This window comes from Lycorma delicatula, chromosome 1 (assembly GCF_047948215.1).
Source record: "Lycorma delicatula isolate Av1 chromosome 1, ASM4794821v1, whole genome shotgun sequence".
NCBI classification, from domain to species: Eukaryota; Metazoa; Arthropoda; class Insecta; order Hemiptera; family Fulgoridae; genus Lycorma; species Lycorma delicatula.
Genome location: NC_134455.1, coordinates 12,728,971 through 12,801,059, shown reverse-complemented (window position 1 = coordinate 12,801,059; position 72,089 = coordinate 12,728,971). Strand labels below are relative to the sequence as shown.

Here is a 72,089-nt window from a genome sequence, read left to right as displayed (position 1 = left end):
ATTTAAGATTAATATTATTGAAAATTATTCATATAATTAAACAGAAAAATACAAAGATACAAACATTTATTTATTAATTACTTACAAAATATTAATTACATATAAATAAAAATTTGCATCATAATAATTAATTATCTTACCCTACCAGGTCTAGCGCATAACTCATCGCAAATCAGTTGTTTAACGGCTGATTTTCGAAGTCGAAGATTCTGAGGATCAAATTCAGTAAAAGTTGTTTTTATACGATTTGACAGTGAATATCCCAGTGTGTGCTGTTTGGGGGTTGAACACTCTGGTCCCTTGTGCGTCTCAGAGTATCGCCGTGGTATATCTTATCATTGGTTTCTTTTTGGCTGTCGGTCGAGTGTGTACCTTCCGACAGTATCGAGGTATTCCGATTTTAAGACTGTGCCATATTATAGCACAATTTGATTTTGACTCATCATTTGCAGCTTGGCTGCGGCGTGACTGGTGGAGCTTTGTGCGACGCGTACTCGCCTCATCGCGGCGAAAGGGTGGCAACGACTGCTGGTCGTTAGTCCCCGTGACAGAAAAGAGGCTTTGCCTTTTAGTCCTTCTGCGCTCTTGTAAGAGCGGGGGCCGTAATCTGCGGTTCATTGTCGTACGTTCAGTACTACAATCAATCGTTCCAGTAGCGGCGAAGAGGTACGTAGCGTGACAGGAGAACGTAAGGGTCTCCAGCTGCCCGTACTCGCTGCGGGCAGTCGTCACTTTGTGGGCTTGCCCAAATCAGTGGATAGGGAGACAGCGAGAATAGGGATTAGTCAGGCCGATAGGGGATCTTCGGTCATGGCAGATTTTCAGGTAGTTAAGAAGTCCAGGCGGAAGCGCAAGCCGGAACCCGTGCCGTCCTCCTCCTCGTCTAGCGACGAGTCGAGCGCGATGGACACGGGAGCACCCGTCCGGGCGAAGACGCCACCGGCAGTAGGTGATTTTCGAAAGGCAAGGGGCAGACCCGGCAGTTCTGCCCAGTTAGTTGAGGGGGTCCAGAAAGATCTGGATCGCCTCATAGAATTTCTCACGCTCCCGGGTGCCGTCAGCCCTGGGGCCAAGAAAGATATGCTGCCGCGGATGCTTCGGGTGAAGTCCGCGGTAGCAGCTTTGTCGGAGGGGTTTGAGTCCCTGGCCTCCAGGCCCAAGGAGGTCAGAGCTCCTGCTCCTAAGGTAGTTCAGGCCCCATCGGCGCAGCCCAGGCGCTACGCCGATGTTCTTAAAAACAAGCGGGAAGCTAGCAAGGTGGCTAGGAAACCCGAAGTACTCTTCATCAATAAGGCTGAGGGCTCGAAGACCACGAGCACCGAGTTGAAGCGCGACTTTCAGGTCGCTCTTCGTAGTGACCGAAAGGAGCTGCGAATACGAGATATTAAAGAGACCAGCAAGGGTCTTGTCGTGGTAGCGGACAACAAGGAGACTGTCCGAGTCATCACGGAGTCTCCGGCGGTCAAGAAGCTTGAGGTCAAGGTAGACCCCAAGCGACTGAGGAGGCCCAGAGTCATCGTTTATGACATAGAGCGTAGCCTGCCGGACGAGGAGGTTCTGTCTCTCATTCGAGAGCAGAATACCGACTTGGACGAGGCGACGTTCAAGCGTGAGTGTAGGTTGGTCTTCAAGACCGGGAAGCGTGATGCCCCGAAATATCACGGTGTGTTTGAGTTAGGTGCTGGTCTCTTCCAGAAGTTCGTGTCAGAGGGTCGTCTCTTTTTGGATTTCGCATCCTGCCGCGTTAAGGAATACCTTGACGTGCAGCGATGCTTCAAGTGTTGTCGTTACGGCCATAGGGCCAAGTTCTGTAGGTATGCGTCGGTCTGCGCGCACTGTGGTGGTGAGGGCCACAAGCGCGAAGACTGTCCGCTCAAGAAAGAGGCTCCGAGTTGTGTCAACTGTAAAAGGTTGCGCAAAAACTGTAGGCACTCAGTTTCCAGCAAGGAGTGCGGTTGTTATTTGAGAGCAGTTGAGATTTATTTCAACTCTCTTGATGGTTAGGTTCGGTCAGCTCAATGCCCAGGGTGCCTACGCGGTCCAAGTGGAATTAGGTGAAGTTGTCGAGCACCGGAGCCTCGATGTAGTCCTTCTTCAACACCCTTACATGGTTAGGGGTGATCTGCCAGGTTTTTCAGGCTGGAACAAATTCTATGTAGGTGACAGTAAATCCGCCGTGCTGTGCAGGAAGTCATTAGATAGTGTCTTCATACGGCAGGCCTCTGACACGCATCATGTCGTTGTCAAGCTTGCTGTGGATGGTGTAGACTTGGTTGTTGTTAGCTCGTACTTTCAGTACAGGGATCCCACTGAACTTCATTTGGAAAGATGGGATAATATAATTCGGCTGGTAGCGGGCTATCCTATTCTTATAGGAGTTGATGCGAACGCCAAATCGCTTCTTTGGCACAGTGGGATCTCGGATAACAGCGGTGAACTTCTGGAAGGCTTCATTGCGCAGCATCGCTTTGATGTGTTTAATGTAGCCGGCGAGTTGCCAACCTTCGCCGGTGCAGTTGGATTGCGGGGGGCCTTTGGTGGCACCAATATTGATGTGACCATGGGTAAGGACATCCCTGGTAGGATCCTTAATTGGTCAGTAGTCGATGATTGCGAAAGCGATCATCGGCTGATAGTTTTCGATTGGCTGGGTAGGCTGCGCAATGTCTATAGGGCGGACGTTCCTGTTCAGCGGGGACGCTTCCTGCACAGGCGGGCGGATTGGCCCGAGTTTTCTCATAATTTAGCGGCCAAGATGCGGGCTTACACCCGCACCTTGGACGAAGTACCTTTAGACGACCTGGCAGAGTCCTTCTCCTCGGCGGTGGTTGAAGCCGCCGAGCGTTCCATCCCCCGTAGCACGGGTCGAGAGAGGGTAGCTGGTTGGTGGACTCGGGACTTAACTGCGGTAAAACAGGCTGTGGGCTGGCTCAGAAGAGCCGCACAGCGTGCGCGCGATCCTGATCGGCGTGCAGTCCTGTTTGCGGAGTACCGTCAGAAGAGGACCGAGTACTTCCATAGTATTAGGTCTTCCAAGCGGGATTCCTGGCGCTCTTTTGTCCAAGAGCAAGGGAATCGAGACCCCTGGGGTGTTGTGTATAGGGTTCTCGGACATAAGCGTAAAAAGGACATTCTTCTGTCGGCTCTCTCGACCCAAGACGGCGTTGTAATAGATAAAGATCGGGTCCTAACTCATCTAATGGACGATCTTCTTCCAGATGATACCGAGGTTGGTGAGACCTCGTATCATCGGCGAATCCGAAGGGAAGTTGTTGGTTTTCATTCAGAGGTTGAATCGGCTGAGATCACCGAAGCGGAGGTCCGCCACGTGATCTGCAGCCTAGCTAGGAATAAGGCCCCCGGATATGATAGTATCACGGTGGAACTCCTTGTTCGCACCCTGCCTGTCATAGTAGGTGTATTGACTAGGGTTTTTAATAGGTTGCTGTTTGCTGGGCACTTCCCAGCGTGCTGGAAACGAGGTATTTTGAAGCTGCTTTTCAAGGGTGGCGACAAGGAGCCCACCGTCAGCTCCTCCTACCGTCCTCTGACGCTCTTGCCTGTAGTTGGTAAAGTCTTCGAGAAGGTCCTGTACCTCCGCATAAATGCTAGGTTAACTTCTAACCATATGCTGATGGACGATCAGTATGGGTTCCGTCCCGGCAAGGGCACGGAGGACGCGATAATTAGGGTTATGAATTTGGCGTCAGGCAGCGAGTGCAAATATGTACTCGGTGTCTTCTTGGACATATCCGGGGCTTTCAACAACTTGTGGTGGCCCTCAGCCTTGTTCCAACTACAAAAGCGTGGTTGCACGCGAGACGAAATTAGAACTCTCTCGAGTTATTTCAGCAACAGAACAGTCGTTCTTCGTGACGGCAGTTCTGAAGTAGGAAAGACCCTGTCCAAAGGATGTCCACAGGGCAGTGTGTTAGGTCCACTCGTTTGGGTTGTCGAGTTCGATTCTCTCATGCGATTGCGGATGCCCGGCGGCTGTCGTATCGTGGCTTATGCCGACGATGGGCTGCTGCTGGTCGAGGGCAATTCGCGTGCCGAGATCGAGCTCAAGGCGACACAAGCATGTAGGGTTTTGCGGTTGTGGAGTCTTCAACATAAGATGGTCTTCAGCACTGAGAAGACCACTATGATGTTCTTGAAAGGCCGACTCGCTGCAACCCGTCATCCGCGGGTTGTAATGGGCGGCCTCCCAATTAGGTATGTCACAGTTCAAAAATATCTGGGTGTTATCCTTGATGAGAGACTTCTCTTCAAGGAGCACCTCCAGTTTGTGGCGAAGAAGGCTATAGACGCCTTCTTCGGCGTTCGTAGGGTGATCCATCCCGATTGGGGGTTGAACTACCGTACCATGCGTATTCTCTATAAAGGCGTTTGTGAGGCCATACTGTTGTACGCTGCGCCCGTCTGGGCTCATCGTTTGCGTTTTCAGTGCTATAGGGATATTCTCTTACGGGCCCAGAGACTTCTATTATTAGCGGTTGTCGGTGGTTACAGGACTGTCTCGCGAGAGGCAGTAACTGTGATCGCAGGCATCAAACCAGCGGATATTTCGGCTACAGAGCGTAGCCAGCGGTACATCTCAAAGAAGGCAGGTCTTCTTACCACCGGGCGTATGCGGGAAATTGAAGACCAAGGTTTTGACGCTTGGCAAGTTAGGTGGGCCGACTCTTTCACGGGTCGATATACGCATGGTATTTTTCCAGATGTTAGGGATTTGCGTGCTATTAGTTGGGTTTCCCCCAATCGGTATATAACTCAATTTCTTTCGGGACATGGTGCCTTTAGGAGTAGTTTGGCTAGGTTCAGGTTGGTTGATTCCGGGTTATGCCCGGAATGCGGAGTCGAGGACACAGCGGACCATGTCCTGTACATATGTCCCCGGTACGAGGCTGAACGTACCAGAGTTGGTAGGGAACTCGAGAGAGTGCACTCCTTTTTGGATCTGCGAGTCAACTGGAGGACTCGCAGTGAATGGACGATAGTGGCTAGCTTCCTGAAATCCCTTGCCCAGGGCAGGGCGGCAGAAGGGATTTAGGTTAGAAGCCCGGGCGGTTAGGTTCCGTCTGGACAGTTGATTGACCGAAGGTAGGCGCTTAGGCAGCGTGCCTCGGTAGATGTTTTTGGTGGTATGATATTAAATACGCTGTCGGCGGAGTTGCGGCCGTTGTCGGCGGGCGGGATTATTCTCGCCCGGTGGGTGCGGTCGCGCTCCGACGAGGGCATAAGTGAGCTAACGACGCTGTCGGCGGGGCCTCTCTGGGTACTACTTCGGTGGTATGTGGGGAGTCCTGGCGGCAGTCTACGAAAGATGGTGAATGTCACGCGGGACTCCGTGATGGCGCTGTGCGGGAGTAGGCGTTAAGTCTCCTCTCCCGGGCGGACCGGAGCGGAGTCAGATTAGAGACTCATTTTGAGTATTAAGCGGGGTTCTTAAGGGAACTAGGTCTAAATTTCGATGTACAAACTTTAGTGGGAAATTTATTTGTGAGGTTGTTAGTGCGGATCTGAGACATTCAGAAAGTGGCTCTTTTTAGTAGGATCTAGGCGCGGGGTCTTCTTTCCGCGGTTAGGTTTCCTAGCTTAGTTCTTGAGGGCGACGTGGTAGCTGCAGGTGTCCGTTGTCTTCATTCTGAAGGCATAAACACGTAAATCTATCTCGGGGTGAATTTTTACCGATGTAGATGTCCCTCGGGGCATCTGCATCGGTGGCATCTCAGCGGGGCCTAGACTGAAAGCTGTGTGGCACAATCAGTTTGAGGGCGAGAAGATGTCCTCCGTTAAAGCCACTACTGGCTAGGAACGGAGGGGGTGGTGTAGCGACCGGACACGCTACGAGGCGGGATCTTCTCCCCTCGGGGGGGAATCGAGATGTTTGGGGGTTGAAGTTCAATTAATTACAAATCTCAGGAATGGTTGGTCTGAGTCTGCAGAAGACAACACTTCATTTATTTACATGTCATATATATCATTCTAATCTCACTGATCTATGGGGGAGGGGTTGCCTATTGTTCACCAGTTGAATCAATTGCGACGTACACATTAGAAAAAAATTATCTTCTTAATTGAAAATATAAGTTATAAAATCGTTATAATACCAGTAAAATATGAATAAATAAATGTATAAAATTTATATTTACGTATATAAGCTAAAAAAGATATAATTAAAAATAAATTGAAGTATTTTCTTTCAAAATTAAAAATCTTCTGAATCGAATTGAGCTCATTTATAATTTACTTGTTTCAGTTTCACTGAAAGAAAGATTGTTTCGGTTTCATTGAAAGATTTAAAATTTAGTGTGGAGTTTAGTATAAACACGCCTTTTTTTTCTTTTTTCCTCTGGTAACTACCGTTTAGATAATTCTTCAGAGGATGAATGAGGATGATATGTATGAGTGTAAATGAAGTGTAAGTCTTGTACATTCTCAGTTCGACCATCTCTGAGATGTGTGGTTAATTGAAACCCAACCACCAAAGAACACCGGTATCCACGATATAGTATTCAAATACATGTAAAAATAACTGGCTTTACTATGACTTGAACGCTGTAACTTTCGACTTCCAAATCAGCTGATTTGGGAAGACGCGTTAACCACTAGACCAACCCGGTGGGTTAGTATAACACGCCTAAATATCCATATTGCAACTAACAGTCTTAGCTTTTTCTTTTCGTAGACTGCTGGTCAAAATATTAGCTGCTAATCAGTAATAGTATACTTATTGTATAATCAAGCCCTGGAGTGAAGTGGGAAATGAATAGATGGCATTTAAAAAAAATAAAAATTATTTGCAATAGAAAAATAAACTTAAACTAAATATCAATTTATATAATTAATTTTTTGTATTGTTAAAAACCATTTCAACGTTGTTTATTGCCTACCAACAGAAAAAAGATCTTACTTCATCAAAGAAAGAACAAGTTATCATTTATAGTTCATCATTTAAAATAAAAACTAAAATGTCGTTTTAATTTTAGAATAAATATATTTCAGCAATATTTTTTTGTAGGGTTACGTTGAAATCTAAAAAGTCTTTGTAAGTCTACAAAAGAACTTCGCTCTTTAAGTATATATGTGTTATGTTCATAATTATACTTTTAAATAGGGATTCTGTAACAAAGTGTAATACATTAATGAAATTTTTAATTTTCTTCCGTAATAGATGTGTTGTTTTATTACTCGGTTAAGAGAAAAAAATAATAGGGTTGTTTCTTTTAATTATTTTGTTTTTTATTGATTAACTATGGAGTTAAAAATTTTTTATATTTAGCAAGTAGTTAAATTAATTTAAATGTCAGGAAAAGATTCTTGAAAGTATATGTTTGGAGTGTCGCTTTATATGGAAGTGAAACTTGGACGATCGTAGTATCTGAGAAGAAAAGATTAGAAGCTTTTGAAATGCGGTGCTATAGGAGAATGTTAAAAATCATATGGGTGGATAAAGTGACAAATGAAGAGGTATTGCGACAAATAGATGAAGAAAGAAGCATTTGGAAAAATATAGTTAAAAGAAGAGACAGACTTATAGGCCACATACTAAGGCATCCTGGAATAGTCGCTTTAATATTGGAAGGACAGGTAGAAGGAAAAAATTGTGTAAGCAGGCCACGTTTGGAATATGTAAAACAAATTGTTAGGGATGTAGGATGTAGAGGGTATACTGAAATGAAACGACTAGCACTAGATAGGGAATCTTGGAGTGCTGCACCAGTCAAATGACTGAAGACAAAAAAAAAAAAAGCAAGTAGTAAAAAGTCGGATGGATATCTTCTCTTTAAACACATTTTTCTTATCGCACTTAAATTTTTTATTTAAAATTTACTATGTTTTGTATGAATTCTTTTCTTTTACATGGTTCAGTTACAATGAATATTATTTGTAACTAAAAAGATTTATGAATACAATTTTAATAAATTGTACCTATAAATTAACGTCATTCTTCAAATAGTATTTCATTATCGTTTACAAATATATTTGAATCATCAATTATGTTCTAGTTTAATCAATTATTCATTACTTTAAGTTTTGTAGTGCTCAACTATTCATTTGATTTTTTTTTTGGATTAACTTATTAACGTAATAATAATAATAATAATAATAATAATAATAATAATAAGACTGACTCTGAAAATCGATACTTTTTATTGTTTGCGTCTTTTTTAATGGTCTTTATTACAATACCACCGTAAAATATCATCATTGCTAATCAGAATAAGTTGCTTATTACTGTTTTCTTCTTCAACTTCTTTATTTTCTCATAACTCATATCCTAATATATCAGGATAACCTGATTTTACTAATCATGTAAAAAACATGACTAAATATTTTGCTTGTCAACATTCGAAAAAAAAAACTTTCTTTATGAACCTAAAATTGAAAAACATTTTTTGATTTATTTACAAATAAAATATCCGTACATAATATCTTTTTCTTCTTAAAAAACTTAGTACATGCTCGTAATAATAAGAATTAAAAAATAAAAATGTAAATAGATAAATAAAAACAAAAATGATGAGTACCCTTCTTATTTCAAATAGATTTTTGAATACCAGTTTTTTTTTAGAAAAGAAAATTCTTAAATCAGCAGAAGCAAACTTAAGCGGAATAAAGAGAACTGGTAGAAAACCTTAAGTTTCAGACGATATATTGCAGCTGATGGATGAACGTAGAAAATATAAGAATGCTAGTGATGAAGAAAGTAAAAGGAAATATCGGCAATTAAGAAATGCTATAAACAGGAAGTGCAAACTGGCGAAAGAAGATTGGATTAAAGAAAAGTGTTCAGAAGTGGAAAGAGAAATGAACATTGGTAAAATAGACGGAGCATACAGGAAAGTTAAGGAAAATTTTGGGGTACATAAATTAAAATCTAATAATGTGTTAAACAAAGATGGTACACCAATATATAATACGAAAGGTAAAGTCGATAGATGGGTGGAATATATTGAAGAGTTATACGGAGGAAATGAATTAGAAAATGGTGTTATAGAGGAAGAAGAGGAAGTTGAGGAGGATGAAATGGGAGAAACAATACTGAGATCTGAATTTAAGAGAGCATTAAAAGATTTAAATGGCAGAAAGGCTCCTGGAATAGACGGAATACCTGTAGAATTACTGTGCAGTGCAGGTGAGGAAGCGATTGATAGATTATACAAACTGGTGTATAATATTTATGAAAAAGGGGAATTTCCGTCAGACTTAAAAAAAAGTGTTATAGTCATGATACCAAAGAAAGAAGGGCAGATAAATATGAAGAATACAGAACAATTAGTTTAACTAGTCGTGCATCAAAAATCATAACTAGAATTCTATACAGAAGAATTGAGAGAAGAGTGGAAGTGTTAAGAGAAGACCAATTTGGTTTCAGGAAAAGTATAGGGACATGGGAAGCAATTTTAGGCCTCAGATTAATAGTAGAAGGAAGATTAAAGAAAAACAAACCAACATACTAGGTTTTATAGACCTAGAAAAGGCATTCGATAACGTAGACTGGAATAAAATGTTCAGCATTTAAAAAAAGTTAGGGTTCAAATACAGGGATAGAAGAACAATTGCTAACATGTACAGGAACCAAACAGCAACAGTAATAATTGAAGAACATAAGAAAGAAGCCGTAATAAGAAAGCGAGTCCGACAAGGATGTTCCCTATCTCCGTTACTTTTTAATCATTACATGGAACTAGCTAATGATGTTAAAGAACAATTTAGATACGGAGTAACAGTACAAGGTCAAAAGATAAAGATGCTACGATTTGCTGATGATATAGTAATTCTAGCCGAGAGTAAATCGGATTTAGAAGAAACAATGAACGTTATAGATGAAGTCCTACACAAGAACTATCGCATGAAAATAAACAAGAACAAAACAAAAGTAATGAAATGTAGTAGAAATAACAAAGATGGACCACTGAATGTGAAAATAGGAGGAGAAAAGATTATGGAGGTAGAAGAAGTTTGTTATTTGGGAAGTAGAATTACTGAAGATGGACGAAGCAGGAGCGATGTAAAATGCCGCATAACTCTCGTAAGGCGAAACGAGCCTTCAGTAAGAAATATAATTTTTTTACATCAAAAATTAATTTCAATGTCAGGAAAAGATTTTTGAAAGTATATGTTTGGAGTGTCGCTTTATATGGAAGTGAAACTTGGACGATCGGAGTATCTGAGAAGAAAAGATTAGAAGCTTTTGAAATGCGGTGCTATAGGAGAATGTTAAAAATCAGATGGGTGGATAAAGTGACAAATGAAGAGGTATTGCGGCAAATAGATGAAGAAAGAAGCGTTTGGAAAAATATAGTTAAAAGAAGAGACAGACTTATAGGCCACATACTAAGGCATCCTGGAATAGTCGCTTTAATATTGGAAGGACTGGTAGAAGGAAAAAATTGTGTAGGCAGGCCACGTTTGGAATATGTAAAACAAATTGTTAGGGATGCAGGATGTAGAGGGTATACTGAAATGAAACGACTAGCACTAGATAGGGACTCTTGGAAAGCTGCATCAAACCAGTCAAATGACTTAAGACAAAGAAAAAAAAAAACAGTTTTTATTCGGTTATCAGTTCTTATACCGATTTCAAAACATTCTCCATTAATTTCTGTATTCTAAAAATATCTGTCCTCTACAAAACTACTACAAACTAGGTTTTTGGGTCACATATAATCGATAAATCTATTTCGTCTTTTTACAAGATTCTTCTAGATAATATATCTTTCCTGTTCTACTCGACTCAGGACTAATTAATTCATTTCGAACTTTATTAATCTAATTTTTAATATCCTATAATAATCACTGATCAAATGGAGCCTTTCTATTTTTTCTACCATCCGTGTTTTGCTGCCAAACTGCTCCGCTCCACTTGGTTATTTAAAACACATTTTTTCTAGTTTTCAGATCTATATTTGATACTAGAGATTTTTCTATATTAAGCACTTCTTGCTTGTTTCAGTCAGATTTTAATATCTATATTATTTCATCCAACCTTCAAATTAACTGTGTAAGTAGCATAATTTTGCAACACCTGATGTATTATGCTCCCGTAACTTATTATTTCATTTCTCATTATTCTCCTTTCTTTCATATTTTGTTGCCTTTTTAAAAATTCTTTTCAGAATTAATTTCTTCTCTATCAATAAATTAAAACACCGTTTTTGGTTTTAACCAGGGATTGAATCATCAGAGAATCTTTCTATACATCTACACCACACACGCTCGTACGCGCGCACAGAGAGAGAGAAAGAATGAGAGAGTGAGTGTGTGATAGAAGCAGGCTTGCTTGATATTGCATTTATGCAAAGTAATAATCTTTCTTTCTTTCTTTTCTGTTTAGCCTCCAGAACCACCATAGTATGAGGATGATATTTATGAATGTTGAAAATAATTAACTGTACGATAATAAAATGTAACAAATATAATGTTTGGAAATTATTTTGATTAGTTTATAAAATTTAGAAAAGTTTTAATAATGTATGAAAGAAAATAACAACATGTAGATTTAGGATTAATTTTAAAATACGTCATTACTAACCGATTTTAGGGTCAAGGTACTGATTTTTAGAATTAATTTTAACTTCGTTTTTAATAAAGTCAGAGTACTAGCAATGTTTGGCCACCGATCTGTGATTAAAAAGAGAACAGTTCTAGTTCTAAAACTGATTTGCTTGTTAAGATATGTTATTTTTTCCAGATATAAACCTAGTCATTTGTATTAATCAACGCACTTCACCTGATTTATAAAGAAAATCTTTGGTATAATTTCTTTAAAAAATATTTCTTGAAAAAATTATTGAAGAATTTATGAAGCATAATACCTTATTACAGGACATTATTTTTTGTTCTAAATTCAAAAAGGCAAAAGATGTTCGAAATGGTTCCATGCGAAAGTTGCAGCCTATTGGTCGAAGCTATTGTTTTAGTGTGTCATACGAGGTATCCCAAAATAACTCGTAAATATATATTATTTTATGTTATGAAGCATTAATGAAATTAATGATTGCTTTTACTGTTTTGATCTGTCAACAGGTTTATAATATTTCATAATTAGTATTAAAAAAATGCATTACAGAATAAAAAAAATATATTTTTTTGTATTCACTATTTAAATATCATATATAGTTTAATGTAGTTTCCCTTGACGTTTGTGTAAAAATAACAATCATAATATTATGGTTATTAAATATGATATTTTAAAAGATATTACGTAAATAATTCGACTCATTTTTTTCAACACGTAGTAGCTTTATTAGAAAACAGTATCATATAACTGTGGTAAATGGATATTTTTTTTTATAAACTACTGTTTTGTGTATCTATAACTAATATAAAATATTCTTCACTAATGAAACCGACAAAAAAAATTAATTGAATTGGTTTAGTGGCAGTGATTATTTACAATCAGCAGCTGAATAAAATAAAATATAACCACATTTATAAAATAAAAACCTCAATATTATTTTATCTAACTATTTTACTAAGGAACTGTAACGTTATACTAGTTTCATATTCTGTAACGCTGTTGTAAAGTCGGGTATTGATTTTTGTAGTAATATCACTTTAATGCTTATTTTAAACATAAAACCAAAGATATATTGAATATAACCTGAAACTTATTAAACATTTCATTTTACCTACTAAGCGCTGTATTTCATCACAGAAAATTTCTAAAAAGTTTAAGCAATATGAATGAATAATTTAACTAAATAATATTTCTCGAATAAAAAAATATGGTTTACATTGATTAATTTATTGAAAAATAACTAACCTCATATTACGTAAATTAATTACGGCGTCTCTAGGGTATGAATTAATTGAGTTCATCAATATGATTAGGAACAATAAAAAATATAAATATAAACTAATATAAATATAAATATTACAGTTAATTTTACTAAACTACCTAAAATCAATAATAAAGTATTCTATCAACTGAGAAAGAGTTGTAATTATATTTTTTTATACAAAAGTATTAAGATGGGTTTTCCCATCAACTGCCTGACGCTTAATTTTACATCGGCCTTTCAGTTACTTCATATTCTTTGAGTTATGATACCGAGTTCATTACATTCTCTATGCTTTTATGAAAATACTTTAAATCTACTTTAAATTATGAAAATAGGTTCAGCGGTTTATCATATAGAGCTGTATATTTTATATATACATTTGGTAATATTAGGTACATAGGAAAGCGGTATTTATAATAATACATTTTAAATTGGTTAAACTTTACTTGTAAATATATATCTGTGTGCATAAAACTGTACAACTCGGCGCATTTGACAATCGGTATCATCAGCTACCTTCATTATAATATAAATACTGAATCAATAAAGTAAAAATATCTTCCTTGTTTTTTCTGCTTAAACGATTTTATTGATTTAATACACTTCCTCTAACTGACTATAAAATATGGAACAATCTTTTGCACACATTCTGATAAAAACGGTAAAAAATTTCGTTTAAACTTATTCATTCATAAAGGAAAGAAATATATCTTAAATACTAGTTTATCACTGTATAGACTTATTACCAAATTTCAAACTTTGTTTAAGCATTATAAATATTTTTTTGTTAATTTTTTTGAGATTATTTTCTATTTTAAAAGGAACATCTATGATTTAAAGTACAATATTGTCTACGCAACAATACAATTCAGTCCTTACAATCTCTGAAGGCGTAAGGTAACTTCCATCTGATTACATTCATCAAATCTTTAGATACAAAGCCGTCAAAATACTTCCGTTTTATTTGTGAATTAAATTTTCTGGCTCTTGAATTAGAGCCAGAAAAATATATTTTTTTGTTGAGTGTTTTAGTATATTATTCCATTCACAGTTTTCAACATTCATGTCGGTTATTACTGTTTCATTTCAACGAAGATGCACTTTTAGAGATACAATTTAATTCAATTTTATTCTTTTATACACGATAAGTTGCTCATAATAAAAATATCGCAGGTGATATTTTATTCCGCAATAAAGTTTCACATCCCTGGGCCGGACGTCCACTAAAGTATACGCGGCCCAGGGACGTGTCCTTGTGACTCTAAGAGGGCCTTCCCAGCCACCGGCAGTACGTCCGGCACGGTAGGTCAGCTCCCCCCCCCCCGGTTCCTGATCTTTTCATATTGCCTGCCTCTCATCCTCCGCGCGCAAGGAAGAACCGGCTATGCTGTCCCCCCCTCCGCCCACGCAGGGGTCCGGGTCTCAGTCTTTTCATGCCTGTCTCAAACCGATAGCACCAGCCCCAGCAAGCGCCGAAGCGCCCCAGGAACCGGCACCACCGGCCGGGACTCGGTCTTTACTTGACCCCTGTTAGACTCCCCAGAGTTCCCACCCCTTCTCTGGTACCGACTTACCTAAGCATGCCGGCCCTCCAAGATGGGACTGTCCTACCTGCCCTATCGTCACGCCTGTCCCCCACGATGCCTCTCTTCTTCCTCCTTGATTCTGAGGATCGAGCTCGCGAAATTAGAGAACCAGTCCCAGTTCCTGCTATCTTGTAATAACCATTTGACAAGGTTATCCGGTGTGAGATTATTACTCCTGATTTCATATCTGAAACCCTCTCATTTTTTACAGTTGAAAATAGTGTGTTCCGCGTCGTCCTCCTCGTGGCAATCTGAACATTGTGATGTCTGCCTTTTCCCTATTCTAAAGAGATACTTGTCAAACGACCCGTGTCTTGAAATTTCATTTCATTACTTAATGATTTTTTCACCTAAAAACTGATGAAAACTATTTTACTTTAATTACTTATTAAGCTAACTTTAATTTGCACTATCAATGTGAAAAACTCTAGAAATTAGTCCAGTTATATCTCTGATTAGTGATATTTTTTTTTGTACTCAGGAAATCTGAAATTTTTCGACTAGTAGCTTTCTATTGAACCAATATTCAAATTATCTCTCTACTGTTTACTCTTTACGTATGTATACATTCCTCTCGGACTTCGTTAAAATATTTTTATTTTATTTCAATTTTATAAATATAAATATAATATATATATATATATATATATATATATTGTTACCACATATATACCTAATTTAATATCGGCGGACGAACACGGTAGGAACTCAGATGTGATCTGGCGCACAGTATACGTACGCGCTGATACAAGCATCACTAACACCGCGCATATGAACCCGCAGTTCTCCCACCATAGCGGCGCTGCGGCTCCACCACTCTCAGGCTCCAATAAAAGAGAGTGCACGAGAGTGAATTTTCAGTTCATCGTTGACCACCACCTGGAGAAGACCAAGAAGAAGAAGATGGAAGAAGACAGAAGTTCCCTGACCGCCTCAACATGAGACCTCCCAGCGGATGCCAACATCTCCGCCAGAGCAGCAGACCTGGCCGGCCCGCCGAGGGTGCCGCTGGACGCGGACGCTACATTCCCGCTCCAGCTTGTAGGGCTTCAATCGCCTTGGCCGGCGGATTCAGCAGCAGTAGCCGGCCCAGCGTGGGAATGCTCGGGGAGAACCGCTTTGGCTGCGCCAGCGAAGGACGACCGACGCCGACCCGGCACTGTGGGGCTCTGTGGGTCACCACTGCCACGCTGTAGTGGGGACCCAACTACTGCTGAGAGAAAGCCCGGTCTGACTTCAATGTACGAGTCACAGCTGCTCGACTTTGCTGGAGACCAGCTTCCGGATCCAACAGCTCTTCTCAGAGCTAACGCAAAAAACGGCCCTTTTCAGGGCCACCACAATGTGTTATGAATTACGAGCCGTGGAAGCCATTCGACGACAATAGCACTTCTCAGGCCTACAATAAGGTTAGTAAGTGCCACTTGCCGAAGCCATTCGGCGACAATATATATATATAATTTTTTTAAAAATATTAGTTATTTTTAGTTTTTGTCTGTGATAATTAGAAGTAATTTTTTAGTTTCCTGTGATAGTAGTTGTAACTATTTTTTTTGTTTTTAATACTTTAGTTTAAGTTTTTTAATTTGTTTTAAATTCTGTTTTTGTTAATTTAATATATATATATTTTCATATTTTATATTTTTGTTTACCGGGCGATGGTAACGTGAAAACATTTTTCAAGCCCCCTAAAAAAAAAAAATTATGTCAGTCAGAAATTCTAAGAATATAAAAAAAACCGTCATATTCGTTGTGATAAACGAGTAAGAATTTATGTAATGATTAAAAAAATTATTATTATGACGAATTGATATTTTAATATTAAATATGGTTAAATATTTCACACCTTAACCCTGGTCTTGCAAGAAAATTATTGAAGGACGTTGTCTGATGAATAGATGAATCCAACTTACTTTATGTTTTATAATGTAATAATTACAGGCATTTTCCTGTCCTCATCAGTTAACGTAGGAGTTAATTTAAAATAAATTATTTTTTTAAATATCCATTCCTCGTGGTTTCTATTAACTGATGTACACGTATTATTACTCTTCTTATCAAAAAACTCTTATCAAATTTTTTTCAATATTTAATCATTTCAGACTGAAACCGGTAAAAGTTAGAAAATCTGGAAAACCGTTCATCGAAAAATCCCAACCGTAAGGAACAATGAAAAAAGATTAGTTCTTATGCATTCGATGAACTTTTAAAAAATTAAAAAAAATTGGATCTGTTACCGGGGTGAAGTCTAGTAGTTTTAAGAAGCAGGGAAGACTGCTATGTAAATAGCTATATTAATTTTCTTTCTAAAAAAAATAAAATACATCAGATTGGTTAATCTCTAAAGAGGAAGGCATCAATTTTATATATTAAAAAGTACTTAAGGTTGAATTGAGAATTATTTTTTTTCTACCATTGTGGTTAAATGTATGTACTTGAATTTTTATTTTTAATACATAAATCCGATAATAGGTAAATGAGATGTTGCATATATTTTTTCTTCACCGTATAATGCATATTTGGATGCTGAAAAAATAATTAAAAATATTTTTTATAAAAATTTAACTACTAGCAAATTAATATATATATATATATATATATATAACTCAATTGTGTATAAAGTATCTTGAAATTAAAGAATACGTAACACTAGAGAAACATTATTCAACACATTATGCTATAATGAATAATGCGCGTCTTATTTAAGTTAAAATGTATGCTGTATTTTTCATACAAACTGTTAAAAATAAAATTACTAGAAACAATAAAACATAATTTTATTTCATTGTAGGACGGAATGTAAAATTACGATAGTTACACTTTAAATAATTTAATAGCTCTTTGAGGTCATGACTTTACTTCTCTTCAACATAATTTTCAAATATGCAAGGATTTATTATAATGTGATTTTTACTGTCTATTATAATATTTTATGATTTATCACGCTTTTCAACGTTACAAATTTTTCTGTTTACTTATAGCTAAGTGGTTGACTCGGTTAATTAATTGTGTTTTTTTTTAAATCTATACTGTAAAAAAAAATTCTAATAAGTGAAAAAACAATTTAATTTGTTTTATGTAGTTTAGTACCGAGTAAAAACGTAAAACTCCAAACAAAACACCAATGAATAATAAATTAGATTTTTTTAACAAGAACTATAATTATATAACAATTATAAAAGTAATTATTAATATTATATAATTACAACTATGACTGTAATGTATGTTTAGGACCTGAAATACAAGGAAACACTAGTTGCTTTGTGTGAGAGTAAAAACTTTCACTATACAGCCGGACTGGGTACTTGGAAACTTTATTTTTCTTGACTGGAACAGCTTTTCCATTATTAATATCAACGATGCTACTATTAGGAGCCAAGTCCAAACATTTATATAATTAACAAAACAGTAAGTCGCATTTGCCTGACACTTAACATAAATATAAAAATCATGTCAATTGAACTTATTGATCAACATTCTGGAGAAGAATTGAAATCGTCAAACATAGTAATCGCATAATTAATTTATAGTATCTATTGAAAGTTGGAGCCGATCAAAAACATGTGTATTACAAATGAATGATTAAAAGTAAAAAGTGATCAGCTCTCTATTGTTTTAACGTTTTTACGAATCTCAATTCGTAAAGTTGGGGTAATCTGCTGCAGCGTATAAATGTTGACACTGCCTCGTTCTTTCCATCATGTCCGTGCTCTAATCCTCCGTGGAGAATAAACCTTGTAAATTTTACATTTGACCTTACAACATACGATAAACGATCAACACCACCTACTGTTTTCCGGCAGATGTTTCAGTTTATTCTCACCAAGTCGAACCCAGACGCAGTGATATAGACTGATTGGTCGAAACATGACGGTAACGTTGGTTGTTCTTTTTTTATCAATGAAAAGACTTATATGTTTGGCCCACCCGGTAATACGAGTGTGTTCACTGCAGAACTACTCGCTATGATTAGGGCTCTAAGTATCGTTAGCCCTAAATATAGGAGCATTCTTATTTGCAGTGACTCGTACAGTGCTCTCTAGGCGTTAGAAAACTTTTATTCCAAACATCCTGTCGTCATTGACATTTATGATAAAATCGCTGAGTTAGATACACGCAATAGAGAGTTTTTGCTGGATCCTTAGCCACGTAGGGATTCTAGGTAACCAAAGAGCAGATTCTGCTGTCAAAGAAGCGTGTATTCAACCTTCTTTCACCACCCGAGTTACTACCTTTGATTTTATCAATCGTATAAAACAATCACTGAGAGCAAGGTGGCAAAGTGACTGGGCGAATCCGTCGGAGTTTATTATCGACGGTAGTCGATAATAAACTCCGACGAATTCAGTGTTGCCATGGGGCTCCTCTTGCAGAAAATCTCGTCGTGAGGAAGTGGTCCTCTGCCGGTTAAGGTTAGGACATACGAGGATCACACACGAATACCTAATGTCAGGAGAAGCCCCACCCCTATGCACACGATGCAACTGCCGCATGACTGTGCACCACATTCTCGTGGACTGCATATGTTATGCGGCGTTGCGTCGTCAGTTTAATATACCTAGAAACATCCATGATATCTTGCGCAATAATAACAGAATTTTGGATCTGTTGTTTCTCTTTTTGCATAGTACCTGGTTACTGCAAAGAGTTTAATATTATCATATATGTTTTTCTATTAGAAGAGTTTTTTTAATAATTTTAACCTTTACTTTCAATTTTGATTTTTTTGGTTCTATGTATTTAATTTTACTATCCGGGGAGGGGACTTTTGCACAACCCATCGGAATTAGGTAAGTTTTATATAGTTTCTTTATTCGATTATTTTAAGTTTTATATTTTACAGACTTCGTCTGGAGTATTGGTATTGAGTTTTATTTTGCCTTCTTGGCTTGTTTTAATAAATTTTTATTATATGATTAATATTCCTTTTACACTTATAAACATTATTATTTTGGAGTTATTTTACTCTTTTATTAATAAAATTCCGGGCGATGATAACGCCCAGGCGCTTATCGCCTATGAAAAAAAAAAAATTTCTTTTGAAGCATCATCATTGAGATCTGTTGCCTAATTAAGCTGAATTGGAAACAATTTTTCATGCAACTTCCCGAAAAGCTGATGCTGTACACCTTCACCTATATCTACAATTTGACGGGCAATAGTACCGTTAATAAGGGGTATGGACTGCTATTGTTTGGCAAAATTATCTCCAAACATAGTTTCTAGTATCTTAGTTGCAACTGGCAGAATAAGCTCTTCACCAACGGAGTGAGGCTTTTTACATCTGGCTATTTTATATGAAACTTTGTAAGAGCTAAGTAAACTTTTTTCATTCACAGACAAAGTTTTGTTAAAAATGATGTGTGCTTTTCATATTATTTTAATTTTAATTAGAAGAATCCTCGGGGTTTGTTAACGTACTACCTATGAAACGTTTCCAAAAGTCGTTTAAGTGTATAGGCTTCAGGTATCTGCTGCCAAAGATTTGAGCAAATGTCATAGGAGCCTTTCTTCTTCATTTACTTCAGTACTGGTAAACATAAAATTTAAGAATTCTTGAGAATATTTTCTTGATTCTATTTTCGCAACTATGCTCGTATGTACACTTGTTGATGTTTCACTATAGTCTATTGCTCGCTTACGCACACTTTTGATTTTGATTTTTTTTTTTAAATTGCGTGTTCAGAAATAAAACAAATTAAATACAGGGTTATCATAAAAGAATGGTGCGGTTTTAGTAATTCATAGGAAGATTGTAGGGAAATTTCTAGATGTTATATTGATATCCTCGAAAGCCTCCAACCCAAAAGTTTGTTTATCAGCAGTTGTAACCGCAACGTCAGTTCTTGTGTTGTTGTTGCGGTGAGTTTAGCGAGTTACTATGTTCTCGGATAAAGATAAAGCAAAGTGTGTTTTATTGATGGCCGAATTAAAATCCGTAATTTTAATTCAACGTGCGTTTCGACGTGAATTCGGAAGAGATCCGCCACACAAAAATAACATAACACGTCAGTTCAAACGATTTGAAGAAACCGGATCGGTTAAGAAACAGAAATCAACCGGCAGAACAAATGTACCCGACGAAACGGTTGAATTAGACAATCGGCAATTAGAAGACCTGGGAAGTCCATACCCCGTCGAATTAGGTATTCCAAAATCAACAGTTCACAAAGTTTTACATAAAAAAACTGAAATTACACGCTTATAAAATCCAGATACTTCAGGAATTGAAACCCGATGATGGTGTAAAACATTACAATTTCGCTGTTGAAATTTCGGACAGAATAAGTGAAAACGAATCGTTTTTAGACGATATAATTTTTACAGACGAAGCTACATTCCATGTGAATGGATGCGTTAACAGACATAATTCACGAATATGGGGCTCTGAAAACTCACACGCAATTATCAAGAAACAACGCGATTCGCTTAAAGTTAATGTTTGGTGTGGTGCGATGAAAAATCGTGTAACAGGGCCTTTCTTCTTGGCTGAAAAATCAATTAATGGAGTCGCGTATCTTGACACGATTATTGCTTTCCTCAGCCGGATGAACTCGAAAACATTCATCGACTTCATTTCCAACAAGATGGTGCACCCCCGCACTTCAATGAATCGGTCACGGACGCTTTGAACGAAAAATTTGGAGATCGGTGGATAGGCCGGCAAGGACCCGTACTTTGGCCTCCAAGGGGTCCAGACCTGACACCTTGCGATTTTTTTCTTGTGGACATCAAAAGCGCTGTTTATACACAAAAAATTCGCGACTTAAACCGCTTAAAAAACAGGATTAATGAAGCAATGACAACCGTTAACGAAGAAATGTTAACTAATGTTTGGAGAGAACTTGAGTATCGTTTGGACATTTGTCGAGCGACTAAGGGCACAAATTTTAAAATTTATTAATTATGTAAAAAAATGTTTGAGACGACAAATTTGAAAAATAAAAAACATAAACTGTAAGTAATTCTGTTTTAATTTAAACCATGTTCAAAACCGCACCATTCTTTTATGATAACCCTGTATTAAAAGATTTATTTTTTTATAAGATGATAATTTTTAGATAATTACAGACTGCATAAACCTTCTGGGTATTATCCTGACGTACAGTAAACAGACATTCTTAACGAGTTAAATATGGGGATTGAGACAGCAGGCTTGAATTCCAGAAATTTCTTGTAATTAAGAAGTTCACTTAATATCGCAATAAATTTTAAAAAATAGCCATAGGTTAACGTAGCACCAAAATAACTTTTGGATTAATTTTGATAAAATAGCTTTACATACAATTTTATCGCATAACTTTACTATTTTTAAGTAAAATAAAAATGGCAATTGCCGGAAATTTCGGTATTATGAATCACACGCTAGATAAAATTCCATGATCTGTAGAAAATTTTTTAATATTTGTATTATATCTTTTAATTAATTTATTTTATTAAAGTTTTTTTTCCTTTTTTTAAATTCTAACGAATCTATCATGATGACAGACGCATCGGGGAACAGGATTAAGAGGGGTGACACGATTAAAGAAAATAAAACCTTGATTATTGGAGCTTGATTTGGAAAGTCTCTTCTGTACTTATTCAAATAAGCAGAAAAATACATACAAAACTAAAGAAGACATAATGAACAAAGGTATAAGCATAATTATAAAATTTGTTATAATAAAACAGGCGCCTTAAAAGCACAACTGGTCTTGATTCGTGTCAAAGATCCTTATACCTCTTTTCTTGCAGACTCTGCTGGAAGAGAAATAAAAATAATTAAACTACAGGAATAAATAAAAATTTTTAATTAATAAATTATACGTATGTATTAATAGATAATTTTATGTATACTAATTAGAAATTAATTATTTACTTTAAAACCTAAATTATAACAACAAACATTAAAACAAAGCATAATAGATTATTAAAAAGGAGTAAAAGTAGAATTAAAGGTCTGCTGCGCTGAATTGCTCAAAATTTGATCCATCAAATGAAAGCATTTACTTTTGTCTTTCAGATAATGTTAAACATCATCAGTTTGGTTGCTATTTATTTATGGCTATTATGCCTCCTTCTTGAACAATATTCCCTCGAATTAGATTTAGAGAAATTGATTAAGAAAGATTCTACTGTGCTTATTCAAATAAAAACACAATTTAAACAAAATTTTTTTTTCTTATAAATATGCTAATCTCTTCATCTTTAGCGGATTTTATATTATTCTTCTTGATATAAAGCATATATAAAAAATAATGATCTGATTTCAAACCATACACCTGTGCAACCATGCATGTACAGTGAATGAAATTTTCATCATTTTAAAACGCACCTTCTAGTGATTTAAGTATGGCTGCCAGATTACAATACTAAAACTAAAACGTACAATACCTTCAGTTCTAAACAACATGACATCTATGCAGTAAAAGGCATTTTGGGTTGTACCATTTATCTAGGCAGAATCCTAATAACTATTCAGCATGCGTTTCGACAGCTTTTCAGAATTTAACTTTTCTTTTTCCTGTTTAGCCTCCGGTAACTACTGTTTAGATAATTTTTCAGAGGATGAATGAGGATGGTATGAGTGTAAATGGAGTGTAGTCTTGTACATTCTCAGTTCGACCATTCCTGAGATGTGTGGTTAATTGAAACCCAACCACCAAAGAACACCGGTATCCACAATCTAGTATTCAAATCTGTGTAAAAATAGCTGGCTTTACTAGGACTTGAACGCTGTAACTCTCGACTTCCAAATCAGCTGATTTGGGAAGACGTGTTAACCACTAGACCAACCCGGTGGGTTACAGAATTTAACTGCCATTGGCTAAGAACACTCATCGCTATTGTAAACAACTTGAAGATCCAGAAGTTTATCTAAGGAGAAGGGTCCAGGTTGATCACACACTTCAGAGGAAAATATACCATGAATTCAAGAGACTTTTCAGCTAAGCCCGAAAAAGTCCATTCGTCATGTTAAATGAGAACTTGTGATACCTCATATGAATATGTGTTAAAACAATGTTTATATTTCAGGTCATACCGATTAAAACAGGTTCAACTTCTTCATGTGAGTAACAAAAAAAAAGGTAATTTCTTTTAATTTGCTTATATTATATTAATATTTGCTTATAATATATTTAATTAATTTATGTAATATGCTCTTAGTTGATATGGAAGACATAAGGTTCTTAGTGTGGTTAATTTTTAATGATGAAGCAAGATTTCATTTAAGTGGTAAAGTTTTACATCACAATGTTTGCACTAGGGACTTGAGAATCTCCATGAGATTTTACAGTAGGAATAAGATACAGCAAAAGTTAATATTTGTTGAGCTTTATTTAGTTTGGCAATTTTTAATACCTATTGTATTTTACTTTACCCTACCTAGGGAGTAGAATGTTTTAGTTTGTAAGGTTTGCATGTTCAAATGATCATTAGTGCAATGACAGATGCAAGTTAGCTAAGAAAGGCTAGTTCAAGTTTAGAAGCAAGACAAAGAAGTACTTTATAGAAATGTATATTTTCTCTACGTTCAGATCTAGAGAAATACTTTCACAGAAGTTTATGATTTTTATTTACAATAGCTGACAAATTCATCTTTGTTCGTGTCTGGCCGATTGTACATCAGCTAGTTTTAGCTGGAATGCTCTACATCAGCTGGAAGGTAAGGAAATACAAACACCCCTGATTCATGAAATTAAGATCTACTGACTTTATTTTTATTTTAATGCTTCAGAGTAAGATTAATTCACGTTTGCATTCCCTCAGGTGCAACATGAGCAGATGTAGAATCAACTAGATTGACACAATTAGAGACTAGAAAAGAGTCATCAACAAGAAATGGAAAGATGCTTATTTTGTTTCCATCACTTGTTGACAACTCTTGATAGATGTGTAGAATAAGGCTCCTCTACTTTTATGTAATTGTGTCAGATGAGGTATATTGTAAAATTATTTCCTTATAATACACACTAACTCCTCAATATTGGGATTTGAAATCAAAATACTGTATTATGAGATAGAGAATATTACAAGGAAATTAGAAATTATTTTACTACAAATTTGGGCATTGGAAAACTGTGTTAGGAAAATCAAGCAATGGAGAAATTTACACTAGGTAGCCGTAATGAAATGAATGAAAGTCTTAATCATTTATATTCGTAGAAGAGAAACATAGTGAAAAATCACAGAGATATCCAGGAGTAAATTTTAATGACAATATTTAGATAGAAGATGAACTTTAGTACTAACAAGAGTTAAAAAAGGGACGCTGGTAAATGCAATCTTGGAAAAGAGGTAATAGGGTAGAAGTTATATTTCAAATGTTTAAAAAATATGAATGGTATCAAAGGAAATGAATTTTGGGGGAAAATAAAAGATGTTTTCATATAAACCAGCTCTAGAATAAACAGCTTTATTATAAGATGAAGAATAATGGGGAAGCCAAAGGAATGATAGAAAGTATATGAGAGAAAATAATACAAGAACATGAAGTATGAAGATGATAGGGTAATCGACCCCTGCCGGAAACTACATTGGTAAAGAGAGTTTGTGTTAGAAGCTGGCAATTAATCCTCAGTTATAATCTTACAGTTTTATCCTTACAACCTAAAAGTTACACATTAGAAGTGACATCTCAGGAAGTGGGCTAAAAAATAAATTGTAAGGTTAGGATGAGGACAGTAAACTTTAAAAAAAACTAAAAATAAAACAAGTGAGTTAACAATAACTTAAGGAGGTGATCGTTCAAGTAGCAATCCAAGTATTGAGCCAATCATTCCCACAGTGGTATTCACGAAAATACTCGTAAATACAGAGAAATAAAATATGTCAAATCAGATAGATTGATGGCAAACTTAATGTAACTATAACATTGCAATGGAATGTAAAAACAGTAAATTAAGGAGGTAGAAGTTATGAAAGAGTGGAGAGATGTAGGATTCAGCTCTTGGATATTAATGAATTGAGGAGACGAGAGTGGAGATGGTGTTGGAATTTGTTTTGTATTCATATTCTAGGGGGAAAAGAGAGCTAAGGAGGATGGATATTGATGAAACGTGTTTAAAAGGATATAAGTACAAACATAAAAACTAAAGAGTTGAATTCAGTGAGCTAAAAATAATGAGAGTAGATAATGATTTGAAAGAATGTCTCTGTGATTGCAAATTATCCCTCCACCAACAGTTTAAACATTTTCAAGAAGGAAGAGCTTTGTGATTTACAAAGAATGGTTGATGAGCAATGTAGAAATTCCAGTAGAACAAGATTAACTGAAAATGTATTAACAACTGCCTACTCATTGGAAATATATATTTTTTTTTAATTACAAAGTAATTCATGAAATTACTTTAAAGACACATGGCCAGAATGTGAAATGTAGATTATATTGCCCACCCACTGGATATATGATATCCTTTTTCTGACGTTAAGCCAGTCTTTCTCAACCTGTGGGATGCACCCTCCTACAGCGGCATGAGCATATCAAAAGGAAAATATTATTAAAACAATTATTAAATTGCAGAACGGAATGCAAAACAAAATACATTTTGACGTAATAAATAATAAAATACGTATTTACACTGATATAATACAATTATAAATAGGATTGTACCAGTACTTCACAATGTATTTAATAACTAGCTTATCAATACTAAATTAAAAACAAGTTTAAAAATTATTAGTGACTCCATTTGTCTTGCAGAGCAAAGTTTTTTGAAGGAACGATTAATATTAGAAATAGACAATCTGGTAGGTATCTCCCCTGCAGGGGGTCAGGACGTATTGCATTCATGTGTTTACAAAGTGCAGAAAAAATTCTTGATTTAGGGGTCTCATTTTAATATAATTTACTTTACTCATTTCTTTGGAAGCCAGAACTTCTTTGTAGATCAAGTAATGTGTCCAGATATACTGTAGAAATGTTTGTTTCACAAGTGCTTGTATACTTTGAAATTTTCCAGACATTGAAGAGCAACATTGGTGCATATTCCAATGCAATTTTTCTACTTTATATTTGCCTTGTATGTAAAATCATTAAAATAGCAAATAATGTGAGTGCTGTTGCTTTGAGTTCTATTAGTTTGCAGAAACGTTTTTCTTCTTCTGCTGACACACAATCACAAAATCAAATGTAGGCAATGAAATGAGCTTCATCATTGAGATCTGTTGCCTAATTAAGCTGAATTGGAAACAATTTGTCATGCAACTTCCCGAAAAGTTGATGCTGTACACCTTCAGCTATATCTAGAATTTGACGGACAATAGTACCGTTAATAAGGGGTATGGACTGCTATTGTTTGGCAAAATTATCTCCAAACATAGTTTCTGGTATCTTAGTTGCAACTGGCAGAATAAGCTCTTCACCAACGGAGTGAGGCTTTTTACATCTGGCTATTTTATATGAAACTTTGTAAGAGCTAAGTAAACCTTTTTCATTCACAGACAAAGTTTTGTTAAAAATGATATGTGCTTTTCATATGATTTTAATTTTAATTAGAAGAATTCTCGGGGTTTGTTAACGTATTACCTATAAAACGTTTCCAAAAGTCATTTAAGTGTATTAGGCTTCAGGTATCTGCTGCCAAAAATTTAGAGCAAATGACAAACTGGATTTAAAATCTTGTTAATCTTTGTTGTGTCTTGAAATAATTCCGCATCCAAAACAGTATTAATAAAACTGAAAGGTTACTGAAATGATTTACCTTGTAAATAATATTTTCAAAAGATGGTAGAACATATTAGAATGAAACATAATAAGTAAATGATTAGTTACTAAATTAGCTTAATTTTGCAATCATGGGTATTATCTACAAAAGTAATATATGTTCCACTACTTACAGAGTTTAACAAAATTACTGATGCAATTTCTTATTCCTTCAGTTTGTCCATTTTTTATAAAATTCTCAATTCCAATCTCCGTAACAACGTTATTAGTAGTTTTTTCTTTTGTTGTTTCTTGTGAATCTGATTTATTACACATATTTAACCAGTGTGAAAATTCAATGTTATATTTCTCGTAATTTAATTTAATCTCTTTAGCTAATTTTAAGGTAGAATCGTCTTCAATTAAACTTGTAAGATCCTTATTTTGCGCTCTTATATTATTAAGTATATCTTGTATTCTATTAATTTCGTAAGATGTATATTCTTTTATACATTTTACGCAATTATTTCTGAATTGGTCGTTGCTCAAATTTCCGTTATTACTCCCAACGGACAAAATACTTTCATTATAACGTGTTTTAATATTTTCCAGTAATTGACCGTTAACTGTAAATGTAATAAAACAAACGATAAATTTTCTTACACTGCAATTGCAATTAAAAGAAAAATCATAATAAGCTTATTCTTAATCATCTCTTATTACCGCTGACCGAAATATTTAAACAGAATTTATCAGTAGACCACGTTATTTATTTATACCTCTAAGCATGGTTTATATCTTTGGAATGTTACGCGAAATGCCTATGTAAATACGCATTTTTTTGCAACATAAGGGCGACTTGTCTTATATCATTTATATTAAAAAAAAAAAAAATCAGAATATTAATATGTACATATTATAATTCTACATTTTAATTTTCTGTATCATCTTTTGGTATAGTTTTTATATCCAGTGGAAAAAGTAATCCAAAACTAAAGAAATTCTGATCATTCAAATCATTACCGCAGTCTCAACTTAGTGCACGTCCCGTTTGGATTACATATTTATGATATGTTAATGAAGCAAGTCGTTGACGTGGTTCTAAATAATTTTAACAGTAATTATTTAATCTACTTTACAAAAAATAAATAAAATATTTTGTAAATCTCTTTAGATAGAAATTTTTATAATATTTTTGTTTCGATTTTTTATAATCGCTACAATGTTAGCAATCATCAGCTTGATGTCTGACAGTTTTCACAGGGATGATAATAAGACAAATAATTATCGATATCTGTGGGTAGTTCACAATTTAGACTGATACTTTCGTTTAATTCCATGAACTGATAAGTATCAGGGAAATTCTAACCTGTTATTGGATACTCTCTTTAATTTTTGAAAAATGCAAGTCTGATGCGGTTATGGAAGGAAATCTTTGCAACAGTTGTTTCGGAGTTACTATCTCTTAGTATTCACTGAGAGTGTAAAAGATTAGCATTTTTATTTCATGTCTTGTATTTCATGACAGTTCTACGGGTTTGACAGATATATGATGTGCAAACAAACAGCTACTTCATTTAACTATGCTGAGGGTACAGAGTCTTTGATTTGATCAGAATGTCTTTCATTTCTGCACGATGTCAGGAACATTCCCAGTGGATAAGGAAATTAAATATCTACCTTCTGAATTTATAAAAATCCGCTTTCTTCCGATGGTAATGATGCTTATCCAGTAAATTAGTGTGTGTTAAAAAATTTTGTACAATATTAAAAAATATAACTAAGTTTAGATAATTAATTTTCTAATACTTTATTAATTGATTTTAAAATATTTTAATGTAAGTATTCACAAAATCTATTACAATGATCTTGTGAAAAACTAGCAGGATATTATAAAAGACGCAGTAACAGACTTTGTTATAATATAAAATTACTCACTGGATGTAACAAAAGTATTGAAGCATTTAAGGATTCCTTCAGTTTTTCCTTTAGTAATTAATTTATCAGCTCCAATATTTTCAACAACTTCTTCATAATTTAATATAGATGGTGAATACTGTTGTTTATGTGCAATACATAAGTCAATCCACCATGTATTTTCATTTTCATATGCCTTGAAATTCGATTCGATATCTTCAACTAATTTACTGACACGCGTATCTTCATTTACAGTATCATATGTAAGTTTATTTTTTATCATATCTTCAGATGTATTCTTTATTGTTTTAATTTCCTGAGTTAGAAAACTTGAAATACAGCCTAGGCAGCTATTGCTGAGCCTGTTATTCACTAAAGGTTTACCAAGAAATGTAACGATCTCATAATACTCTAAATATTTATTTTGTATTTTTTCCAACTTTCCAGGATCTGTAAAATTAATAAAAGAATAATTGTATTTCTGTTAAATGTAATATATAACATATGTACGATGTCATAATTCAAGAGTTCTACATTAACTGTATGAAACATTATTGGTTACAGAAAAAAAAAATCATTCAAATAAATATATCCTGCCAGTTTCTAAACTAGAAGATCTATTTAGAGGCTACGGAAAAATATTGAACTGTGACTTTGATTTCTGAATCGTCTAAGAAAGTAAAACTGTGCTGGTCGAGCTGTCTAAGAAATCATCATTGAATCGGGAAACAAATGGAGCGCTCCTTTTGTTCGAATCGCTAATTTGTTATCACATCAAGTAATGTCCTCAGATAGTTTTTACTGATAGCATTTTTTTTTGTCTTCAGTCATTTGACTGGTTTGATGCAGCTCTCCAAGATTCCCTATCTAGTGCTAGTCGTTTCATTTCAGTATACCTTCTACATCCTACATCCCTAAAAATTTGTTTTACATATTCAAAACGTGGCCTGCCTACACAATTTTTTCCTTCTACCTGTCCTTCCAATATTAAAGCGACTATTCCAGGATGCCATAGTATATGGCCTATAAGTCTGTCTCTTCTTTTAACTATATTTTTCCAAATGCTTCTTTCTTCATCCATTTGTCGCAATACCTCTTCATTTATCACTTTATGCAACCATCTGATTTTTAACATTCTCCTATAGCACCACATTTCAAAAGCTTCATATCTTTTCTTCTCAGACACTCCGATCGTCCAAGTTTCAATTCCATATAAAGCGACGCTCCAAACATATATTTTCAAAAATCCTTTCCTGACATTTAAGTTAATTTTTGATGTAAACAAATTATATTTCTTACTGAAGGCTCGTTTCGCTTGTGCTATTCGGCATTTTATATCGCTCCTGCTTCGTCCATCTTTAGTAATTCTACTTCCCAAATAACAAAATTCTTCTACCTCCATAAACTTTTCTCCTCTTATTTTCACATTCAGTGGTCCATCTTTGTTATTTCTACTACATTTCATTACTTTTGTTTTGTTCTTCTTTATTTTCATGCGATAGTTCTTGCGTAGGACTTCATCTATCCCGTTCATTGTTTCTTCTAAATCCTTTTTACTCTCGGCTAGAATTACTATATCATCAGCAAATCGTAGCATCTTTATCTTTTCACCTTGTACTGTTACTCCGAATCTAAATTGTTCTTTAACATCATTAACTGCTAGTTCCATGTAAAGATTAAAAAGTAACGGAGATAGGGAACATCCTTGTCGGACTCCCTTTCTTGTTACGGCTTCTTTCTTATGTTCTTCAATTATAATTGTTGCTGTTTGGTTCCTGCAGAAGTTAGCAATTGTTCTTCTATCTCTGTATTTGACCCTTTTTTTAAAATGCTGAACATTTTATTCCAGTCTACGTTATCGAATGCCTTTTCTAGGTCTATAAAACCTAGTATGTTGGTTTGTTTTTCTTTAATCTTCCTTCTACTATTAATCTGAGGCCTAAAATTGCTTCCCGTGTCCCTATACTTTTCCTGAAACCAAATTGGTCTTCTCCTAACACTTCTTCCACTCTCCTCTCAATTCTTCTGTATAGAATTCTAGTTAAGATTTTTGATGCACGACTAGTTAAACTAATTGTTCTGTATTCTTCACGTTTATCTGCCCTTGCTTTCTTTGGTATCATGACTATAACACTTTTTTTAATGTCTGACGGAAATTCCCCTTTATCATAAATATTACACACCAGTTTGTATAATCTATCAATCGCTTCCTCACCTGCACTGCGCAGTAATTATACAGGTATTCCGTCTATTCCAGGAGCCTTTCTGCCATTTAAATCTTTTATTGCTCTCTTAAATTCAGATCTCAGTATTGTTTCTGCCATTTCATCCTCCTCTTCTTCCTCTATAGCACTGATAGCATATACATTTAATATTAATAAAATTTTAAAATTACTGATTTAATTCTACTGCAAATATTTTACTGTGAAACATTTAAAAATGTACCAAAATGTGATATTTTTGCAAAAATCAGTCCTACAGCTTTTAGCCTACTACTGGTGTAATTAAAAAATGCGTTGTATACATATGTATATAGCTGTTTTATATATATATATATATATATTACTTACTTGATTTAATAAAAGTGTTTATGCAATTATTCATTTGTTCAGTATTTCCTTTATTGATTAAATTTCCAGTTCCGATCACCTCAACTACATCATCCACGTTTGTTGAATGTGATAAATTATCCTGAACACTACTTTCAATACACATACTTAACCATTCTGAATATTCAATTTTATATTTCTCGTAATTCAATTTGATTTCTTTAGCTAATGTCAAGTTATCGCCATCTTCCAATAAAATGTCAAGCGTCTTATTCTCAATTTTTAAAGTCTGAATTAATTTATTTATTCTCTCATTTTCATACAATATATATTTTTTAATACAGGATAAGCAGTCCTTTGTAAAATGATCCCTAATCATATAAAGTATATAAAAATCAATAGACGAAATATCTTGATTGTAATGATTTTTCATTTCAACCAATAACCTGCCATTAACTGAAAAAATAAAGAAAAAAATATTATAATTTTTATATCAACTTAAATTTAATATGTATGATCAATTATGTTAAAACCGAAATTATTGAGAATCTTCACGAAATATTAAACAATTCAGAAATTTTAATTAGCTATTTTAGTTGTAGTCAACATACTAATTCAGATTTTCAACAGATAATTTAAAATTAATATTTAGAGGATAAAAGAGGAGTTTCTTATTCCGTCACTTAGTTTCTAAATTAGAATCATGTCATCTTCTAACATTTCAGGAAGGAAAGGGATTTTAATCTATACAGAATTGGGAACTGCCCTAAATGAAAACTTTTTTTATAAATACTTATAGGATTATAGCCTCTATCGATAAAGTTACTAACGTTCAAAAATATTAAAAGTAAAAGCTAGCTCGTTAGTGCTGACTGATTGTAACCGCAGAAGTTAAAACTTTAGTGACCTTGGTAACGATAGCCGCCTTGATTTTTACAGGACTGCCCAAAAAAGTGTAATCTATTTAGGATATGTATATTCCACCGTAATTGCTCAACGGCGAAACTGATTAATATGTATCACCCCGAGTTGGAATACTTACGTTATTGGGATTGTCATAGGCTATATAAATACATATATACGAGGGTCATTCAATAATTAGAGACAAAAAGAAGTAGAAAAAAGTGTATTTTTACCAAATGAGACTTTTACTACTTCTCAATATAATTCCCACCAATATTAATACATTTGTTCCTACGACGAACTAGTTGTTTTATATCTGTTGCAATCAAGTCTTTGTCATGTTGTTTGAGCCACTTTCCCACAAATTGTATGACCTCTCGTTATTGCTGAACTTTTTTCCACGTAATCCCACCTTGAGTAGACCAAACAAATGAAAATCTGACGGAGCAAAATTTGGACTGTAGGGAGAATGTGGTAGTATCTCAACCCATTTTTCCAGCGGTTTCTTGGATCAGCTGGACAGTGTGAGGGCGAACATTGCCGTGGAGCAATATCACGCCTTTTCTTTGACATCCGCGACGTTTTTCTCTCGTTGCTAGCTTTACTTTTTTCATCAGTTGTCTGAGTAGTAGACACTGTTTACTGCACGCTGATTTTCCAAATAATCACAAAAGACGGTCAACATGACTTTACCCGCTGATGATTGCGATCTGAATTTCTTTCGGATAGGTGAGCCGGTGTGCTTCCATTCCGTGTTTTACCTTTTGGACTCTGGTTCAAAAGGGGGAACCCAAGTTTCATCACACGAAGTCTGTACACACTTTGAGTCTCGTTTTCTTGTGTTGTTGCGTTAACTCTTTCAAGACCCAGCTTGCACTTATTTTGCTGTACTTGAGCTTGTTACTGATAACGGTTTGAAATGTGCCAACATTTACTGCAAGTTTTTGCTATATGATCAACTGTAATGCGTCGGTCTTCACGAGCAATGTCGTCAATGCGGGTTTCCAGCGATGGAGTTGACACTTCAACTTGCCGGCCAGGACGTTGCTCGTCAGTCACTGAGGTTCGACCGTTTTTGAACTGTTCTACCCACTTATAAAAATTTCCGCGGTTCATACAACTTTCACCATACTGTAAAATCATTCGAGGAAAACTTTTATCAGGTATTTAACCTTCAAAAAGTATAAAACCGATTACTGAACGTTCTTCAACTAATGTGGAAACTTCAAGCAGACAGGCCATCATTAAATGCGACATTGAGGTAATAGACAAATCAATTTTTATCCGTCAGCTGTTCTCAGCTCACCCCAGTGATGCTAACGTAAATTCATGAAAGTACAAAACTTCTCCTACAAACTGTTTCATTTCTATATCAATTTATCTCTTAAATTATTGAATGTCCGTAGTATATTTATATAGTTAAATAAATTTTCATAATTTGAAAAAAAAAAATTATATTATATACAAATCCGCACGCTGTTTAATTATCCTACATTAAAGTGCAATATTTTTTTGCCAGTCGTTTTTTTTTAATTTTTAATATTTATCTCTTGTTTGAATTGAAAGATATCATTCCAGATATTTCTACAAAACTTATTATGATTGATGAAGATATTATAATAATGAATTAACAGAACTATCGATATTGGGCGACAATCAAACGTCAGCAATCCTATCAAAAACAACCAAGCTTAGTAGGTAGTGCGCGATTTCAACAATTAAAATCAAACGTCCGTATTTCTTTGTAGATGATGACGAATGACGAACGATTAATAATGTTGCTCGTTCATCATCATCCGATGAACTGTAAAAGAATCTTATAAACTCATCGTTATTGTGAAATGTTAAGGGATTTACCATGTAAATTTAATATGAGCAGCTCTTCACTTGTTCATATTAAATTTAAATAACGCTGACATCAATAAGATGAGGCTAAGAGCCACTCTGCTCGACATTGCATGACTTTTTTATGATCTGATTCCAGATCATTTTAGCTTCTGATTAGGCGATATTTTTTGTTCAGCTCGCTTCCTAGATCTCTCAACCAGTGGTTTTTTATTAGGATACGTCAACATTTGAATTATTTCCACCATATCTCATGCAAGTGAAATGAAAAAGAAAATCCTCCATGGAATTAAAAATACTAATTCTTGTAAGTGTTATGGACAACTTTGTGCATTGTCTTCAAGAATACGTCGATATGGAAGGAGAAATGCAGAACACAATTTTTAAATTATAGGTATCAAAATTTCCCAACTTTGCACTTTCAAATTATATAATAAAAATATCATTGCGTAACAAAGTACAATTGCATTTTGAAAGGTATCAGTTTTTTTTGACATATTAAATAGAATCAGGGTGCAAAAAGAATGGCATCGACAGAAAGCAAAAAACCTTTAATGTTATATCAGTAAATTCAATTATCATGTTAGAGATATGAGATTATCATATTTTCATTTGTGTGTTAACCAACACAGAAATCTGCTTAATATAAATTTAACAAGTTTCATCAATAGAATATTTTGTTAGATTTAGCAACATTTCCATTACTTTTCATTGAAAACAACTCAAAAATATCAAATATATAATTAAATTATACTATTTTGGAGTAAAAAGGATAACAATAGGTCGCTAGGTGAGTCAGAAAACTTCATTAAGCTGTAATTTGGATACAGCCAGGCATATCTCCTGAGAGTATTATAATGAAAATAAATTTCTGAAGAAATTTAACACTAACACAATAAAATAACACTCTATTCAATTCTCAGACAATAATAATCATAGCAAAGGATCTAAAGTGAGATGCTTAGTTTCAGTAAGCAAGAAAATTGAATATATATCCAACAATTTTTCTTGAGGGAATTGTTCACATCCATCTGAAAAAAAAATGTTGAAGCGCTACCAAAAACTGTTAGATTTATCCTACTCATCATTCAACACTCCATCCACTATTATCAGATTATATTTTTCCTTTTTCAGTTACTTATGATGTCACTTCATTCAAGTAAGTAATTACCATTTTTTAAACAACTAAAACAGAAAATATAAAATTACTTTAAATTTCACGTTTTTTTAATACAACTCTAAATAGGCATTTTCATTATTTATTTTTTTTATCTAAAGAAATTGGTATAAAATTATCTCATTTTGTCAAATGTCTATTCATTTTCATAGCATGCATAAAACAATAACAAAAAAGATTAGTAGTTTTTAGGTTAGTCAGATGAATCTATTTAATTCATGAATTGACAAAGGTATTTGTTAAAAAGTGCGTAACTTTTTTGTGGGTGTTACTCAAATTACTGGACAAAATTGACTTTAGTTGGGATCAATCAAATTTCTTTAGGTAGGTTGTTTCTTATGGGTCTCAATCTCTTACCTTGAAGCCAACTAACATATCTTTATCCTCATCCTCATCTTGTACTAATGTAATATGTGAGGTGTGCGTTGGTGAATTCCATAGCTGAGTTCATGGATCAGGTATATTCAGGAGAGTAATTATTAATCATATAAATCTATGCTGCTGATATGGAGACTTGTAGAGTTCAAGTAACTTTTTTCTTCATGGTGTGAGTTGAAAAAAAAATATTACTTACTTTACTTATAGATTTTCCTTGGAAATTCATTTTCTGTTTAATGATTTCTGAAAAGCCCATGATTCCCTTAGGGTCTGTAATGCTTTGTGAATTATATATTTCTGAATTAGTCCTTTATATAATATTTTTTATTCACAAAAAATGTCATCTTATAGTGTCAATACTCACAAAATCTATTCAAATTTTCTTGAGTCAAAATTAACAGTACTTTGGTAAACATAGATGTATTATTATATAAATGATAATAAATAAAATTACTTACTGAATGGAACAAAAGTATTGATGCAGTTATAGATCCCTTCAGTATTGCCATTTATAATTAATGCATCTACTCCAATCTTTTCAACTACTTCTTCATAATTTATTTTTGACTCCTGGACTGTATATAATTTACATAAATTAAACCACCAATCATCTTCTTTATTGTATATTTCAAAATTTTTTTCAATTTCTTTAACTGATGTAGAGACATCATTTTCTTGATGTAAATTTTCATAACTAAGATTATTTTCCATCATATATTCAATTATATTCTTTACTCTTTCAAATTCATTCATTGTAAAACTTAAAACACAGCCTAGGCAACTATTGCTAAGTTTATTATTTATCAAAGGTTTACCCAAAAATGTAAGGAGCTCAATATTATTAAAGTATTTTGTTTGTATTTCATCCAATTTTCCACTAGAAACTGTAAAATCAATAAAAAACAAATTTATTTCTCCCGAACTTAATATAATTGAGTAAATTTGCCACCACAACACAGCCATTGTAGATTATCTTATATGAAACACTAATCATTCCAGGGATAGCATACAATAATAGCAATAACCACAGGCATAACATTGATATATCAATAATCTCCTGTCAGTTTTACAAAACAAGATAAAAAGTAAAGTAGTTTACCATAGTCTCAAAATTTATGTCTAATATTATTTTCTGTATAATCATGCCTTCAGAACCCAAGTAACCCTAAATACAGTTAAGTACGAATCAGATTAGTATGGACTCAGTTATAAAAATGACAGCATTTTGTTAACTACAGAGTGACTGCATAATCAACATTATTACTCTGAACGCAAACAATTGTGTCTAATGTCATTTCGATATAAGTTAATTTATTTTTATAGAATCTTTTAAGACATGCTGGAATTGATAATGAAATTCACATAATTAAGATAAACTCGTTTATTGTGTAAAAATATATTTTATAAACTGTTTCGTTAGAGTATAGGAATTTTTTATACTTTCCTGTGCCAGATGTAGCTCAGTTTTTCATAAAACAGACTGGTTGAAAGTAAAAATGACTAAAAAAAAATTGATTAAAAACATGCTTTACAGAAATGTTTATTTCTAAAGTTTGGGAGGCTACAGAACTAGCAATTTATTCTCTTGATTTACAGCAGTTGGCAATCTGAATTAATGCTCATGTTACAGAGAGATAATATATTGATAAAAGGTGATTAAATACCACTATCTTTTGATTTTTCCTATTATATGTTTTATAATCCTCATTTATTAAATGATGCAGAAGTAAAATTGCTTCCCATTTGAATCTCTAAGGTAGGGAACTAGAGAAGTTGTGTGAATCGGCAACTAGAAATGAATCAAGAACAAGTAAATAAAGGAAATAAAGAACAAGTAAATAAATGTAGGCAGGCATATGGAGTATAATGTTCCACCTAAAACTAGGTTATTAAATTACCTGATTTATTCATTGCTGTCAGAAGAGACGTAATCCTGAAAGTCTGTCCTTTCGATACAAGTGTACATGGCAATTAATCAAAATGAGGATGATGTAATTGTAGTAATGTATGAAAAGATAGAAGGATTGGTAAAATTTATACTTAAAAAATAAATAAAAGTGGAAAGAGGATTATTATATTTTTATAAGAAAAATTAAATGTTAATAATAGATCTTTGTTTTATTAACTATTACAGAAGACTTTTCACATGGATTCATAGGAAATGAAGATGAACTTCACCTTATCATTGCCAAAAACAGATATGTAAAATGGGAAATGTAATAGAAAAGGTACCTGAATTATCAGAAACAGATTTTAATGATAACCATATATATCTGTAAGCAGAAAAATTTTAATACTAAGGAGAATTAAAAGACTGAAGAAGATTAAAGAATGTAAATGGAGTCTTGAAAAAATTAGATAAAGTGGGAGTAGAAGCATTAGCTCAACCATTGAAAGAAAGAAATACGAATGGAAACTGCAAATGAATTTTCTGTGAAAATAAAAGGTCTTATAAAATGCAACAAAGAACGAGCAATTTGATTTATTAAAAGAGAAAGGATAATGCTGCTGATGTAAAAGTTATTAGGTATAGGAGGTATAGATCAAAACAGATTTTATGAATAAATATCATAAAAAAATTACAGCAACCTGGTGTAAATAGAAAAAAGTACATGGTATAAAGAAATTGCCAGTAGAAATGGTAGTATTTTTGCAAAAAAATAATAAATATTTAAAAGATTGGAGTATAGGTACGATGTATACCAGTCTGTCCAGATTGGAGATTATAGTGAAATGGAAAGGGAAGAATATTATCATGAATCCTAAAATTCAGAAATTACATAAGTAGCAAAAGATATGGAAAATGTCATTGCCAACAAAAATATTCCTTTTCATTACGTGTGTTAATGAAAAATCCATAAGGAATTTGAAAATTAGCTGGTGATAGGTAAAAACAGAAACTGTTGTTGAAGACAATTGTTTTAGCACAGATAGCATATGATGATTAAAATTGAAAATCCATTATCATGCTGAATGCTAATTACACATATTTTTACATCTAGGTTCCATGCACACATTTAAATATAAAATATTTAACTCTCTACAAATGTTTTTCAAAAGTATAATTTTTTTAATGTTTGAATGAAGTCAGATTTGAATTATAGATAGATCTTGAAAAAAAAAAACATTATTTGTAATCTTTTCGGTACCTCCTTTTCTTGTGTTTGGTAATATTATTAAATTATGAAAATTGGCGTCCAGTGTATTATCAAAAAATGTTAAAATTAACAGATTGCATTTGATTTTAGTGTATGTGGTACTTGTATATTTTATTTTTCATGTTTGCATAGTTCAGGAGTATTAGGTTTCTTGTTTCTGTTCTTTATGAAGAATAACACATTTTATCTGTTTTTGTACTATATAATGCACATTAAGATTTATTAATTTTTTTTTTTTTTTTAATGAGCTAGCTATTTATTCAGGAACATACTGTTTTAGATAACTTATTAATGCCCCTGCTTTTCACCAAATAAGCAATTTTCTGTAAGTTGTTGATTTTGAATAATGAGCATTTTTAAAATTTTTGAGTTAACGAGTGTTGATTTTCAGGAATTTTGTATATACATAAAGCTATATGTGGGAATCATATAAAACTTCAGTCAAGGGGTAGCCCAATTTTAAAACCACAAAAATTTAAAATGCTATATTACTCCAACATAAAACATACAATCTATATGACTATAAGACAAATATTGAAGTAGTTTATTAAAATATCCTTCCAGCAGCTCTCTTAGGAGCATGAGTTTTGATCTTCTCCTAATTGGTTAATTCCAGTAGCTAAAGTCGTACAATTAAGTGTGATATTGAGTTGAAAAATTAAAGCACATAATTTCCAGAATTATATTGCCATTATTTTTTGATGAGATAGTTTTAACAGTTAACAAATTGGAGATGAAATGAATACTTTTTAGGTTTTGCATAAAATTATTTGTTAAATTGCAAATAAATAGATAAAACAATACAATATTTTTAAAGTATGCACATTTCTGTCAAAAATTACATCAATAACTAAGTAAAAACTCAATTTTGGTAATTTAATTATTTTTCAAATTCTTTATTAAGGTTATGCAATTTATATTTTTATTTTTTGTGAAATATCAAGATAAATACAAATATGTTTTAGGAAAGAGATAAATTCTTTATTCAGAAATTTTTATATAAAGATTAAAAATTATATAAATATTTCAAAGTAAGTTACAATTTCAAAAGCAGAATACTATATTAAGATATCCCTGGGTAAAATGAATTTCTCTGTCATAACTACTATTAATTAGAAACAAAAAATACTGAAATTAGACAAAAACATTCATCAATAATATTAAAATTGATTCTCTTTTTGTGTGAGGAACCAGTTGGGCTGTAAGTGTGCGTGATGATATATGTATGATATATATGTAAAGTAGTATGCAAATTAAATCAAATACACGTGATATTAAATAAAAACTAACCTATTTATAAAAAAAAAAATACCTGTACAATTTCTGAATATCTAATTATTAGTATGTGGTGCCAAATCTTGTTCATACACTCTGCTCAATGGCAGTTTGGTTTGGTTGCACCACAATCATTTTTTTCGGAATCTTAATATATCCATCACTTTTCAACATATCACCTACTGGAAGTAATGAACCTTTAATTGTGAAATAACCCCAACAAATTTTTTGTAGGGATGTTAATTTGAATGTTGGATATCAGCTGGTGATGTATTTTTATCTGATGCTTTTCTAATGTATGAAACCCTTTGCTTCTCAATATAAAAATATGACTCGTTAGAAAACATAACATTTTTTCAGTCTTCTTTAATCCAGTTTGCAAGTGATTTGGCCCACAAATGCCTTTTGTTGAACATTACTGGTGTTAAAATCTTCTTTCTAGCTCGTAAATGAGCTTCTTGTCCAGGTACAAAAAGTTGGTGTGTAACAGATGTGTGTAAATATTCTAATTCTCAATTAAGTTCACAGCAAATAATTTTTGGTAAAATAAATTTTTTCTCACTAATCCTGTGTTCCTGTATTGGAGTATTTTTTTATTACCACGTTTGCCTTTCCTATGAGGTGAAAAGGAACAGTTCTTTAGATTATTTTAAAATAGCATTCACTATCCCTAGTCCAACACCATGCTCAGAAGTTATTTGTCAGAGTGTCACACTGACATTTTCAGTAAGAAAAAAATTGTTGAATGGTTTCTTGGAGTTATGTCCATTATTATGCATTCAAAACACACAGGACAAGAAATATGAAAATATGATTTTCTAATAAAAAAAATGAAATAAACTTTCACAAAACTGTATTTATGATAAAAAAAATTGCTGAATAACAAAAAAATGATAACCTCACATTTCAAAGACAACTTAAAGAATGAGTATGGCCAAGCATTGTACCACAACATAGAAATAAACAAAATATTCTGTGTGTTCTGATTAATTTTCACACTACTGTATATCTGTATACAATAATATATATTTGTGTGTGTGTGTATATATATTATATTAAATATATATTAAACATATTATATATATTAAATAGAAAATTAAAATCATAATTGCAAATTACAATATCAGAACATAGAAAAAGATAGACCAGTCTCTTTAACACATATAAATCATTAAACATGGAGAAAATGAGACAAATATTACAGACACACATGAATATTAGTAGTCTACATCTCAACACACACATATATGTAAGATTTGTAATGACCACATTTCTTTTTTGCTCAAGTCATTTTTGTGAAAATTTTGGCATATTTTTTCACAGCAGGAGATCCTCAGAGGTGAAATAAGACATAAGGTATGGGGCTGTGATAGGCCAGGTTGGTGGAATTTACAAGCATATTCTCGAATATGTGGGGAGAAGGCTGAAGCAAAAGATGAGTGTATATTTGGAAGAAGGTTCCAGAAAAGGAGAGAAGAAGAGCAAGAATCAGTCCAAAAAGGAGGGGTCTGGTACTATTGTACTAAGGGCGGAAGGCACCACATATACTAACTTAAGAGAGTTAAGGATGGAATTCGGAGGGAGGACTGGAGGGAAATTTTGTCGATTAGGAAAGGCGTGGTAGAGGCTCTACATATTCGAGGTAAGGGACAAGGTGGTGTGGTGGATGAAATAAGGCAGCAGGTAAATGAAAAATTGGTAGGGGTTAATGTTATCAGGATTACTAGGGGTAAACATACATTGGTAAACGTTAAAGACCTGGAGATCGATACATCAGAGTCCGAGGTGCTTGTCTCTGTATGATAGGTGTTAGAGGATACTGGACTGGAGGTTAGGGTGGCAGCGATGAGAGTTGCGTATGGTAATACTAAGGTTGGGTTGATCACATTGCCACAGTCTGCAGCGGTGAAGCTGGTGAAGATGGTGAAAGTGCAGGTGGACTGGGTTAGATGTTGTGAGTTATTCGAGATGATGAACTAAGATATTATTGGTATCTTGAAGGTGGACATATGGCATCGAGGTGCACAGGCACAGATCAGATGCATGTTTTAGATGTGATGAAGAAGAGCATAAGATAGCAGACTGTAAGGCCAAGGAGAAGCGTGCTACTTGTGGAGGGGTAGGACATAGGACGTGAAGGTGTGTCAAGAAGGTCGATGGTAAGATTACTACAGATTAATGTAAAACAGAAGTGCCGCCTCACATGATTTGGTTGTTGAAATTCCAAGGCGGAAGGATGTTGATTTGATGTTAGTGTCCGAACTGAATTTGAGACGGCTAGAACAGGTTGGTGGCATGATGTAGCTGGAGGTGCCGCCCTATATCGAGCGAAATTAAGTGTGCCTTTTATGAGATATGGTTCAGGCGAAGGTTATGTCTGGGTTGAGACGCCAGAAATGATAATTTGTAGTGTATATGTGTCTCCAAATGTACCAATGGAGGGTTTTGAGACAGTGCTATATGGTGTGAGTAGAGTGAGAAGGACATCCCGCAAGGAGATTTTAATAGGAGGGATTTTAATGCTAAAAACTTGTTATGCGGTGGAGAGAGGAGTAATGTTAGAGGTAGACTGTTGGAGGAAGATGGCGGGGGTTGGGGCTCATCTGCCTAAACAATGGTAAGCTTCCAACTCTGGTCCGGATAACTGGATCGTCGTTCATAGACTTGATGTTTGTTTCACCGAGACTGGCCAGGTCGACTAGAAATTGGGAGGTGCTTCAGCAGGATGAGTCGCTTAGCGATCATGAAGTGATCTATTTTGAACTGGAGGCCTCATAGTCACGAGGGGTTGATGTAAAAGTAAGAAGAGTGGTCAGTGCATTGAGCATTGAGAAGGTGCAACATATTTTACAACAACGTTTAAGTCATCTCGGTGACATTTCGACGGAGTTTTTAACAGAGGTGATTTCGGAGGCTTGCCGTACAGCGCTGCAGAAGACATGACCACAGGATAAACGTGTGTATTGGTGGTCGCCTGAGGTAGTGGCAGCTAGAAGGGCCTGTTTTGGTGCAAGAAGGCTTCTGCAGCGAGCAAATTGTAGAGATGTGAGGGACGAGATTGATTTGACACTGAAAGAATTAAGGAGGCGTCGAAACGCTTTTAAGAAAGAAATTATGAACAGTAAGAAAGAGAAGTGGCAGGAGTTGTGTGATCGCCTAGATAGTGATATGTGAGGAGATGCCTTCAAGATTGTTAGTAAAAAGTTCGGGAGGGCGTTACCTGTATTGTCGAGGGGGATACTGGAGGACTGTGTGGAGGTACTGTTCCCCAGGAGGCCGTGTGAGGTATTGGAGGAGGTTGCTGCGGTGGAGATTCTTCCGTTTCATGAGATGGAATTAAGAAGTGCGGTGATGAAAATCAGTAGGCGGAAAAGTCCGGGACTAGATGAAATTCTCAATGAGGTGGTGGTGATGGTGGCAATGGTGATGCCGGAGAAGGTGTTATCTGAGTTTAATAAGGTGCTGGTAGATGGTATGATTCCGAAGGTGTGGAAGGTGGGAAGGTTATGCTCCGGAAGGATGGTAGGGAGGAGAATGACCCCACCGGGTACAGGCCGTTGTGCCTTTTAAGTTGCATGGCAGAGTTGTTTGAAGAGATGATGGCGGAACGGCTGAGTTTCGAGATTGAAGCCCGTGAGGGACTAAGAATAGAAATTCGGTTTACCCAAGGCCCGTACTGCAGTGCAGGTTGTTGAGAGAGAAATGCGGGTGGTTGATGAGGCAGATAGTGGTACCTGGAGAACCCGGGCTATTGTGGCGGTAATGTTGCTGGATGTAAAGAATGCGTTTAATTCGCTACCGTTCAGGTGGGTTCTCCAGGAACTAAAGAGGAGGAAGATCAGCCCCTATTTGTACAGGCTTGTGCAGGATTACTTAATGGTAGGCAGTGCAGAAGATGCTCCAATTGAGATTGGAATGGAGGCAGGAGTACCGCAAGGGTCGGTCATTGGCCCATTCTTGTGGTGTATCGCTTATAATGGGCTGCTGCAGTTAGGTTTTCCAGACGGGGTGTGTTGCCAACTGGTTTTGCAGATGATCTCCCCCTGGTCATTACAGCTAAAACAGTGGAAGAGGTTATGGGGAACGAGGTGGTAAAGATGGTTCATGATTGGTTATGGGAGCGACAGCTCCATCTAGCGTTGAAGAAAACGCAGTTGGTATTAATGGCTGGAAGACGATGGCTCCGGAGGATTAGTTTGTCAGTAGGAGGCATGGAGATTGTACCTGCGCCCAGGGCTAAATACCTGGGAGTAATACTAGAGGACAAGCGTTCTTTTTTGCCACATGTAGTGGAAGCAGTGAAGCAAGGCGGCAAGACTATTTGGAGTGATTAACAGGTTGTTGAGTAGGAGAGATTGCTAGCATCAATGGCTAGGTCCGTTGTCTTGTATGTGGTTTCAGCCTGGAGGAGAGCGTTAAATAATACCATTGGTCAGCTTGATTATCGGGTCGACACTTGATCTCCAAGTTAATTGGAAAATCCGGGCCAAATGGTTGATCGTAGAAAGTTTTATTATATATTTGCCAAAAGAAAGGATCGCTGAAGGGGTGTGATGTGCTACTTGGACTTTCCTTCTTTGTGTTTATGTTTGGTTTTATTGTTATTTTGTTTTATGGTTTGTTAAACTGTTGCTGTTTTTGTTTGTATTTGGATATAGATTTGTTTGTTTTTTATTAGCTATGTTTTATGTTACTGTTATGTTACATTATTTGTTGTTATTGTTATGTTTTGTTAGTGTTTCTGTGTTGCATTTTATGATTCGTTGTGTGTCGAAATCATTTTTACCTTTTGGGTAGGCACAGTTCAGTTTCTTTGTTCTTAGAAAGTCATTCAGTCATGTTGGAGACTTGGTTAATGTGTTTTGTTTGGAGTTTATGTTAGTTAGTAGGACACCAATTGGAATTTTTCTTGTGGTATTCGAATCAGTGGCATCCTGGCTGAGGCTTGATTGAAAGATGTCATTGCCGAGATACTGAGATCCTGAAGATGACCTCAAAGCCTTAATGCCCATAATGGCTAAGTACAGAGCGGGTGGAGTGTTGACCAAAACCATTATATGGAGGGTGTCTTCCCCTATGTGGTTTCGATATCCACTTCTGTCGAAAGTGCTTTTTTCATATTTATATCATTTCTTTACTTCCTTTTGTATAAGTTATAATAACTACTCCAATATTTCTATTTAATATACACAGTTTTCCTTCCATTCCTGATTCCACACTATTATTCTATAATTATCTCATCCATCTTTCTTCTCAGTTTTCTGTTCAGCAATTTTAGAAAGATCTTTGCTGAATGTGAAATTAAAATAATTTTTCTGTAATGTTGATACTTTACATACAAAAGTTTGGAGGTTAAAATCATAGCTGTTTTATAATTAATAAACATTATCTAAGAATTTTAACAGTTGTAATCATCTATATATCTACTGTTTAACAATTTTAGCATTTCTGATCATTACAAGGTGTACATGTACAATTACAACTTAAAAAAGAATTTTTGCCCCAGTAAGCAAATCAAAGCCTTTTTTGTGACAGTAAAATTTAAATATTAAATCCTGGATGCTGATTCATTGTTAAAGATTTATTGTATTTGAGGAGGTGGAGGAAATATTTCCAATCCAGTATTTTTGGTGATAAAATATTATTTCACATTAAAATTAAAATTTGAAATGGACACTTTTCAGGGGTTTTAAATCATCATCAATGAAGGGAACAAAGCCTAATTTTAATATATTGTTGTTGTCAACAGCTTTTATAATAGAATTATGTATAAGTATGTCAAAATAATTTTAAATATTTCATGCGTGATGTAAGACTAAAATTAAATAATTTTCTTATAGATTTCAGATTAATATTTTTTATACTTTTTTATATTAGTTATTGATATTGTGTTTTTGTTTAATTTCAAGGGTACTCACTGATTTCCAAATTTAATTACACTTTTATTGTAAAAATATAATAATATATCTGATTTTGTAAAAGTGTAATGCTGCATTATTAAATTTTCATTTTCATTTTTGTTTTAAAAAGATTCATCCATGTATCACTTCAAAACTTCACTTTGCATGTGAGAAAATAAATAAAGGTAACAATGAAAATGTTCTCTATTTTAAAATAATAAATTCTAATCTGTAGCAGCATCCTTATATTAAATAATTTTGATTTTTATAAAATATGCAACATAAATTAAAATAAAGGAAGTAATGTTTAGGATCAGACTTTGTAAATTTTCTCCAAAATACCAACTTTAACAAAAGTTGGATTGGACGTCCATGAGGTGCAGCTGGATATATCCGGGAAAAAAATAGGAGAAATTTGTCTGGTGAACTGAATTTAAACAAACTTCACAACTTAATTTATCATCAAATCACACTTTACTATCACCTTACTAGATCACATCTAGAGTTGTAACTCAGGATTAGTCCCACCACAGATGACTCCTTTGCAGTCAACTATGAAGGTCTTTTATACCAACTAGCTGAACCAAGCAACAGCAGAGTTCAGAGAAGACAGCATTCAGACATGGTGGGCTGCTATTTAGAAGACAACATGTGATCAGAAGCATTGTAATGCCCCAACGCTACACATACAAACAAGAAGTATATGAAGTTCAAAATCAAACCAAAGCAAATCACCTACATTTCCATGCACAATGTAAACTTGCTCAAGCAGATTGGAAAACTAAAAATAATAACTGGCCTAATATGCCAACACAAAATCCTCACATGGGTCTGCAGGAGATCTGTAGGTAACTGTTTACTAACCCACCGGGTTGGTCTAGTGGTGAACGCGTCTTCCCAAATCAGCTGATTTGGAAGTGGAGAAGTCCAGCGTTCAAGTCCTAGTAAAGCCTGTTATTTTTACACGGATTTGAATACTAGATCGTGGATACCGGTGTTCTTTGGTGGTTGGGTTTCAATTAACCACACATATCAGGAATGGTCGAACTGAGAATGTACAAGACTACACTTCATTTACCCTCATACATATCATCCTCATCCATCCTCTGTAGTATTATCTAAACGGTAGTTACCGGAGGCTAAAGAGGGAAAAGAAAAAAGGTAACTGTTTACTGGCTAAACTTTTAGTTAGCTTATTACATTGACTGTCGCATATATTGATTTGAGTGAATTTTTGTTTCATTTGACTGAGTAAATAAATTAAATTAGAATAAAATTAAAAAAAAATTAATTATAGAAATTAAGGTAAAAATAATTTTTTTGTTTAATTAGATGAATAAATATAATAATGATTAAATATGATTTAGAAAGTAAGGGGTTGTAAGAATAACAATAATTTGCAATTATACTGGTAGAGAAATGACTGTTTCAAGCTTGCTACATAGAAAACAAATGTTTGGCAAAATGTTATCCCAGCTTTTTTGTTCTTAAAAAGATATACCATTTTTTTTTTAATCTGATAGAAAATATATAGAGAACTGCAAAAGCATACCTTTATACAAAATTTGAAAAAAAATTAATTATTTGAAAAAAAATTAAGTAGTGACTATATTGCTTCTTATGTTGACTCATTAAATTTATTCCTGAAATATTTCTTACTCACATGAGATGACATATTGATCATTCGAAATATCTTCTAAAGATAGATGAGGTTTTATCCAATGCATCAACTAAAACAGAACTTATTCTAGATAAATCCTAAAATATATAATTAAAAATCTCAGCAGTTGAATAATTAGTGTGATTTAAGTACAATTGCATTATTTTTCAATGAAAATATCTCTCATTAAACCAAAAATTCTGTTGTACTGTGGCAATAATAATAATCCAATATAAACCAATGTTTAAACCTAAACTGTCCTAAGTTGTAAAATTTTGTAAGAATAGGAAAATTTTGAAGAAAATATTTCATCTTGAAAATTATAGTTTAAATTTTACTGACATTACTAACATATCAGAAAATAATAATGAATCCTAGACAAGAGAGTAATTTTCAATATTCTATGAAATTTAATAAATATCAAGAATTTCTCCTGTTATAACTGAAATAAGAAGGAGCTATTTTTCATCTTTTTAATGCACATTAATGAATATTCATAACTATATGAATAGTCTTTTTTTTATTTTCTTTAGATATAGTCAGTGATAAGATGATTTATAGCAGATTACATTTAACTTTACTAGTAAAATTTCAGTGAAAAAACAACATTGTAAATTAACTATACACATTTTCTCCTGTTACTTAATCATTAGTGTTTTTCATCCACTTCAAAGTTGAAAATGAAAACTGCAGAGATCCTTGATCAAATTATCTTATAAATTAATAGCACTCTAGCAACTCACAGCACCTTGCCACTGAACTGCAAACATATTGTGCTATACGAGTCAAGCCATTATTGCTGCCATAAATAATTCTGAGATGAAAAAAGAAAACTTAAGTTCATGGAAAATTTAGTTTTTTCTGAAATTTACAGAATATTCTGATTCATGATATTGTTGCATCATACAAAATTGAATAAAAATATCTGATTTTTGCATTCACTATATAATGAATTTGATATCATGAAAGAAATTTTTATATTATGGTCAAAGTTATTCGAGTATAATTTAGATAGATAGTTTTGTTTAATTCCACATACAAGTAAGCACATCCATTAAGGTAAGTTGAACCTGTTCTTTGTTATTGTATTTTATGAAAAAATGCACTTTGGACAATCATAGATACTTTGTAAGTGAAAGCTTTATTATGAGTCACAATTTCATAGTGGATATATACTTTTCTCATATTGATCTCATTTCCTCTTATTTCATTCTATGAGATTTCCATGGGGATCAAGCATAAATTGAGCCTGATACAAACCTTGTAGATCTATGCTGAGGATCACAAATCCTACTGAGCTGCAGTGACTTTGGTTTCTGCATGACCTAAGTGAGGACAACTCTATCAGTCGTTCTACCTCAGAAATTTAATTTTAATCCTGCGAATGCATAGAAAGCAAATACCATTCCAGTTGCTAAAATGTTAACAGAATAATATTTTCTTCAAATAGTTTTTCATTCAAAACATTATTAATAAAAGTATAAGGTTACTGAATTGATTATTTTTTCTTTAAAAAATTTACTTCTGATTATTTTCTAAACCTAATTTAAAATGTGCTAGTCTAATAACTGATACAGATAAAATTACTTACCGTAATTAATCAAAGTACTCTCTTTAGCGTAAGAATCGATACATTTATTGAGTCCTTTAGTCTTTCCTTCCTTAATTAAATTTCCTTCTCCAATCTTCTTAACTACTTCCTGAATGTTTTTTGTTAGTTGTGATTCCTCTGAATACTTGTATCTAGTACATGTATTTAACCATTGTAGAAATCCCACCATATATTTCTCAAAATTTAATTTAATCTCTTTAGATAATATTAAGTTTTGACCTTCAAGTAAAGTTTCAAGAGACTCATTTTTTTTAATACTTTCAAGTAAATTTTCTACTCTTTTATTTTCATAAGATATATATGTTTTAATACAGGCTAGGCAATTAAGTCTGGTTTGATCCGTATCTGAAAGCTGGATACGTTTCTCAACAGTTGAAATATTTTCGTTATAAATATTATTTATTTTTTCCAATAATTTACCATTAACTGTAATATAAATAAAAAAACGATGTAATTTCTTAAACTGCAAATTAATATATATGTTAGGAGCAATAAACCAACAATTGTGGGCGATTTTAAAAGGGTCACTGTACATTCCATAAAATAGCATAATCATTCTCAGATGGATTAAGAATATTGAATTATTTTCAACATATAAGTGAATGGGAGTGGCCTAATCACACTAATTGCTCTGAAATTTCTAATTCTTTTCCTGTTTCTCAGAATGAACAGCATCTGTTGTTTTATGTTACAGGAGTTATTTAGCCTATATAAGTAATGAACGTTTTCTTATTAGAAGGACTGATTCTAGCAATTATTTTTCATTTCAAATGAAAAGTGGAAAAATTAAAATTCTACTTGTGGAAAAAATATAATCTTTATTTACTCATGTATCTTTGGGATTATGATAAATTATTAATTTGGGATTATTCATGATAAATCATATTTGATGATTCATTTTTCTGCAAATGAGGGATTTAAGCATTTCAAGCCTTTTAATAACTTGATAGTTTGTCACAAGGATAAATTTTGACAAATAAATAAATCAATGACTAAGAGAGTTAATAAATGTAAATTAAAAGAAAGTAATGGTTGAAACATATTTTTGATTTTATCAGGAACTAGGTTTTTATATATTTGTGAATGAAACAGTAGTTCACCCAAAATTTTTACTAGCTTTTGGTCTCTTTTGAAAGATATACCAATTTTTTATAATAGTAAAATAGTGTAACGGTGAACAAAAATTGTGAGTATGAATATGGATATTTTAAAAGTAAATTGTAACCTGTTCAAGAGTAATTTCTTTGATTTCTAGAGAAAATGGGCCTAGGATATGATGATGAAGGATGTTACTTGATTGAATTGCTTGTAGTTGGTAAAATTTTAATGAGTAGATTACTCTTTTCATTATAAATGCACCCTTTTCTTCATATATAGTTCTTCATTACAGCAAAATTATGACATTTTTTGTCACCTTACACTACATGTTGAGAATAGAGTTGATGCAACTTTTTTTCTTCTTGGTGGAGCAGTGATAAAGTGTATTACTCTGTATGTGGATTTACCTAGGAAACTCAGTTTCTGTCTAATGAATTCATAAATATCCTGTTTTATCCCTAGTGCTACTAATGCTATATAAGTTATTGTCTAAAATACCACCTTAACTTATTAAAGAAAAATTATATGTAAAGTTACTAATTTCTTTTTGTAAAGAATTTTAATGTGAATGTTTATAAAATTATTAGAATGTTCTTGTTGCAAAATGACTAGTATTTTGGCAAAAGAAGGTGCAATATAAAAAAATTCATAATATAAAATATTACTTACTGATTGTAACAAAAGTATTGATGCATTTATAGAGTCCTTCAGTATTACCTTTTGTAATTAATTTATCAACTCCTATCTTTTCAACCACTTCTTCATAATTTATTTTGGGTGGTGGTGATACCTGGAGTTTATACAATTCACATAAATAGTTCCACCATGAAACCTCATTTGAATATTTCTCATAATTATTTTCAATCTCTTTAACTGATATATAGATATCATTTTCTTTAGGTAGGGTTTCATAGTTTAAATTATTTGTTGTCATATATTCAATTATATTTTGTACTCTTTTACTTTCATAGCTGTAAAAGCTTGAAATACAGCCTAGACAATTATTGCTGAACTCCTTTTTCAAAAGTTTACCAAGTTCTATAATGACCTCATTTTCATTCAAATACATTTGTCTTATATGTTTCAATTCTTCACCATTAACTGTAAAAAAAATATATACCATTATTTTGGTGTAATTTAACATATAAGTATGATAGCTGCCATAATCCAACATTATTACATATGATTTAAAATTAAACTAATCATTCCAAAAAATCATAATCATTTACATACAGCAAGCACCTCCTATATATTTTACAAAGGAAAGTAAACAGAAAATTAGAAGTTTATTGCATTATAACTTAGCCCATTATTAGTTTGTACCTAAGCATCCCATTGAAATATGCATTTAATTGGTCTACTATCTAATAATAATATTCATACATATTCTATGGGCAAGAAATTAGCCTAAACAGCAATATCTGTTCACACAAATATATATATATATACTTAAGGCTTATTATTGACTTTTTTCTAAGAATTATTCAGTAATGAATTTCCAGCTTTTTGAGAAAATGAAGGTGTAATTATTTTTATTTAGAGCCATGAAGTATCTTCTACCACTTTTTATTGAAAGAAGTATGGGATGTGATTGTTTTACAACATAGGCTCCACAGGTTAGACAGCTTTATTAATCAGAACCAGCAGATGTGGTGGACAGAAGACAAAACTGAAAAATGAAGCATTAAAATTGTGTTTTAAAATTGTTCTGGATTTGAAGGAAATAAAACTTCATTTAAATAATTTCAATTCATTTCCGGTCTGATATATCAGTTACTGCAAGGATTTTATAAAATTTTAAATGTATAATACTCATATAGTATGTAACAGATTAAGAAAAAACAATCAGTTTTAATGTTTTTGTCCCACTTTAACTACCTATTTTAAACCACTGCAGTCATTTACATCATTTACATGATACTTTTCTGATGTATTTTGATTGTTTCCACCATAAATACAAATGATGTCTCATAAAATAAATAAAATTTGTTCATATACAATCCTGACTTAAATCAAATAATAACTTTCAGTTTTATATTTTCATTTAATGGTTAGCTTTAATTGAACAACAATTGCAGAAAATAATATATAAGAAATTTTATATGATCTACAATAGCCGTATAAGAATAGAAGATTCTTTTAAAACAAGTTATGATTCTAATCTAAAAAAAAAAACTGTGCAGTAAAGTACGAACATTAATGAATTTAGTTTAATTTTGTATTTAGCAAAGAATTTTTCTGAAAAATTATGAATACAAGAATAGTGGTGGAAATGGTGAAAGAAGAAAAAAATGAATTTAACAAGGGAAGAGGTACAAGGAATATGATAAGGACTAATAACGACTAAAAAATATATAGAAAAATTCACTGGTAAAATATATATGTAAATGTATTTGGAAAAGGATAACCAATGAATTATTAAAAAGTCAAATAGTGGAATGAGAAAATAGAATATCAATTAAAGAATTGTTACAGAATAAAAAGCATTTATAAAAATAGAGTATGCACAAATTTTGAGGGCTTAACCTTTGAAGAGGAATAAGAAAAGAGTGTTGTATATCCCCAACCTTATTTAGTATGTATGAGTTGAGGATATAAAAAATGCTCTAGAATAGGTTGAAGGGATCAACATAAGAGGAAGGAAAATGAATTTTATAAGATTCTCAGATGAAATGTTATTTTTAGAAATTGAATCATGTAAATCAATAGATGATTTCAGTATTAGAAAAAAATATAAAAAGAGAAAGAATGTAAAAATATAAAAGTAATTAAAATATGAAACAATGTCTACACAAAAGAAAAAAGAGTTGAAGAAGCAAAATAATGTAGATAAAAAAAAGATTACAAAAGTGAGAATGAAATAAAAATTAGCATAGTAATGGCTAATGGTTAAGTGATTATCCAGTAAAATTGAGTTAGATTTATGGAAGCATCTTTGTGAAATAATATGTGTGCAGTATCCTTTTATTATGGATTTGAAACGTAGCGCTAAAAGGATCTGTAATAGGTGAAAAAAGAGAAGCCTGATAAAACCAAAAATGATAGATGATATACAAGGAAATTGGAACTATCAAGAACTCAAGTTTAGCTGATATTAGTAGAGTATCAAAAGAAAAATGATGCAAGTACCTGCCTCAGGGCAGGTAATCATATTAAAATGATTGTATTATTAAATATCTAATTTTAAATATATAATAATTTTTTAAATGTATAATAATTTATAGATATTAATTTTAGAGAGCATTAAAAGATTTAAATGGCAGAAAGGCTCCTGGACGGAATACCTGTAGAATTACTGCGCAGTGCAGGTGAGGAAGCGATTGATAGATTATACAAACTGGTGTGTAATATTTATGAAAAAGGGGAAATTCCGTCAGACTCCGTCTATACAGAAGAATTGAGAAGAGAGTGGAGGAAGTGTTAGGAGAAGACCAATTTGGTTTCAGGAAAAGTATAGGGACAAGGGAAGCAATTTTAGGCCTGAGATTAATAGTAGAAGGAAGATTAAAGAAAAACAAACCAACATACTTGGCGTTTATAGACCTAGAAAAGGCATTCAATAACGTAGGCTGGAATAAAATGTTCAGCATTTAAAAAAAAATTAGGGTTCAAATACAGAGATAGAAGAACAATTGCTAACATGTACAGGAACCAAACAGCAACAGTAATAATTGAAGAACATAAGAAAGAAGCCGTAATAAGAAAGGGAGTCCGACAAGGATGTTCCGTATCTCCGTTACTTTTTAATCTTTACATGGAACTAGCAGTTAATGATGTTAAAGAACAATTTAGATTCGGAGTAACAGTACAAGGTGAAAAGATGAAGATGCTACGATTTGCTGATGATATAGTAATTCTAGCCGAGAATAAAAAGGATTTAGAAGAAACAATGAACGTTATAGATGAAGTCCTACGCAAGAACTATCGCATGAAAATAAACAAAAACAAAACAAAAGTAATGAAATGTATTAGAAATAACCAAGATGGACCACTGAATGTGAAAATGGGAGGAGCAAAGATTATGGAGGTATAAGAATTTTGTTATTTGGGAAGTAGAATTACTAAAGATGGACGAAGCGATATAAAATGCCGAATAGCGCAAGCTAAACGAGCCTTCAGTAAGAAATATAATTTGTTTACATCAAAAATTAATTAAAACTTCACGAACAGATTTTTGAAAGCGTATGTTTGGAGTGTCGCTTTATATGGAAGTGAAACTTGGACGATCGGAGTATATGAGAAGAATAGATTTGAAGCTTTTGAAATGCAGTGCTATAGGAGAATTTTAAAAATCAGACCGGTGGATAAAGTGACAAATGAAGAGGTATTGCTGCAAATAGATGAAGAAAGAAGCATTTGGAAAAATATAGTTAAAAGAAGAGACAGACTTATAGGCCACATACTAAGGCATCCTGGAATAGTCGCTTTAATATTGGAAGGACAGGTAGAAGGAAAAAATTGTGTAGGCAAGCCACGTTTGGAATATGTAAAACAAATTGTTAGGGATGTAGGATGTAGGGGGTATACTGAAATGAAACGACTAGCACTAGATAGGGAATCTTGGAGAGCTGCATCAAACCAGTCAAATGACTGAAGACAAAAAAAAAAAAAAAAACTTTTAAATATAGAGTGTTTCTAAATTGTGGGGGGGGGGGGGTGGCTATACTTTTTCGGATTCTAATTGAAAAACTAAACAAAAAGTATCCTTAGGAAAAATTGCAATTTGTCATACGTTCTTCCAAAGTAGCCATAACAAAGTAGTACCTGAACATATGGGCAGGTATTTTTAATGACAACTTTTGAGGTCCTATCATTCTACCATATCGTTTAAATGAAGAAAATTATCTTGCTCATTTGACCGAAAATCTTTCACATTTGTTGGAAAACCTACCTCTTCAATTAAGAGTAAACGTAAGGTTTCTTCATGATGGAGCTACAGCACATTTCAGTCAGTTCGAATCATATTTCCTACATGAAACTTTCCATGAAAAGTGGATAGGCTAGGAGGGCCTGTGCCCTGGCTTGCCCTATTACGTGACTTAAACCCTCTTGACTTCTACCTGTGGAGCCATTGAAACGTACTGTTTATTCAATTCCAATATTCAACATTGAGGATCTTCAACCAAGGATTCAAATGGATTTCAAGAAATTAGGAATACTCCGGGAATTTTTGAACTGTTAAGATAATCTCTCCGAAAATGAAACATTACATTCAGTTATCATGTTGATCTTTGACCCCTGACAAGATTTGGCAGTTGAATAAGTGGTCATGTTTTCCAGGATGAACATGTGTTTCAAGTTAAATTTACACAGTGAAAGAGTGGATTTCTTGAAAAATATAAACTAAAACACGGGTTTGAGTAATCCCAAAAAATCAACAAAGAACCAACAAATAAATAGAATATTGAATGTGTGTTCATGTTTTAACGGGTGTTCCGATATATTAAATAATGATTTCTCAGAAAAGGGCGTATCTCGAAAACGATGCGTCCTGGGCCAATTCTGCCGCGATTTTGAAAGGCTTAACCAAAATGGTACTTTGCGATCCCTCGAAAAAATAGAGCTTAGCCCTATGTGTCTAGGTGCCACCGTTCTCGAAGTACGCCATTTTTTAAAAACTTTTTCATATTTGATGATGATTTTTATTTTACCTGCATATATATTCAGTGAATGTCAACAGCAATGATCATTAAAGTGGATATGTTATTAATCAGAGAGCAAAACAAAAAATGAATTTCCAACGAGTAACATTATCAAACGATTCTAACCAGTCTGACACTAATAAGTGTTCTGTTATACAAATTTATTTAATAAATATGATTTAATTATATTCTTAGACAACGTGCAAAACGATATTCAACGTTTATATAAGAAGTACTCTTCCAGCGAAATTAACATAAAATTAAACTATGAATATGGAAAAAAAAATATATATATATTTTCAAGGCTTCCCCAAGAGAGAGTTTTAAAGATTTCAGGTTGGAAAAAATGCAACTTTTTGTTGACAATATATCGGCTATTGACAGGGCTTTTGCTGATTTAACTGAACAGTATTTTGAATTGAAACACAAACTAAAAAATACATTTTTGTTTCTGATTTGTTGTTGTGTATTGAAATTCCAAATAAAAAACACACATTAGGTGGCTTTTTATTTTAGAGTTGTTAATTTATAAAAATCTAGATCTCAAGAAAGTTCACAAAACAAATATGCAAACTTATGGTGAAATGTTTAAACAAAGTTGTGCGCACTTGGCAGATGCCGGCATCGTAAAAACGAATAAATCCTTCAAATATAACGAAGTAATCAGCAAGCTTTTTCCTCGAAATCGAACAGATAGATCTGTTTCACCATATAAAACTACAGTCACTTCTTTTTCAGGTAGCAGACTACTGCACGGCCAATTCAATTACAATCCAGTCTATTTATATTGGGATGATCCAAACAAAATGATAGCTAGATTGTACACGCTTGTGGGTGAATATGACGCTGGAAAAAAGAGCGTTTCGAACAAAATAATATCCATAATTAAAGAATTGAAAGATGTTGAATTTGAATAGATTATTGATATTAGAGTAATATTTTTTTAATATGAAATGTCACGAACAGGAATAAGATTAGGTAGTAAAAGACGAGGAAATAGTGGAAAAAGTATTCCTGGTCCTCTAGGAATTGGTTTTTCCCAAACAAAATATGGACATTATGATATGCAAAACCATAGATTTTGTAATGTATCTGATCCGATTGACAGCGGGGACGCGTTTAATTTTAAACAAGCTCAAGATATCTTTAAAATCACAATGGAAAGTTTAGACAAGGCGACAATAAACTATGAAGTAAATACTATAAAGTATATAGAGGATGAAGAAAAATGGCTTGAAGACGAATCTGCAAAGATTATGACAGATGCGCTCGAGCTGCTTAAAAGAAAAATTGATGAATATATAGATGCTAAATTAAATGTTTACATTACAGAAGATCACATGACCGCTAACATCAAGACACATTTAGAAAATAAGATTAAATCTGCATTCACTCAAATGAAAAGCTAAATTTAAAAGCACTTCATAAAACGTAGTGTATTTTATAGTTCAACCGGTTTAGTATAACTAACGAAAAATAATCTGTTTTTTTTTTCGATAAATCTTTTTGTATTATTTTTTGGTTTATATGAAACATCTTGGAGATGAAGATTTTCACCACCTAATTTAGATACATTAAAGAATCATTAACCCTGAAAATTTTTACATTAAAGATTGCTGTTTATTGTAAAAAATGTGTTGAAAATATTACGGTATCTCATCGGCTGGAATATCGGCTAATGTAATGAGTATACATTGTTAATCAAATTAAAACCAGTTCCTTGAACCAGAGGAATTGTTTTTTAGTTACATTAAATAATCATGTGACTTGTAATAATGTATTTGAAAGAAAATAATTTTTTTATATATATAGATACGATGATAAAGAAAAATCAGAAGAAATACGCGGTATTATCGGTTCTATAATCAATAAAGCTGTACATTTATTACCGTTTGACGCTCATTTGCCGGGTTACAATTATTGCGGTCCCGGTACGAAGTTAGATATAATATTGTAACGGAGTGATAAAGTCATTAATAAAATAGATGAAGCTTGTAAGTGGCACAATATAGCTTATTCAAAGTATTCTGATAATTAAACCAGATCTCAAGCTGATAAAACGCTTGCTGAACGAACTTGTGAACGCATAATCGCACCAGATAGTAGTTTTACTGAAAGAGCAGCTGCCTACTTTGTAACTAACGCGATGAAAGCTAACTCAAAATTTGGTGGTAGATTAAGACTTAGGAAAAGTGGTGGTTATTAAAATTAAATAAAGGTGAGTACTTAAATAATGTACTCAATACCGAAACGCGATTTATAAGATCACGAGTTGATTTAGTACGCAAAAGAGTTAAAAATTACAAATTTTTGAGGCGTTTTTATGCTCAACACTTTACCAAAAAAGATTAGGAAAGAAAAAGCGGTATGGTTAATTTAGACACTTCAATCAGTCGCGATACGCATTGGGTCTTTTTCCGGAAAATCGATAAAAATGTCGATTATCTTGATAGCATATGTGATTCACATCCTCTTCCAGAATTGATGAATTATTTCGGTAAATATAATGTAACGTAGAATTATATTAGATATCAAGTCGAGACTATGCAATATGTGGTCGATTATGTTTAGAATTTTTTTCCGAATAAATTACATGTTTTTCAGATATATAGAATAGATATGTCGTGTCTATTATCGATTAACGGTAACATCTCAATTCCCCCCCGAGGGGAGAAGATCCCGCCTCGTAGCGTGTGAGGTCGCTACACCACCCTCTCCGTTTCTTGCCAGCAATGGCTTTAACGGAGGACATCTTCTTGCCCTCAAACTCATCACATTCCACAGTGTTCAGCGCGGCCACGTGAGATGTCACAGATGCCCCGAGGGACATCTACATCAGTAATTCGCCACGAGAGATAGTAATTGAGTTCTGCCTTCCGAAGAAGACAGTTGACACCTAACGCTACCACGTTGCCCTCAGGAACTAAGCTAAAAGCCTACTCGCGGAAGAAAGAAGACCCCGCGCCTGTCACTTAAGCCCTAAACTACTACTACACTCTAGTGTGTAGATGCATCAAGTATGCCACGATTAACGGTAACTGTTGGGTAAAGTTAAAAATAAAAAAACACACAGCTAGTATTTGCCAATTGGACTTTAATGAAAACAAATTAATATAAGTTAATTATTATAACCTTAAAAACTACTTAATACATCAGCTGAAATCAGCGTCTGAACATTGATAGTTAAATGAAAAAATACATGAGTACACGCTTCTAAATACAGATTTTGACAATATACGTTTTTGACGAAGCCTGAAAGAGAACATGAAACACCTTAATTTTAATTATAACTTTAGAAAAATATAACATCAATAAACATAGTATGTCTGAAAAACTATTGCATTGCTGACAAATGTTGTAATATTGAAAAATTAGGAATGAACAAATGTCATTAACTTAGAAACATCAATTACAGTAAATCTTAATTGGCACTGGCCTTTCCTGATTTGTGAACCACAAACTTAACATTAAATAATGTAAAAATGTAATTCTAGTTTAATGTAGAAAAGGACACAATAATATTACAGTACAAAAGAGTTAATTACAATATAATCACACTGAACTTAATTGAGCACATGAAATAGGTTGCAGCTGAACAATGACAGCCTTCTGTAAGTAACCTGTCGTGACTGTACTAAAGTGAAATTGAAACTTGAACGGCATAGGTATGATGAACTGAATGTTCCACAAATTTGAATGATAACATAATGGTTTAACGTAATGAGTAATGAAAAACTGAACTTGCCTGTAGCACACAAATATTAGCCAGAGATGAACTCGTGACTGGTAAAGATGAATACCTATGTAATCCTGGGCGTAGTCCGCACGGTGTATCAGGAATACAGAGGTGTGATGTGGTTTGGTGGTAGCATGATGCGTAGAATCTCAGATATGTAGTGATGAGTTTGAGATTCTGCTTGAGTGAGGAATGTTACCACAAAGTTTGCAGGAGAGTATTGCCCTAGGCGACTGCAGTGGTGAGATGTTGGATTTACTCTGCCGAAAAGATGGCGAAAGAAAGCGGGGGTAACCAGATCCAGGTAGTGGACAGGAGAGTGTGTGTATATATTAGTAAGGGGACGAAAAAATAACGGGTGTATGAAAAGGGTAGTCAGAAATAACTCGATAGAAGAATGGGCGCGGTCGCTAAGGGTGACGGTGGGAGGGTCGAACACAAGAACAATAATGGAAGCAGGTGGACTTTACAGACCCAGAAATACGAAACCAAGTGAGATTTAAACATTCTTTGTAACAAAACAACGGGACCCACCCTAGCTTGGAATTCGTAGAAAATAACGGAAAAATTTATGCCAGAATGGCGTAAACAGTAACAGTTCAACTATTAGGAAACCTTTTTCCCTAAAAATAATCCTTTCAAAAGGCCCCGAATCGGGGTTTGAAGTGGTTGATGACCGCCAACATTATTCTGAACGTGGAAGAGAATAAAAATAATACATTTTGTTACGCATTCGTCAAGGATGTTAAAAAAAGATAAAAGAAATAACTATATATTTACAAAGAAATATTATGTAACAATACCGACGGGTAGTTATGAAATCGAAAATATCAGTGAATAAGTGGAGAATGAAAAAAAAAAAAAATAAAAAAAAACATTTCCTTGCGAGCAAACACCTTACAATGCGAATTTAAAAGCACTGTATGGATAGATTTTTCGGATAAAGATTGCAGCATCGGCAGTCTCTTGAGTTATGGCCCGACAATTCTCAAACCGAATATAACACATTTTTCAGATAATAAATATCGCTCCTGTAAACATAATACGTGTAAAATTTAATATTATTACGGGTTGTTTCAGAAACAAAGATCAAGATCGTATTTTATATGAGTTTCCACTAATTGCAGACCCCGGTGAGATAATTGAAGAATATCCATTTTATATTGAATTTCTACCGGTACATGTGAGAGAAATTTACGATTTAGTTACATCGTTGACCAACGAAAATGATAATTTATTAAATCTGTGCGGCGAACGAGTAAAAATGTTGGTATTGAAAGAATCTCAGTAAACTATTGTAACTGAATTTTTATTTTTTAGATATGCCGCTCGAATTCGAAAGTTAAGAAGAAATTGAAACGTTTCAACATAAAAAAAACCTTTCAGATTGACAAAAGAAAGCGTAGGAAAATTAAAAGCTCTAGGATTTGAAATCGTTGGTGGGAAACTTAAAAGCACCAATACGTTATTGAAATGAAAAATTAAATTTCCGTATTACAGAATGTATAAGATGAATTATTTTAGTCAATAAAGTAGCTAGGTCAGATCTCTAATATATGTATCCCTAAAATATGTAATCAATTCCACAATCCTTATTCCTTAGCGAATATAAAGGAAAAGGAGATGAAAATATCTATAAATCAACCGGTTATATATACTGTTCTAGGTGAAAGTTGTCGGATTGTTTTCGGAAAAAATCTACTACTTCAGACGTAGGTAATTTTGCCGTCGCCTTTATATTCCTGGATATACGATATCTTATCAACACGCAAGAAGTAGCGTCCTGGTTGGTTTCGCCGAAGATTATAAAAAATAATGATAAACAATAGACACAAATTAGTGGTGAGATGTTTTGATAGGGATGTAACCGCGATACGCGCTACGGTTCCCGACCATAAATCTAAGATACAATTAACAGAAATCGTGTGGGTTGTTCCATATTTAAAGTTTCCGTTCGAATACGAATTGGAACTGCTTAAGATGAGAGATCGAAATAAAGATGTGCGTGCGTATGGCGTTCAGAGCGTGGGACCTTCAGAAAAATACGGCTGTTCCTCAAACGAATTCTTTTATAAAAAACGTGACAATTTTGTCGCAAATAGATAAAACACGCTATGTTATTGTAGGTTTTCAAACCGATAGGAAAGATAACGCCATAAACGAGGAGTCAGAATTTGATTTTTATAATGTGAAAAATATTAATGTAATAATAAATTAAAATAAATACTCGTACGAAAAAATGCCGAATAGCACAAGCGAAACGAGCCTTCAGTAAGAAATATATTTGTTTACATCAAAAATTAATTTAAATGTCAGGAAAAGATTTTTGAAAGTATAGGTTTGGAGTGTCGCTTTATATGGAAGTGAAACTTGTACTATCGGAGTATCTGAGAAGAAAAGATTAGAAGCTTTTGAAGTGTGGTGCTATAGGAGAATGTTAAAAATCAAATGGGTGGGGATAAAGTGACAAATGAAGAGGTGTTGCGGCAAATAGATGAAGAAAGAAGCATTTGGAAAAACATAATTAAAAGAAGAGACAGACTTATAGGCCACATACTAAGGCATCCTGGAATAGTCGCTTTGATATTGGAAGGACAGGTAGAAGGAAAAAATTGTGTAGGCAGGCCACGTTTGGAATATGTAAAACAAATTGTTAGGGATGTAGGATGTAGAGATTATATTGAAATGAAACGACTAGCACTAGATAGGGAATCTTGGAGAGCTGCATCAAACCAGTCAAATGACTGAAGACAAAAAGAAAAAATACAAATATAAAGTTAGAATTTTATTTACCTTACTATACTTGTTTTATTTGTAAAGAAATTATTATATTATGAAACAAAGACTAATTATTCCGTAATAAATTTTAAATGTTGAGATTACAGATGTAGTTGAAAATAAGTAAAGAATAATGATTTTCATTTGTTCTAAGAAGGGACTTCAAGGTTTCAATAAAAATTAGAAAAATATTTTATTAAATAAAATATCACTTTCAGTGAAATTTTGAGAAAGGAATTGAAAAATGTATATATTTATTCTTACATTTACTTCATACAACTAAATAAAAAAATAGATGTTAAGTAAAAATTACCTTGACAATTGTACACCATATAAAATACGATTAATATTGTAAATCTATTGGATACCATTTTTTCTTGACATGTACCACCTGAAAAAAAATTAAATTTTTAATTCTGGAGGCTTTCTCAGTAATTATATTCTCTGTCTATCTCTCTCTCACTCTCTCTCTCTCTCTCTCTCTCTCTCTCTCTCTCTCTATATATATATATATCCTTCTATATATGCTTTAAGAAGTAGTGTTAAGTGAGCAGTATCTTAGTGAATTAGGTGTAAAAAACTGAAGTTTTTAAAAATGTTCATTTGAATATTTAAAAAAAATTACTTTTACAATACTTTACTTCTACTAACTGCTAAACCAATTCTAAGGAATGTAAAACAATCTGTTATACTAAGGATAATATAAGGTGAAGTTGTTTCTGGATATCTTTTTCAAGGAGTCAGAAATAATGACACATATCAGCATTCCAAGATCTCCAAAATGATGAGACTATTAAGCCCTGAATATATTCATACGATTTTTACTCTGCTCGCCGATGGGCTGGATGTGTAATGAATTTTACTATTCCCTGAGAAAGCCAATGTGACTAGTGCCATATATAAATGGAAAACAATTGAATGTAGATTTATTTTCATAAATTTCAGAATAAATTTTTATTATTATAAATTTGGTTTTAACATTCTACCTAATTAGGAATGTATCTGCAGATAGTTATCAAAGAGGAATGTCGATTAGGAGGTTTAAATAAAAATAAAAATTACGTATATAGTCAATTGTTAAGTACGTAATTCTTGTTTATGACACCGTGTGTTGTTAGCTACCATTTATTTCTTCATACATTTTTATTATTGTATTTAGACGACTACCCAAAAAGGAGTGTAATATATTTAAGATGTATGTATGTATATTTGTTGCACTGTTGTAGCTCAACGGCTGAACTGATTGTCGCCCGCCCGGTCTTTAATTATCCTATGTTAAAAAGCAATGTTTATTTTTTTGGCGGTCATGATTTTTAATATTTATCTTTTGTTAAAAGGGAACTGAAACATTTTTTTTACAGTAGTAATCTATATAAAAATAAATCAAATCAGAAAATTTACCACTCTCCTAAAGACATATATGTATATGTATGTGTATTCGCCCGCGCTTGCGCCTGTATGTGTGCCGAGTTTTCTCGGTTATAAGGTGTCTGTGGTTAAAATGGCTTTCTAAGGTTTCCAAATATAATAACAAAAAATAGAATAACTTGGGCTTGTAAAAGGCAATCGAAAACATAATAACCAAACACTTTTTCATAACAAAAGTTTTAGTTAGGTTGAAGATTTTATAGTTTTCAAAAAAAAGAAAAAAATTAACAATTACCAATGGTGCCAATTAATGTAAATTTTTATCGAATTTTAATAAAATTTGGACTAAAATTTAATGTAAAATTCAAGAATCTTCACTTCAAAATCTTAATTAAAAGCATAAATGGAAAAAAGTAGAGTGGTCTATTTCGTTATCAGTTTCAGAGATGTAAATCTAAAAAAATAATTTCGTACTAAATGTATTTCCAAATAAGAAAAAAGTTGTATTTTTCTTATCTTTTACAAAAACGAACTAAAAAGTTCTGTTATATCTGTGACTAAATATTGTAGGGAGGAATAATCAATCGATCTTTGCAGATTGTGGGTACATTAAATTCCTTAATAGAAAGATTTTTGGTTTATATACTCGTATGTTGGATTGATTCGTTTAAAATAAAACTGAAACGAAACTTTAAAATAAAAATAAAAAATAATTATAAATAAAAGTATTAATATTTTATTCTCTAAAAAGCAGAATATGTTTGCATAATTATGTTGTTTCGTATTTGTTAACTCTAATTTAGGTGAAATCTAATCAAATAGTTGCTGGTCGCTAATACGTCCAAATGACATACATGATACTACACCAACCTTTTCTTAATTTTGCTGTTCGATAGATCTATACCAGTTTTTAAGTTAGTAATTTATTGCACCTCCGGTACTTCGACCTCACTATTGTATTCCTTGAGGACTTTCAGGCGTTAAAGGTTGTAAAAATGAGTTTGCCTAGTTTCGCAAACGAATTTCTTTGTTATTATTAGTAACAATTTATTATTATTATTATTATTATTATTATTACTAATTATTTGTAATTTTAACTGAATTTATTATTTTCAACATGTATAGTATATTTTACTCGTACAATAGAAAATATTAAAATATCTTTTTTGTAATTATTCCTTATTAAGTGAAGAGATACATATTCTTTGCGAATAAGTATTATATTTCTAAAAAAATAACGATAATAATAAAATAAAACAATAATAATAAATAAATAATAAAACAAATTAATAAACTCACACAAAATTTGATTCAACTAAGAGATGAGAGGGGTTCTGCGTTGAACGTTTTCTAAACGATTTCATTTATATACCTACCACAAAACTAATTGTATGACTAAATTACTGTAATTACTCTTATTTTATGCATTGGTGTGTATGAAATCTATTATATAAAAAGCGTAAATTATTCTGTACACAATTTGAAAAAGAAACCTGTAATGAATAGTATATTATGTCAATTAGTAAAACAATAATAACAATTAGCTCAGAATAAAATAATATCTCTCTCTACTTGTGTTAAGAAAACATTATACGGGTACAAGTGAAATAAATAATTACAAAAAACAAATAAAACAGTAATGTCACTAAAATTATTAATTTCAAAATACTGTATTAATATTCTTATTTCGTGACATAGATTTAATTACTCATTCATATATTATTTTTATTTATAATTTCTTTCTATTTTGGTAATTTTTTCTCCTATTATATATATTTTTTATTCACATTTATATTTACCTCCATGGATTCACATTTAACTATAATTGTTAAAAAACGAAACGCGCATTTGTTTCAAGTTTTATTATAGTAATATTTTTTTTTCTATTTTGTTTAACCTCCGGGACTACCGTTAGGTATCGCTTCAGAGGATGAGATGAATGCCTTGTAGCGTGTGTGTTAATGCTATGCCTGACCGGGTTTTGGTCCCGGGACTTCCGGATCTTTATTTATTATAAACAATTTTGAACACTTTCAATACTTTTATTGTAAGTAATATACTTTATAATATTTACTTCTAATCTTTACTTTTTAATCCTTTGTATAAAATATAGATTAAATAAAAGTGGAAAATCTGAAATAAATATGAACTTAGTTTTTTTTTAGAGTCATGCATGTTTTCTTACAGACCAATGGATTCCTTAATTTTTTCTTCAGAAAAATTACTCGTTGCTTCCTCTACTAGCTTATTTGTTACGTTTCATTTCTAGTTTTACGGTTTTTTAATTTCATTATACAGCGATATTAAATTCAATGATTAGCTTGTTGTAGCGTAAATATTCATTTTTTTACGTGACTTAGTTCATTTAAATCACCCTTTTCCCTTCCTCAATCACTAGTATTTATTTAATTTCGATTATAAATATAATCTTGTAATACATGTCGAATCGCTTAATTTTCTTGTTTATTTAATGTCTAATATTCTATTGATTATAAGATATAAAAACTTTATCAATTAAGGGAATTTACTGTAGGGATCTTGTACGATAGTATTTATGTTGCTATAACGGTAAATTTCTCGTGTTTTATGAGGTGACAAGTTCTCTTGTTATGATCAAATTGATGTCGTTTGTAAATCAAACCTTACTTTTTAGTGTCTTAATAAAAAAAGGGGCGAAAGAGTTAAGCTTGAAATCATTATTAAATATTTTTTATGGTTACGTAAACTACAGTCTAAAATAACATGTCACCTTCTGAGGCTTCCTCAAAAAAGTTATAAAAATGAACTGACTAAACATTGTTTGGCTGTCTTAAGTATTAATCAAGTAGACAAATATTTAAAAATTAAATATTTAACCTACCCTTCTATTTTTATTAATGAGTTTGCAGTCTTTGTAAAAAGACCGGAGACTTAAGATATTTTTTAATTATTGTATTATTTAAAAGAATTTCCGATCATTAAAAAAGTTTTCTTTTTCACAAACAATATTACTCTGTCGATTAATTTGTAAATAATACTAATAAAGGAATGTAAAATAACTTAAATTTTATTGCATCTAACACATGCGTAAATATGTGGTGAAAATCGTTTTCAACAAGGCCTTCTAAATTTTGAACTGTTTGGTAATATTAGGTAGGCCAAATAATTTCTTTTTGCTTTTTTTTTAAGCCCTGGAACCACCGTTTAAGTATTGCTTCAGAGGATGAGGTGAACGATGACAATTTTTGTAGCGTGTGAAAAATGCTATGCTTGACTGGGAATCGAAACCGGGACCTCCGGATGAAAGGCCGAAACGCTACCACTCGTACCACGGAGGCCGGCACGCAAAATACTACCAAACATTAGTATAATTTAACATTATATGCTTACATTTATAAAGTTAATATGAACTTAAACCATATCTATATTTTATCTTACAATTTATGTTTTAATACTGGCAAAATTTACGATTACATGATATATATAATGTATTATTATATACCAATAATAATGAAAGATCTATTAAGTGAAAACCATAGTTCAGAGATAGAAACTACGGAACATTATGAAAGAAACCCAATATATACGAACTATCCGACAACTGTGCTAATTTTTTTGAAAACTAGAAGCGTATTTCCAAACAAAACAACATTCAATATTCAAATTGCACAAAAACACTGGTGGACAAAAAAAGTGCAAGATATAATTTCTATTTATGTCTGTTTTTAGAACAGTTTTGTTACTTGATAAATTATAAATACTTTATTACACTAAAAATTTCAGAACTCATATTACTATAATACAATTTACTCTTTCTAGTCTGTAGTAGTTATGATAGTAGAAAGCGATATATATAATATACTTCCAATTTAGTTTAATATTATTGTTCATGCCACTTATTGCGCCTTCATTGTACTGAATAGATAATTTGCAGTAGAAAACCGAAATGTGTTTTGCGTTTATAAACGTATGCAGGTGTAGTAATATATCTACAGGTCATTCACGCGAACCGGATGTTTTAAAAATAATCATAAAAAATTGAATATTTACTTCATAAAAGTTTTATCGGTACTGAAACACTTGTTAAATCAAAACATTTGTTACTTACTCATGAACGAAAAATTATATCCGGCAAGTGATGTCCATTTTGGGCAATACATTGTTGTAGCCTTTTACGGTAACTGGCCTCAATTCTTTGCAGCATGTCCACATCAATCTGGGTGACGTGATGACGAATTGCGATCTTTGTCGTCCAATGTACGCGGTTTATTGCCGTACACACGCGATTTCAGAAATCCCCACAGAAAAAAATCACAACTACTCAAGTCGGGGGACCGAGGGGGCCAAGGAATGTCGCCGAATCTGGAAACGATCCGTCCCGGAAAAAAGTTACGGAGAACAGCAATCGTTGCCCTCCCTGTGTGCGCTGTAGCTCCATCCTGCTGGAATAACAAATTTTGAAAATCGATTCCCCGGTTTCGTAACTCAGGGATGAAATACGTATTCAACATTGCAATGTAAGGATCAGCTGTTACAGTTACGGCGGCGTCATTTTCTTCAAAAAAATATGGTCCAATAACACCGACTTTTCCTCTTGCACACCAGACAGTCACCTTTGGGCTATGAAGTGGTCTCTCGTGACGCTGATGTGGGTTTCTTTCTGCCCAATACCGGCAATTCTGTTTGTTGACGAAGCCATTCAGATGAAAATGGGCTTCACCACTCATTAACAATAACAAATTTTCATTTTCTTCAAAAACGGTAAGCATTTGTCGACAAAATTGTAATCGCTGCGTGAAATCTTGCTCGTTTAACTGCTGCACGACGGCTACCTTGTAAGGATGGAAATGAAGGTCTGTATGCAGAATTAGTCTTACCGTACTTGTGCTCATTTGAAGCGCTGCTGAATGCCACTGAATAGAGCGGCGTGGGCTTCTGACAATGGCTTCCCTTACTCGTTCGATGTTCTCCGGAGTGCTAGCAGTTCGTCGGGGAACCAGTGGTTTTTTCTTCAATATTGAACCGCTTGTTCGAAAGTTGTTTACCCGTCGCAATATTGTGTTACGAGAAGGGACAGTTGCATTACGATGGATATTAAACTGACCTCGGAAATCTCGCTGAACAGCAGTTACGGATTCGTCATTTCGCACAAAACTGTCATACGCGTACAGGCGTTGGTCTAGCGTCCATGGCTCCATCTCAACGACTAAAATGTAAATGCTATGAGAACAAAGGAAACGTCAGACACCAGCCACGTGCCCCTTCCACTACGAACGCCCGAGTACAACCAACTTCAAAAACATCCGGTTCCCGTGAATGATCCTCTATAACGAATGGTCCAATTTTAAAACTTCAAACATTGATAATTCTGAATACTAGACATAAATTTTGTAAAAACGTAAGGAAAATAGTAAAGCAGCTGATTAATGCTCCAGCAGCTCCTCTAACTTATGAAATTCTGTATTATAATTATAATAATGAATTACTATATTATGGTTGGTGAATGACTAATCCTTGACGGGGATTCGGATTGGTTGGAGGGCAATTTTGTTTGCACCAGATAGGTAACGCTATGAAAAATTACTTAGCAGTATTGGTTCATGAACTCAGTTCAAAGATTTATTTTGAATAAAAATCGAGTCAGTTAGATAATCATTGTTGTTTGAGAAATTATATATTGAAATATATATGTATAATTTCTCAAAAAGAAAATAAATACAGGATATATCTAAACGTTAAAATAACATTTGTATACAAACATAAGTTTAGATATCAAAAAATTTCACCTAGATTATTGCCCTTTAATAAAATAATCTACTCCTAAAATCTTACATATAATGGTGCAAGTATGAGGCATTGACTTTCAAAATTAAAACATAAGAATGCCAAAATTCTATTTTCATTTTCCTTTGAGGAAATAATTATAAAAATCTAAAAACTGGAATCAAAAGCACGTTAGATTTCGTAAAAAATTACTTGTTAAATTACCAATAAATAGTCAAAATAATATCTTCTTTTTTTCTGCGGTATATAACCCCCACATCTTGAACGTACCACCTACCTTCCATATCCAGGGTGGGAACAGCCCTGAGTTCAATACAAATAGAAATGTTCAATCTTTTGACCTGACTTTCATCTTTAGGTCACTATACGGACTGAACTTTTCGTCCTCCTGCAGATCATAAACAGTGAAAAACCGTTTTGGGAATGGACTTACACCACCCATCGCAAAGTTGGCGATATAGCAGCCAGTGTAACGTGACTGCAGGTGTAAGAGAGGTCCTTTAATTCTCTACATGTCCCCCGCGATGTCAAGCATGTAATAAGATGCCCATTTGTGGTTTGGTGAGTAGTGGATTGGAGTCGGTGCAGAGATTTCTTAAAACATCCACTCTCTTCCATGACATACATCAGTTTCATCTCCAGGGTTGGTAGCTCTAGACTGGATGTTTACCCCGGCAGCTCGCCTTGCTACAGAAGAGTAAATCATTATACAAATTGAACAGTTTATCAAGGAAGAGGGTTTAAAACCAGCCGTGACGTCTGATGCAAAACCGAGGAAGAGTTTTGAGAGTGTAAGTATTTGAAATGAGGTGAAGAATCTTCAGAGAATTGCCATCAAGAACAGTTCACTCTGAACTATGTACCTGGTAATTACAAGAGAAGATGTAATTTCACCAAGGTAAACCCTTTTTTATCACTTGTGAAATAGCTTCTTGCGCTTGTGGCTCAGTAAAATAAATTCGCAAGACTTTCAACGATCTGTAAGTCTTAAAATCAAAATATCAATCTTCCATGCAAAAAAAAAAAATCACAGACATTTCATGATTTAGAATATGGTAATCTTGAACAAATTTTTGAAGAATTAAAAATTTTACTATACAAATCAAAAAGAATAAATGAAATTGTACAATCAAATTATTCTTCATTTATTACAATCGGTACTAGTTTAAATTTGTTGGCATTTGAAATCACTACTATTAGCCCTAAATTAAACATACATGCAGTACGGTATTTATCGATTAGTATCAATTCGTATTGTTTATAAGGGCTGTACGTTTAAGTGATCGCATCGGCTGGAATTCCAGCTGTTGAATGATATCGTATATTCCTTGCAATTAACCACCTACCATAAAACGGTTCATTTAGTTCTTTCGCTTTAATTGCGGTGCCAGTGTGGCGTCATAGCTGAAAACATACAGGTGACTTCCTGGGTCAGTTTGGGTTAGTTGTGACGTCACCTGATCTTCGGTAATTGAAACCGTGGTTATTCATTTTTGGCGAGGCCAAAGTTCAAATTTGCCGCAGCAAGACCGGTATAGGGCGCCTGGGTAACGGATTCCAACCAATTATTATGAAAGTAGAAAAAAACATAATAATTGGAAGAATCCAGAAGACACAATAAAAATCCCTTTTATTAAAATTAAAAGGTTCGTTGAACAATGACTTTTGTTGGACTGTCCGCTTTCAAACAATGAACACCTGTTGTACCGTGAGAAGAGACCAGGTTTGGAATTCATCGGAACAAAAGTCCCGGTCTTCGCTCTCACGCTTAAACTAGGATCCGTTCCGCCAAATAAAGAGGCTAGAAGTATATTATCCCTGAGAAGACCAGCTACAAACGCGTACGGCTAAAAACAAACTCCTTTTGTTTTTATTTTTTTCTCCTTGTGATGTCGGTATTCCATGTATTCCGTCTTCTCGTAATATATCTGTAGTCCTGTCCTTATGGCTATTTCGTCTAGTAACTCTATCGATTCTCTAGCCTGTTCAACATTTTTTGTAATTATTGCTATATCATCTGCAAAGGTCAAGCTGCAGTATATTTATATATAACAACATTACAATTTCACATATAGCTGATGTTTCATATAATTATTTAATTATCTGTTCTTATCCGTATAATTTAATGATCCGGCCCAGTGGACCAAAAATAATGTATAACGATTCCAACCGCGAAGTAATTCGTTGATTGTGTAAACTGAATACATTAACTAACTGCCGGATAACCAAGTATTGTTCAGAACTTCATTTAGTTACTTTAAATTGACATTGAATTAATCATTACATTATTTCAATGGTTCCCAAATTTTTCCGAATCGCGAC

The 72,089-nt window shown here is 33.3% G+C and overlaps 1 protein-coding gene across 3 annotated transcripts; it reads right to left on the bottom strand.

The window, feature by feature from the left end:
- Positions 1–21,925: 21,925 nt before the first annotated feature.
- On the bottom strand, positions 21,926–65,391 carry LOC142327371 (uncharacterized). 3 transcript variants are annotated; one of them, XM_075370573.1, is made up of 9 exons: positions 65,304–65,391; positions 62,950–63,027; positions 51,150–51,581; positions 49,362–49,808; positions 36,236–36,661; positions 31,496–31,930; positions 28,947–29,375; positions 27,203–27,634; positions 21,926–22,120 (listed from the first exon to the last, which is right to left on the bottom strand). In XM_075370573.1, coding segments are annotated over exons 2-9 (2,661 nt in total). In that variant the 5' UTR covers positions 63,008–63,027; positions 65,304–65,391; the 3' UTR covers positions 21,926–22,118. The 3 variants fall into 3 exon arrangements, with proteins under 3 accessions (XP_075226688.1, XP_075226518.1, XP_075226603.1); XM_075370403.1 differs by having other exon boundaries at positions 21,926–22,123; positions 65,304–65,389; XM_075370488.1 differs by lacking the exon at positions 65,304–65,391 and adding an exon at positions 64,875–65,009 and having other exon boundaries at positions 21,926–22,123.
- Between the last annotated feature and the right edge of the window lie 6,698 nt (positions 65,392–72,089).

Excerpts from the sequence above, each read along its gene's own strand:
- LOC142327371 (XM_075370403.1), bottom strand. The coding sequence starts at position 63,007 with ATGGTATCCAATAGATTTACAATATTAATCGTATTTTATATGGTGTAC. Across the intron at positions 29,376-31,495 it reads AAACACTTTTATTAAATCAA|ATCCTGGAAAGTTGGAAAAA; the intron begins GTAAGTAATATA and ends TTAATTTTACAG. Across the intron at positions 22,124-27,202 it reads CAGTAATTTTGTTAAACTCT|CAGAGTCTGCAAGAAAAGAG; the intron begins GTAAGTAGTGGA and ends TTTCTCTTCCAG.